We start from the raw sequence: 66571 nt of genomic DNA on the forward strand, positions 1-66571 counted from the left end.
TCTCAAAGATTGGGATTTCTTTCCTTGCCTCAATAAAGGGTTTGGAGCATCCCAAATATTAAAGTTGTATCTTTCCCTGCTTTGATAAAGAGTTTGGAGCGTCTCAAAGATTGGGATTGCATCTTTGCCTGTCTCTGTAAAAGATTTGGAGCATCCCAAATATTGCGATTTCTTTCCCTGCCTCTACAAAGGGTTTGGAGCTTCCCAAATATTGGGATTCCATCTTTCCCCGCCTTAATTTAAAGGTAGGAAAAACAACTCACAGGATTTTGGGGGACAAACACCCAGTGAAGTTTGGGGTTTTGGGAAGCAAATATCCCATGAAATTTGGGGGTTGGGGAGGCAAACATCTCGAGAAGTTTGGGGTTTTGGGAGATGAACATTCAATGAAGTTTGGGGTTTTGGGAGACAAATACCCAGTGAAGTTTGGGGTTCTGGAGATGAACATCCAGTGAAATTTGGGGTTTTGGAGATGAGTATCCTGTGAAGTTTTGGGGTTTTGGGACACAAATATCCTGTGAAGTTTGGGGTTCTGGGATATGAACCCTCTGTGAAGTTTGGGGCTCTGGAGATGAACACCCAGTGAATTTGGGGTTCTGGGAGATGAACACCCAGTGAATTTGGGGCTCTGGAGATGAACACCCAGTGAATTTGGGGTTTTGACTGGGAACACCCAGTGAATTTGGGGTTTCTCCAGGACAGGTCCCACACAGATGCTGGCAGCCCCACCCTGCCCAGTGTCACATCCTGGGCACCTCGGGGACAGCAGGGGTGGAGTCTCTGACTTTGTTCTCTTTGGAGATTATTATTTATTTATTTTTCCCCACCAGTTTGGTTTTTAGCTCACCCAATATTTAGGCAGCTCTGATCTCCTTTTTAATTAATTGCAGGAGTGTCACTTTGAGTGTTTCTTCTGCTAATGAGCATTTCCTTATTCCTGTTCTTAGTTTTAGTTTTAGTTTCATATATTTATATTTATATTTATATCTATATCTATATCTATATCTATATTTCTATCTATATGTATATGTATATGTATATGTATATTTATATTTATATTTATATTTATATTTATATTTATATCTATATCTATATCTATATCTATATCTATATCTATATATCTATATCTATATATCTATATCTATATCTATATTTATACCTATGTTTGTATTTATAAGTTATATTTATATTTATAAATATTTTAAATTTTTTTTTAAAATTTATTTTTATTTCTTTTTATTCCATGTGTGGGAACCTCAGGAATCACTGCTTGCTGAGCTGGAGGAGCTTTATTCACCCCCGAGACGTTTTCACACAAATTTAGCCTCACTTTACATCAAACCCCGTTGATTTTACATTTCTGCTGATTTAAATACAGTCACACCGAGCTGGTTCCATCACCACAACATCCTTTGCTGGCTGCTGGAAGGAGCAAAGCTCTGATCTGCCCGGATCCCACCTGATTTTGAGGCAAATTCTCCCCTAAATCCCTTTTCCCATCAGCTGTGCCACACTCCAGAGCCAGCCCGGTCCTGTCCTTGTCACCTTTGGCAGCTTCTCCCAGGAAACCAAATCCCACATTTCCCAGGCAGCTCCTTTGTCCTCCTTATCTCGAGGTTGGCACCTCCTGTGTGTGACAGAGCACAAAAAACATTCCAGATTTTGGCCTGGGAGTGCCAAAATTTTAATATTTAAAATAATAATATTCCCAAATCTTGGATTCCCACCCCTTGGAGCGGGCAGGACTTCAAAGTCCTCCTGGGTTTTGTCACTACAAAAGGCAGCTCTGAGCTCTGAGAGTGCCTAAATCCTGCGTGAAGCTGATTAATTTACACCCTGTTAATTACCAGGTGCCTTTCCAAGGGGCTGCTCCAGCCATTGCACCGCACAATGTCATTTTCAAGGGGAATTAAATCCTTTGTTTCTGTGTTTGTGGAGTTGTTTTGAAAGGCATCATCTCCCACCTGGGAATTTTCTCTCATCCCGAAGGCCTTTGTTACCTTTAATCAAAGACAACTATTAATAATGAATCCCCTAAATAAAAATGGGCTCCATGCCTTGGAAGTGCAGAATAAATATGGTGAATTTCAGAGTTCCATGAGGGTATTCCAGAGTACCTGGAGCGTCTGAATGTTGGGATCTCACCTGGCTGGAGGGAAACTGAGCCAGGAGCAGCTGAATGCTCCGAGCAGAGCAAAAACCAAAAATCAATCCCCAATCCCTGGCTCCTCCCAGTATGGATTTCACCCTGAATATTGATTTTCACAATCCCCAATCCCTGGCTCCTCCCAGTATGGATTTCCACCCTGAATATTGATTTTCACAATCCCCAATCCCTGGCTCCTCCCAGTATGGATTTCCACCCTGAATATTGACCTCATGTTTTTATTACGCACCCCATTCGTGGAAAAACTCTCATTTTTCTCTCGACAAAACTCAGTTAGGAAACGAAAATAAATAGGAAATTGCCTTGCTGCTGAAAGTGTGAGGGCTGAGCCAGGGCCCTGCCCAGGGATGATTTGCAAGAACCGTTGTGGTTTCAGCTCTGAGAGCCCCCAGGCTCAGGGACAGGGGACAGCACCGGGCTGGGTGTCCCTGTCCCTGAGAGTCCCCAGGCTCTGTGTCCCTGTCCCTGAGAGGGGACAGCAGCCAGGTTGTGTGTCCCTGTCCCCTGAGAGTCCCCAGGCTCTGTGTCCCTGTCCGTTGAGTCCCCCCGCCAGGGGACACCCCCAGGCTGAGTGTCCCTGTCCCCTCAGAGCCCCCCAGACTGAGTGTCCCTGTCCCTGAGAACCCCCCCCAGCCTCTGTGTCTGTGTCCCTGTCCCCTCAGAGCTCCCAGGCTCTGTGTCCCTGTCCCCTGAGGGCTCCCCAGACAGGGGACACCCCCAGGCCGATGTCCCTGTCCCCTCAGAGCCCCTCAGGCTGGTGTCCCTGTCCCCGACACCCTCAGGCTGGTGTCCCTGTCCCTGAGACCCCCAGGCCGATGTCCCTGTCCCCTCAGAGCCCCAGGCTGAGTGTCCCTGTCCCTCAGACCCCTCAGGCTGAGTGTCCCTGTCCCCTCAGAGCCCCCAGGCTGGTGTCCCTGTCCCCTCAGAGCCCCTCAGGCTGGTGTCCCTGTCCCCGACACCCTCAGGCTGGTGTCCCTGTCCCTCAGAGCCCCCAGGCCGATGTCCCTGTCCCTCAGAGCCTCAGGCTGAGTGTCCCTGTCCCCTCAGAGCCCCCAGGCTGAGTGTCCCTGTCCCCTCAGACCCCTCAGGCTGAGTGTCCCTGTCCCCTCAGAGCCCCCGCTGGTGTCCCTGTCCCGTCAGCAGCCTGCAGGCGGAGTGCGGGTTCGGGTCCCCGCAGAGCCCCCAGGCTGGTGTCCCTGTCCCCTCAGAGCCCTCAGGCTGAGTGTCCCTGTCCCTCAGAGCCCCTCAGGCTGAGTGTCCCTGACACCCTCAGGCTCTGTGTCCCTGTCCCCGTGCCAGCAGCTGGCAGGGCAGCCGGAGGAAGTGGCAGGGCCGGCTCTGCTGCCAGGGTTGGGGACAGTGGCAGGGCCGGGGACAGCGGCAGGGCCGGGGACAGTGGCAGGGCGGGGGACAGCGGCAGGGCCAGCTCTGCTGCCAGGGCCGGGGACAGTGGCAGGGCCGGGGACAGTGGCAGGGCTGGGGACAGCGGCAGGGCCGGGGACAGCGGCAGGGTTGGGGACAGCGGCAGGGTCGGGGACAGTGGCAGGGTTGGGGACAGTGGCAGGGCCAGCTCTGCTGCCAGCCCCGGGGCGCTGCCAGGCAGGGTCAGGCATTGCCAGGGCTGTGCTGGTGTCTCCAGGAAACCTCTCCAGGCTCCCGGCCCGGCTCAGCAAACCCAGAGCTCCTTCCTGCCAGCGCCAGGGGTTTGGGGTTTGGGGTTTGGAGGGTTTGGGGGGTTTGGGGTTTGGGGTTTGGGGTTTGGGGTTTGGGGTTGGGGGTTTGGGGGTTTGGGAGTTGGGGGTTTGGGGGTTTGGGATTTGGGGTTTTGGGGGTTTGGGGGTTTGGGGTTTGGGGGTTTGCAGCAGGGTTTGCTCCCAGCTCAGCTGGAGCTGCAGCTTTTGTTGGCCATTTCAGCCCTTCCACATCCTGCCCGGGGGCTGTGGGAGCTCCCCAGGACCCCAAACCAGAGTGGGGGACAGAAAAATGCTCCTCATCCTCCTGCCCTGGGGCTGCTCCTGCGTTTCCCGAGGATTTCCCAGCCAAAACCCCAAACTTCACAGGGTGTTCATCTTCCAAAACCCCAAAACTTCGCTGGATATTTGTCTCCCAAAACCCCAAACTTCACACAGTGTTCATCTGCAGAATCCCCAATTTCATGGGATATTTGTCTCCTAGAACCCCAAATTTCACCAAATTTTCATCTCCCAGAACCTCAAAACTTCCCAGGGTGTTCATCTCCAAAACTCTAAAACTTCACTGGATTATTCTCCCAGAATAATAATAAAAAAAATATCATTCTCCCAGAATAAAAAATTATTCTTCCAGAATAAAAAAAAAATAATTTTCCCAGGAAATCCTTCAGGATTCCCTCCATCCCTGACAGGGAATGATTCTCCTGGGAGTCCTGCCCAGGCTCCAGCTTAAACCTGGCTTAAATCCCCCCTTCCCTGCCCTGAGCTCAGTTTATAAATTATTCTCTCAGGAAATCCCAGGAAATTCCATTTGTGCTGCTCCTCTGAGGAGCCCTGAGCTCCCAACATCAAATAAAAAAAATATTTAAAATATATATATACTAAAAAAAAACAACATAAAAATAACCTGTAACCCCAAATTCTTCTTTTTATATTTTAAAAATATTTAAATGTATAAAATATTTTAAAATATTCCAAAACCCAAACCCGTGGAATCTCCCAGGGTAGGAAGGATGGACAAGGCAGGGGCGTGGAAAAAAAAGCTGAATTTTAGATGTAAAACATCAGGGCAATGTTTTGGGGTTTTTTTTCACTGTTTGCATAATTGGTGACCACAGATAATCCCCTGAAATGACCTAAATTTGTCCCATCCGGGGGCTTTCCAAACCCAGGTTGTTTTTTGAAATTCTGGTTTCAGCTTTGCTTTTTTCTTCTTTTTTAAGTTTTTAAAATTTTCTTTATTTCTTTCTTTCTCTCCTGGCGTCTTCCCCAGCAGAATTTTGGTTCTAAAACGCTGATTTTGGGAGCAAAAATGAGAGTTCACCTGGGGCTGCCTCGCCTGAGTCAAGGAAAATGAGATTTCATTGGAGATTTCCTGGGGAAAAGGGAACCGAGGCACCAAACGGCTGGGAAATGGCAAAGGGGGGCAAAAAACGCTCTGAAAAATCAGGGGAAATGACACACGGGATCAGGAGAAAATTCCCTGTGGGATCAGGAATTTCCTATGGGATCAGGAGGAATTTTCTTACAGGATCAGGAGAAATTTCCTCATGGATTTAGGAATTTCTTCATGGAATCAGGAGGCATTTCCTATGGGATCGGGAGGAATTTTCGTATGGGATCAGGAAGATTTTCCTCATGGAATCAGGAATTTCCTTATAGGATCAGCAGGAATTTCCTCATGGAATCATCAGGAATTTCCCTACTGAATCAGGAGGAATTTTCCTATGGGATCAGGAGAAATTTCCCCATGGAATTAGGAAGAATTTCCTATGGAATCAGCAGGAATTTCCTATGGGATCAGGAGGAGTTTTCTATAGGATCAGGAAGAATTTTCCCATGGAATCAGCAGGAATTTCCTATGAGATCAGGAGAAATTTTCCTACAGGATCAGGAGGAATTTCCTATGGGATCAGGAGAAATTTCCTCATGGATTTAGGAATTTCTTCATGGAATCAGGAGGCATTTCCTATGGGATCAGGAAGAATTTTCCTATGGGATCAGGAAGATTTTCCTCATGGGATCAGCAGGAATTTCCTCATGGAATCGGGAATTTGCTATGGGATCAGGAGGAATTTTCCTATGGGATCAGGAGGAGTTTCTTCATAGAATCAGGAGGAATTTTCCTATGGGATCAAAAGGACTTTCCCTGTGGAATCAGCAGGAATTTCCTTATAGGATCAGGATGAATTTCCTCATGGCATCAGGAGGAATTTTCTATGGGATCAGCAGGAATTTCCTATGGAATCAGGAGGAAATTTCCTATGGAGTCAAGAGGATTTTCCTATGGGATCAGGAAGGTTTTCATCATGGAATCAGCACGAATTTCCTCATGGAATCAGGAATTTCCTTATAGGATCAGCAGGAATTTCCTCATGGAATCAGGAATATGCTATGGGATCAGGAGGAATTTTCCTATGGGATCAGGAGGAATTTTCCTATGGGATTAGAAGGAATTTCCTCATAGGATCAGAAGGAATTTCCCTGTGGAATCAGCAGGAATTTCTTCATAGAATCAGGAGGAATTTTGTTTTACAGGATCAGGAGGATTTCCCTATGGAATCAGGAGGAATTTCCTATGGGATCAGGAAGAATTTTCCTACAGGATCAGGAGGAATTTCCAGTCCCCATTCCCTGAGGTATCCCAGGAATTCCTGGATGTGACAGAGTGCTCAGGGCTGCTGACAAGCTGGGGACCAGTCCCAGGCTGGGGCTGGGACATCCTGCAGGGATTTTCCAGCCCCAGCAATTCCAGGAACACCCCCAGCTTCCTCCAGCCCCACATCCCTTGGAAAACTCCCACTTTTCATCACCAACATCCCCCAAAAAAAAAAAAAAAAATCCCAATTTTATCACTCACCCCGCCGAGCTCCTGGAAACCTCGGAGGGTTTTTTTATCATTTTCACTCCCAAGGAATTTCCTTTTTTAACCTTGCCCGAGCCAGGACGCCGCCTATCTACGGCCAGCAGCGACCAAAATTTGGTTTTCCTGGAATTTTCCCCCCATTTCCCTGCCCACAGCCACACATTTTAGGCTTTTTAGGATCTTGCACTTTAATTTTTTTTTTTTTTTGTATTTCCAGCCTGCCCCTGTGGCTTGCAGAGGCTCCACTTGTGCCCAGTCAACAATTACAAAATTACAAATTACAAATTACACAAAATTACAATTACACCCCGAAACTTTCCATTCCCAAAGACACAGCCCCAAAAGCGAAAGGCCCAAAAGGAACCGCTGTGGTTTAAAGAAGAAAAATAAGAAAATAATAAAAATAACAAAAAAAATTAAACAATGAACTATAAAAATAAATTAAAAATAAAAATAAATTAAAAGAAACAAAATAACAAAAATGAAACCATAACAAAACCAGAAGGCCCAAAATATTTTTCTTTTCTTTTATATATTTTTATTTTATATATTTAATAATATTTTAATTATTATTTACATTTTATATATTTTAATATGTTTTTAATATCTTTATTTTATATTTTTATTTTTTATTTTTATATTTTAATTTTTATATTTTTATTTTATATGATTTTTATATTTTTATATATCAAATATTTAACTTCATACGTAAAATAGATAAACTTTATATTTTTCTCATCTATTTATTTTATCTATTTTTATATAAAAATATTTTGCTTCATATATTTTTATATAGAAAATAAATTTCTATTAAATGTTTTTATTTTATATATTTATATCTATAACACATACATTTTATAGAGGTTATAAATATATAATTTTTAATTATAAATTTTATATATACAATACAAAATTTATATATAAAATATGAATTTTAGATGCTGATTTCTGACGCTTTATCTGGGCAGCTCTCCCCGCGCTTGTTATCTCCCGCAGAGCCGCACCAGGGTGAATTTTGGAAGCCAGCAGGCTACAAACATGCGCACTTCTGATTATTTCCACAGCCTTGAAAAAAATGTGCTAAAAAAAGGGGAAAAAAACGAAAAAAAACAAGAAAAAATGGAAAAAAAAGGGGGGGAAAAAAGGGGAAAAAAGTTACAGGACAAGGAATTCAAGTGTCAGGGGTTGCCAGACGCCTCGGAGCGGGGAGATGAAGGGGATTCGGCGGGAACTGGCGAGGGTGGCGCAGTGTCCCCGTGTCTGTCCGCCTGTCTGTCCCCCTGTCTGTCCCCGTGTCCCCCCCCCAAGATGGCAGCAGCGCCCCACGTGCGCCCGTCCCGCCAGAGCCCCCCTGGCCCCGCCCCCTCCGCGGCGCTCAGCCCTCTGATTGGTGAATACCGCTTATACCCACGCCCCCAATTCGGCGGGCGCGGCGTTGCTGCTCGGTGATTGGCTGCGGCGCAGCGGTACCTCTCGGTGATTGGCTGCGGCGCAGCGGTACCGCTCGGTGATTGGCTGCGGCGCGGGCACGCCCCCCCCGGCGCGCGGCGGCGCTGGGGGCCGGGGCCGGGGCGGGAGCGGCTCCAGTTCCCGGCGTCCCGCGGCGGAGCCGGCGGTGCCCGCGGCGCCTCCTGCGCGTCCCCTGCGCGTCCCCTGCGCGTCCCCTGCGCGTCCCCGCAGCCCCTGCCCGCCCCCCCATGGAGCTGCTGTGCGTGGAATCCGCGGCCCGCGCCCCCCGCGCCGGCTGGGACCCGCATCTGCTGGGGGACCGGCGGGTGCTGCAGAACCTGCTGAGCACGGAGGAGCGCTACAGCCCCCGCGTGTCCTACTTCCAGTGCGTGCAGAGGGACATCCAGCCCTACATGCGGAAGATGTTGGCCTTCTGGATGCTGGAGGTACCGGAATGCTGCGGGGTTTGCCCCAAAAACCCGGGGGGACAAGCGGGGGACGAGCCGGCGCTGATGGGTGCCGGGCACAGCGGTGGTGCCGGTGGGGATGGAGGGTGAAACTCGCTCTCCTGTGCTAAAATTGGCATTTGTCCCCCCAAAAGCTCCGGGCAGGGCTCAGCTCAGCCCCCCGGGGGGAAATAATAACGCTGCCGAAATGAAAAATGAATCTGCGGGTGGAGTTCGGGGCTTGGGGGGATGTCCTGGTGCTGTCCCAATAAATGACAATTCCGCAGGGCTCGATCCTGCCTGTCCCAGCCGGTGCTGCGGGGAGCGCTTCCAAAAAATCCAGAATATTTCAATTTTAAAGGGGTTTCCCCCCACTCCCCCCGCTGTCATTATTCCCGCAATTGAAGAAGGCTCGGTGGGTAAACCCCGCTTTGGGGAGCGGCTCCTGTGCAGCCCTAAAAGCAGCGAGGTGCCACTGGAGGATGTCACGACCCGCGTGTCATTGTCCCCGGCGCTGCTGGCAGCGGGAGCAGGGCGGCGTTCGCTGCAGAAGGAGCAGAAACCGCGATAGATGCTATGGTGGTGTCGAAAGGAGGAAGCTCGCTGTGACAAGTGTTGCGGTGCTGGGGGCAGATAAGAGGCACGGCGCTGAAATTTGGAGCTGCTGGGCTCCGCTGGTGGCTGAGGGAGGGGAATTTGGGGGATTTGGGGGTTGGGTTGGGTGCTGCCATTCATTCTCCTCGCATCCCTGGAGAGCTCCGAGGGGAATTGCCGGCCCTGGATCCTTCTCTCCAGCCAAAAAAATGCACCAAAAAAAAGGAAATTTGGAGCACCAGAGCTGCCCAGGGCAGGGTGGCAGCTGGCAGGGGATATCCCCAGCCGGGCACAGCAGAAACGGGGCAAATTCAGATTTATCCACGTGGAATTTATTCAGATTTATTCCAGGTGGAATTGCCAGCCCTGGATCCTTCTCTCCACCCCCCCAGCAACCTGAGGGAAGGAAACTGAGGCACTGGGAGATCCCTGGGCATGGAGAGCCCTCATCCCTGGGTTTCCATGCATTTCAACCCTTTTTGGGGCACATCCTGCTCCAGTATAGAGGGAATACCCAGGGTTCTGAAGGATTTGTTCCATCCCGAGCTGCCCAGGGCAGGGGTGGCAGCTGGCAGGGGACATCCCCAGCAGGGCACAGCAGAAATGGGGCAAATTCAGATTTATCCACGTGTTCCAGGTGGAATTGCCAGCCCTGGATCCTTCTGTCCACCCTCCAGCCAAAAAAATGCACCAAAAAAAAAAGGAAAATTTGGAGCACCAGAGCTGCCCAGGGCAGGGTGGCAGCTGGCAGGGGATATCCCCAGCAGGGCACAGCAGAAATGGGGCAAATTCAGATTTATCCACGTGTTCCAGGTGGAATTGCCAGCCCTGGATCCTTCTCTCCACCCTCCAGCCAAAAAATGCACCAAAAAAAGGAAATTTGGAGCACCAGAGCTGCCCAGGGCAGGGGTGGCAGCTGGCATGGGATATCCCCAGCAGGGCACAGCAGAAACGGGGCCAAATTGGGGCAAATTCAGGTTTCTCCACGTGCTCTTTGGAGCTGCAGCTGCTCCCCACAGGAAGGTGAAGCCTCAGGGTGACGCCACCCTGCAGCTCCTCGTGACGAGTGTGAAGCAGCAGCTCTGAAGCCGTGCTCGGCTCCCTCCCCTCACCAAAACTTCCTTTTCTCCCCGCTGTCTGCGGCAGGTGTGTGAGGAGCAGAAGTGTGAGGAGGAGGTGTTCCCTCTGGCCATGAACTACGTGGATCGCTTCCTGGCCTCGGTGGCCGTGCAGAAGAACCACCTGCAGCTGCTGGGGGCTGTGTGCATGCTGCTGGCCTCCAAGCTCAGGGAAACCATGCCCCTGACCGTGGAGAAGCTCTGCATCTACACCGACAACTCCATCACCCCCGAGGAGCTGCTGGTAACCGCTGTGTTCCCTCCCAGTGCCCAGCTCCTCCTGGCATCCCCTGATCCCATCCCTCTGCTTTTCCCTCCTCCTTGGTGAAGGATTTTCCATCCTCTCCATGCAGAGCAGCAGAATTGTTCCCTCCTGGTTGTGGAGGAAGTTTCCTGTCCCAGCTCTGAGCTGTCACTCTGAGTTGTCACTCCAGTGACATCTCCAAGGCTCACAGCTCTGCTTGGCATCTCCTGATCCTGCTGTCCTGATCCCATCCCTCTGCATTCCCCTCCTCCTTGGTGAAGGATTTTCCATCCTACCCGTGCAGAGCAGCAGAATTATCCCCTCAATTGTCCCCTCCTAGTTGTGGATAGAAGTTTCCTGTGCCACTACCGAGCTGTCACTCTGAGTTTTCACTCCAGTGACATCTCCAAAACTCACAGCTCTGGGAACATCCCAGTGCCCAGCTCCTCCTGGCATCCCCTGATTCCATCCCTCTGCTTTCCCCTCCTCCTTGGTGAAGGATTTTCCATCCTACCCGTGCAGAGCAGCAGAATTGTTCCCTCCTGGTTGTGGATGGAAGTTTCCTGTCCCATCTCTGGGCTGTCACTCTGAATTGTCACTCCAGTGACATCTCCAAGGCTCACAGCTCTGCTTGGCATCTCCTGATCCTGCTGTCCTGATCCCATCCCTCTGCATTCCCCTCCTCCTTGGTGAAGGATTTTCCATCCTACCCATGATGGGCAGCAGAATTGTCACCTCAGTTGTCCCCTCCTGGCTGTGGATGAAGTTTCCTGTCCCAGCTCTGAGCTGTCACTCTGAATTGTCACTCCAGTGACATCTCCAAGGCTCACAGCTCTGCTTGGCATCTCCTGTTCCTGCTGTCCTGATCCCATCCCTCTGCTTTTCCCTCCTTGGTGAAGGATTTTCCATCCTCCCCATGCAGAGCAGCAGAATTGTCCCCTCAATTGTCCCATCCTGGTTGTGGAGGAAGTTTCCTGTCCCAGCTCTGGGCTGTCACTCTGAGTTTTCACTCCAGTGACATCTCCAAGCTCAGGGTCAGGCAGCTCTGCCTCCCCCCAGCTGCAGAAATTGGGGCAATGTGGGAGATTGGGGGAATGTGGGAGATTGGGGAATGTGGGAAACTGGGTGAATGTGGGAGATTTCACTTCCACAGCAGCTGGAAAAATCAGATTTTAGGTGCAGAGTGAAGCAGCAAAATGCCTGTGAGGGGTTTGTGAGCTCAGTGGCTGCTCCAGGCTGGTGGGGATGGGTGGAATTCCTGCTCTGCCCCTGCATTTCTCATCCTGCATCCAGAAAGTTCCATTCTGAGGCTCGGAAAGGCCAAGAGTTTCTGACGGTGTCTGATAAAAGCCCTGAGATCCAAACCTGTGAGCTCAGCCTCAGCCACCAGGGAGGAAATGGGAGAAAAACCCTTTTTTTGGGGTTACTCCTCGCCCCCTTGAGCAGCTCGGGTGGTTTTGGGGTGGGATCTGAGCCCCAGCACCCCCAGAACTCTCAGGTGTGACCTGAGGGCCCTGCTGGGAACTGCAGAGCTCTGAGCTCAACCTGCTTTTTCCCAAGGCTGGGGAAAATCCCCTCCAGAACGCTGAAGTCATTAGATTGCCTTAATTAGCCCTCATAATTAGCTGATGAGGGATGGGGATGGCCGCAGCAATGGGGTGCCCCATCCCTGAGGGACCCCACGGCCACTCCTGGTGGCCCCTGCAGGTTTAAATCTGATTTTTGGTGAGGATTTGCATCCCTGGAGCTTCCCCCTCATTCCCAGGGCTCAATCCATGGATTTCAACCCTTTTTGGGGCACATCCTGCTCCAGTAAAGAGAAAATACCCAGGGATCTGTGAAGGATTCACCCTGGCTGAGGGAGTTAAATCTGAATTGTCCATGGAGAGTCCTCTTCCCTGAATTTCCATGGATTTTAACCTTTCTTGGAGCTCATCCTCCTCCAGTAAAGAGGGAATATCCAGGGATCTGTGAAGGATTCATCCTGGTTGTGGGATTTAAACCCAGGTTATTGGATTTCCATGGGTTTTAATCCTTTTTGGGACCATCCTGCTCCAATAAAGGGAGAATATGCAGAGATCTGAAGGATTCGCCCTGGCTGAGGGACCTGAGGGAGTTAAATCAAATTTACTGGATTTCCATGGATTTTAACCCTTTTTGGAGCTCATCCTGCTCCAGTAAAGAGGGAATGGAGGGAATATCCAGGGATCTGGAAGGATTCACCCTGGCTGAGGGAGTTAAATCTGAATTGTCCATGGAGAATCCTCTTCCCTGAATTTCCATGGATTTCAACCCTTTCTGGGACCATCCTGCTCCAGGGAAGAGGAGAATGGAGGGAATATCCAGAGATCTGAAGGATTTGTCCCGGCTGAGGGACCTGAGGGAGTCAAATCTGAATTTCCACAGCCCAGAGCTGCTCCCTCCCGCTCTGTGCTCATCCCCTGCTCTTTCCCAACCCCCTGGAAGAAGAGGGAGGGGAGAGCAGGGCCAGGGGAGCTTCTTCAGCAGCCTGGGGACAATGGGACATCCTGGTGGCCCGGGGCCATCCCAGCAGGAAGCTGGCTCACATTCCCGGGGCTCGGCTTCCTCCTCCTCCTCCTCCTCCTCGGGCAGGGGCGCTTGGCAGCAGCTCAGCCCTTCAGAAAGGACACAGAACCTCTCTGGAGTTATTCTGGGGGAGAAGGAAATGATGCAAGGAGGGATTTATCCATTTGGAGGAAGTTGGGTTTCCGTCCAGGCCCTTCTCTAACCCACCTTGGGGTTGTTATTTTTTTGGTTTTTTTTAAATTTAATTCTTCATTTTTTAATTTAATTCTTTATTTTCCTTATTTTCTTTATTTTCCTTATTTTCTTTATTTTCCTTATTTTCTTTATTTTCCTTTATTTTATTTTAATTTTTTTTTATTTTATTTATTTTATTTTATTATTTTATTTTAAGTTATTTTATTATGTTTTTTTTTGGTTGTTTTTATTTTATGTAATTATTTTTATGTTATTTTATTTTTATGTTTTCATTTTATGTTACTTTATTTTGTTATTTTATTTTATCTTGTTATTTTGGTTTTTTTATTTTATTTTGTGTTATTTTATTTCACTTTATTTTATGTTTTTATTTTATTTTATGTTGTTTTATTTTATTGTGTTATTTTATGTTATTTTATTTCATTTTATTTTATGTTTTTATTTTTTTTTGTTGTTTTATTATGTTATTTTATTTTGTTATTTTCTTTTATTATTTTATCTTATTTTATGTTATATTATTTTATTTTAATTTAATTTTAATTTTAATTTAATTTAGTTTTATTTTATTTTAATTTAATTTTTATTTTATTTTATTATTTTATTTTGTTATTTTCTTTTATTATTTTATGTTATTTTATGTTATATTATTTTATTTTAATTTAATTTTAATTTTAATTTAATTTAGTTTTATTTTATTTTAATTTAATTTTGTTTTATTTTATTATTTTATTTTGTTATTTTGTTTTATTATTTTATGTTATTTTATGTTATATTATTTAATTTTAATTTAGTTTTGTTTTATTTTATTTATTTTATTTTATTTTATTTTGTTTTGTTTTGTTTTATTTTGTTTTATTTTATTATTTTATTTTATTTTATTTTGATAAAGACTTTTCTGGCCTGGCTGAGAGAGGGTTCAGCTGCTCAGAGCTTGGGGAGAGCAAATTTGGGACAGGAATGGCTCCTGAGGGGACAATGGGGTGACAAATTGTGCCCAGGGTGGGTTTTGGGGCAGGTTGAGCAATTCTGCCCCTTTGAGCAACCCAGGGCGGGGTTTGTTGTGCAAGGGGAAGGAGGGAAGGGAGGCAACAACCAGAAAAAAAAAAGGGGAAAATGAAGATCTGAGCTTGGGAAAGAATTGTCACTTCCTCCAAGCTGTCTGTGCTGGAGCTCTTGGGCAGTGCTGGTGGATCCTGGATTTTGGGGGAAAAGGGGATTTGTGCTGAAATGAATTTTTGCTCAGAAATGAACCTGAGCCTGACCTGAGCCCAGGGCGGCTCTGGAGCCCCAGCTGCAGCTCCTGGGGGGTTCCCCTGTCCCAGCAGGGACACAGCCCAGGGCTGGAATTGTGCCACGGGGACAGCGCGGGGACAACCCAAGGGACAGCCCTTCCCTGTCCTGCCCTGGCCATGGAGCCTCCTGGGCTGGAATTGTGCCATGGGGACATCATGGGGACAACTCCTCTGCCCTTCCCTGTCCTGCATTGGCCCTGGAACCTCCTGGGCTGGAATTGTGCCATGGGGACAGCGTGGGGACAACTCCTCTGCCCTTCCCTGTCCTTCTGGCCATGGAACCTCCTGGGCTGGAATTGTGCCATGGGGACATCACGGGGACAGCACGGGGACAACCCAAGGGACAGCCCTTCCCTGTCCTGCTCTGGCCATGGAGCCTCCTGGGCTGGAATTGTGCCATGGGGACATCGTGGGGACAACTCCTCTGCCCTTCCCTGTCCTTCTGGCCATGGAACCTCCTGGGCTGGAATTGTGCCACGGGGACATCATGGGGACAGCGTGGGGACAACCCAAGGGACAGCCCTTCCCCATCCTGCTCTGGCCCTGGAGCCTCCTGGGCTGGCATGGTGGCACAGGGACAGCCCCTCTGCCCTCCCCTATCCTGCCCTGGCCCTGGAGCCTCCTGAGCCCGCCAGTGACGCGCTGTCCTCGCTCTCCCCACAGCGCTGGGAGCTGCTGGTGCTGGAGAAGCTCAAGTGGGACCTGGTGTCGGTGATTGCCAACGATTTCCTGCCCCACATCCTGCACCGGCTGCCGCTGCCCGCCGACAAGGTGGAGCTGGTGAAGAAGCACGCGCAGACCTTCATCGCCCTCTGTGCCACAGGTGGGGGCTCCTGGCACACCTGGCATGGGTCCCTGCCTGTTTTGGGGGCTTCTTGGCAGTCAAGGTTCAAGGTGGGGTGGTGCTCCTGGGGGCTCTTGGATGCCAGGAGAGGCAGGGACGTGTGCCAGGCTCTGTGTGCCTGTGGGAGCGCGGGTGGGGTCACCAGGATGGAGGAGGAATTGAGAATCTGATTCCATGTTCTTAGAAGGCAAATTTATTATTTTATGATAGTGTAATGTAACATAACATAACATAATATAATTAATATAAAATAATATAGTATAATATAATGTATATTATATTTTATATTACATGCTATTATATTACATTGCATTATATTATATTAATTATAATATATAATATATGATATATTATATATTATATACTATATATTATATAGTATATATTATATATTATATGTTATATGTTATATGTTATATGTAATATATTATGATATGATGCATAATAGAATGTATAAGATAATTTTTCTATATTATATTTTATATTATGTATATTATATTATATTTATATTATGCATATATAGTATTATATATATATATTTTATTATATTATATTTTATATTATGCATATTATATTATATTATATTATATTATATTATATTATATTATATTATATTATATTATATTATATTATATTATATTATATTATATTATATTATATATATTACATTATATTTCATTATATTACATAATATCATATATATATATTATATCATATTATACTATACTATATTATATTATATCATATATTATCATACTATATTACATTATACTATATTACATTATGCTATACTAAAACTATACTAAAGAATAGAGAAAGGAAGGAATGATAATAAAATCTTGTGACTGCTCAGAGTCCCGGCACAGCTGGACCTGTGATTGGCCATTTATTAAAAACAACCACATGAGACCAATCAAAGATTCACCTGTGGCATCCCACAGCAGCAGATAACCATTGTTTACATTTCCTTTCTGAGGCCTCTCAGCAGAAAAATCCTAACAAAAAGATTTTTCATAAAATACCTCTGTGACAATTCTCCACCGCACGCTGCACAGACCCCTCTGTGGGGCCCTGCAGGGCAAACCCCAACCCCAAACCCCATCTGCCCCCTCCCTAACATCTCCTTTCCCCCCTGTGCTGGCTGCAGACTGCACCTTTGTGATGTACCCGCCGTCCATGATCGCCACGGGCAGCATCGGCGCCGCCGCGCACGGCCTGGGGCTGCCCGGCAGCGGAGAGGCTCTCACCGAGCTGCTGGCCAGGACCACGGGCACCGAGCTGGTGAGTGAAAATAAAACCTTCTGATTTTATAGATTCCCACATGCCACTGGGGCTGGCACCGAGCTGTGAGTGGCACCGGGGCTGGCACAGCTGTGGCAGCCTTCCTGCCACTCCATCGGGGTGGGACATGGGGAAGGTGTGGGCTCTGTGCCTCTGGAGATGTTCCAGATCCAGCTGGATGCGTCACCTGTGGCACCTGGTGGCACCTGGTCCAGGTGGCCGTGGTGATGGAGAGCCTGGGATGGTCAGCCCAGAATGGTCTGGTCATAGTGAGGGAGAGACTGGGACGGACTGGCCAGAGGGATGGTCAGCCTGGGATGATGGAGAGCTGGGGATGGACTGGTCATGGTGATGGACTGGCCATGGTAGTGGAGAACTTGGGATGGACTGGCCACGGTGATGGTCAGCCTGGGGTGGACTGGATGTGGTCATGGTCAGCCTGGGATGGTCTGGATGTGGTCATGGTCAGCCTGGGATGATCTGGATGTGGTCATGGTCAGCCTGGGATGGACTGGCTGTGGTGATGGTCAGCCTGGGATGGACTGGCCATGGTGATGGTCAGCCTGGGGTGGTCTGGCCGTGGTTTTGGTTAGCCTGGAATGCAGGGATGGACTCCAGAGGGCCCTTCCAGCCCCAGCTGCTCTGGGATTCTGTGGAATTTTGCTGTTCAGACGGTGCTGCCCCGGTTTGAGGAGAACCAAGGGCTGTGGGATGATGCCAAGCACAGCCTGGGCAGGGCAGGCTGGGCTCCGAGCCTTTGGAATGGCACACAAAGGGCAGGATCTGTTCCCTGCCCGGGCAGGTGTTGGCAGGATCGGGTTCTCGGGCTGGGACGGGCACAGGGACACGCCAGGCTCAGCATCTGCTCCCCTCAGTGTCTGGTTGCAGCTGGGGGGGAAAGGGGGGCTGGGACATGAAACCTTCCAGCTTTGGGGGGTTCTGCAGCCCCTCGGTGCCCTTGGAGAGGGGGCACAGGGATCCTGTGGGGCTCCAATCTGAGCTTTTCCTGTCCCCTTTGATCTCCTCCCTGCCCAGGTCAGTTACAGTTCCCTGCCAGGACCTGGGGCAGGGTGCGGTGCCTTTGTCCGGGGGGAGGCTCCCGCTCTGTTTGTGCAGATGGAATTTTTTTGTTCTCTGGGGCCTTTTAAAAGAGAGAATCAGTGCAGCCACCTGCTCCCAACCTGCTCCGGGAGGCCGGGGCTGTGCAGGGAACAGGTGGGAAGCAGGGAGGGCTCTGTGGAGGGACAGGAGCTGAAATGGAGCCCAGCACCCTCCTGTCCCCTCCTGTCCCTCCCCAGCATCTGCTGTGCCCCCTGCCCAGGTGTGGCGTGCCTCACAAACAGCTCCAGCCCAGGCAGGGCCGTGGCAGCTCCTCCTGGGATGTGAACACAGAATTTTTGGGTTCCTGGGAGAGCTCCTGGGCTCAGCTACTTCATTTGTGGTGCTGCTGCTGCTGCTTCTCCCTGAGCATGCCCAGGTGCCCATGAGGATGCCCAGCCCCTGCCCAGGCGATGCACAGGCCCTGCCCAGGTGCCCATGGAGATGCCATGGGGATCCCCAGCCCTTTCCCAGGTGTCCCAGGGGATGCCCAGCCCCTGCCCAGCTGTCTCTAGCGGTGCCCAGCCCCTGCCCAGGTATCCATGAGGATGCCCAGGTGTCTCTAGGGATGCACAGCCCCTGCCCAGGTGCCCATGAGGATGCCCAGCCCCTGCCCAGGTGTCTGTAGGGATGCACAGCCCCTGCCCAGGTGATGCCCAGCCCCTGCCCAGGTGTCTGTAGGGATGCCCAGCCCCTGCCCAGGTGATGCCCAGCCCCTGCCCAGGTGCCCCTGGCACTCAGGGCCAGGCAGGGCCGGGGCAGGAGGAGGCTGCACTGACGGGAAGCCGGGCAAGGGGAGCCGGGCAGGGGGAGCTGGGCGTTGCTATTTTCGCTCGCCACATCCTCTGTCAGTTTCTAAGAACTGCCGGGCGGATTCCTGGTAAGAGATTTCAGGGTGTGACAATGTCCCTGTGAGGTGCAAACTGTCACCGGGCTGGGCTGCGCCCCCAGGGGTGTCCGAGGGGGAGTTTCCTCCTGCTGACAGCTCGTGGGCGAAAAACCAGAGCAGGGTTTGCATTTCTGGCGAGGTTCCTGTGCGTGTCCCCCAGCTCTGGCTCCCCCGGGGGTGTCACAGAGGGGACAGGAGGGTGAAAACCTCGTGAGAAGCTCGGTGGTTCTCCCAGCGTGGGTGGGAGGTGGTGTAGGGTGGGTTTGGGGTCACGGAGGCTCCTGCTGCCCCAGCAGAATTCCTGTGCCCAGCTCTGGGGAAGCTGGGCTGGGGAGCCAGAGGGGATCCATGTCCCAAGGACAGCCACATCGGCGGGATCTGGGACGTTTGGCCTGCTCTTGTCACCCAGCTGGAGCCACACCCTGGCTCCAGGACTTTGGGAAGCTCTGCTGGACACAACATTCCTGCAGAGCAGGGGTCAGCAGGGAGAACAACCAGAGCGTGGGGCTTTTCCTGGGGAGGGACAAAAATGGAGAAAATCTCCTTTTGGTGCTGGGCAGACACTGGGGGGTCAGAGGTGTTCCTAAAGGAGGAGGAGGAGGAGCAGGATCTGATGCCCACGCTGTGTTTCCCTGTTCCAGGACTGCCTGAAGGCCTGTCAGGAGCAGATCGAGGCTGCCTTAGCCGAGAGCCTGAAGCAGGCATCCCAATCCCAGCCGGAATTCAGCTCCAAGGCGGTGCCCTACGCGGGCAGCCAGCCCACCAGCACCCCCACGGACGTCACCGACGTCAACCTGTGACCAAGCGCCCTTGGCCAGAGCTCCAGCCCCAACCTGGACACCCCCAGCTCGCTGCACCCCCCCTGCCCACCCAGCTCTCCTCCCAGGCTGGGCACCTGGAGCTGCTGCAGGTGGTGCCAGGGCACGGGGGGCAGGAGCCCGGATGAAGTTGGAATTGTTTCTGTGTTGGTGTTCCCTGGCTCTCCGGGCTGCTCACGGCCACTTCCAGCCCCGTGAGGGACAAAAATCACAGAGCCAGCCCCGCCAGGAGCCGAACCCTCGTCACCCCCAGCTCCTGTGGGGCTCGGGGAGCAGCTGCTTGGTGGCCCCTCGGTCCCGATTGCTTCGTGCCACATTCCCACAGCTCCAGGGGAAGTCGTGCAGCTGCTTCTGCTTGGAGAGGAGCCCTGGGGCTTGTTTGGTTTTGCTGTTGGATGTGGGAATTTTGGGGACGCGCTCCCCGTCCGTGCCTTGGGAGGAGTTCAGGGTCCCCCTCGGCTGCTTAATTTATTGTTCACTGCTGGGAAAGGGGAGGGAGGAGAGCTGGAATTCCTCAGGGTGGGGCCTGGGTGCTGCTCTCCTCTCCTTCCCAAACAAGTGCCTTCCCCCTTTGCCCCTTCCCTGGCTCCCTGGGCAGTGGCAGACTCTCCTCAGAGCCCTTTGGTAGCTTAGGCATCAGACTAGGATTTAAGGAAAACCTTTGAATGTGCTGCTATAGTCTGGGATGCATCTCCACTCTTCAAGGCAGGGATTTCAGATCGTGCTCAGGAGGGAGCTGTGTTCAATCCACGTGGATCCGAGCTGCCTCCTGAGAGGGTGGAAAACTTTGCTGCGCACATGAGTTGGAAAAGCAATTACTGCGTTTTTGTATTGTTGTTGTTTATCCTTGTTAGTTTTTAAAAAAAATTTTTTGTAAAACAGAAAGAAAAAAAAAAGGAAAAAAAAAATTAATGCTGCTTTTCTATAAGAAATCCAGAGTGGAATTAACCAGGAGAAGCCAGAGACTCCACAGGGATGGGAGGCAGAATCTGCTGCTGCTCCCTGGGGACCTCTGGACATGTGGCTGTTGTCCTCCCGTGGGGGATGTGGAAAAGGAGGTCGAAATCTTCCTTTTGGATGGCACCAGCCCCACCAAAATCCGGCGGAAAAAGGTGGGGCTGCTGCTCCTCCCCGAGCCTGCCTGGTCCGGAAAGCCACGGAGCCGCTGCCTCCTGCGAGCAGGAGGGCTGGGACAGAGCCTGCCTGTGCAAAAAGAAATGTTTCTTCTTTTTTTTTTTTTAATATATATATAAATATATATGTATATCTAAAAGTGTATTTTTAATTTAAGAGTAAAACTGGTTTGGTGTTCACTCGCACGAGTCTCACTGCTGGGAGAGCCAGAGAACCCTGTGATGTTGCAATAAAATATTTTAAAAAAAAAAAAAAACCACAAAAAACGGTGGCTCGAGGGTTTCCCTGTGCTGTTCTTGTATCTTTGCCTGGTTCTGGGGATCCATTGGGAGCTCCAGCCTTGCTTTTCCCAGGATGGAGTGGGGAGAGGACAGGCAGGACCCTGAGGGGACACTCAGGGGTGGTGGTGGAGCTGAAACCTTCCTGCAGGTGAGGTGTCCCTGGAGCAGAGGCAGCACCTTCTCCCCAGCAGGCTGGAGGGAGCAGCTCAGGTGGTGCCAGGACAGCGCCAGGAGCTCTGTGCCAGCCCAGGCTCCCTCCTGTGCCCATCAGCCTCTGGCTTCTTTCACATCAGATAAAATCAGCGAGTCACAGAAAAAGCTGAGGGGTGTGGGCACCTCGGAGGTGACAACAGGGGGCAGCTGCCCCGGGCACAGCTCAGGGTGCAGCAGGGGCTCCTCTCCGTGGCCCAGAGCTGCAGGGCACAGGCCTGGCAGCGACAGTGGCAGCAGGGCCCAGGGAAGTGCAGCCTGGTGGAAAAGTCGCCCCTGGGTTTGCCAGCAGAGGTGGCACTCGGGCACAGTGCCAGGAGCACGCCAGGCAGGTGGCTCATGGCCAGGTGAGGACGGTGGCCCTGTGGCTTCAGGAAGCAAACCCTGGGGGGCTTTGTTTGGGAAAATCCCCTGGGCAAGGAGCTCCAGCAGCTGCTGGGGACAGGGACAGGCTGGGAGCATGTGGGGCAGAGCCAGCCCTGATTGAGTGACACGGCTCTGGTTTTATTTCTGAGTGCAGGAACAAGCCAAAGTGTCCCCGTCCTGGGTGGCACTGACAGCAGCACAGTCCAGCTCTGTGGGCACAGCCTGTCCCAGTGACCGCTCAGAGCAGCAGGATCCAGCAGGGATGCTCCTGCTCCAGGTTCCCAGCTGCATCCCAGGCTCCAGCCCTGCCCTGCTCACTCCATGGCCGGCGGCTGCTCCCCCTCCACGTCCCTGGTCCCAGAGTTCATCAGCTCCCGGCGGATCTCGGGCGAGATCTGGGGGTGGCTGTGGAACTTGAGCAGCTCCAGCAGAGCCTCCTTCTGCTCCGAGGACAGGTCCTCCTTGTAGCGCTGGGCCAGGGCCAGCAGGCTCTGGTGCCACAGCACGGGCAGGAGCCGCTGCTCCGAGCGGAAGGCCAGGAAGTGGAACACCAGCGCGTCCAGCACGCGGAAGGGCAGCGCGTATTTCTTGTCGATGAGCAGGCGCAGGAAGATGCTGTTGGCACCGCTGTACTGCATCTCTGCCAGCTTCAGCAGGGCGGCACTGAGGGAGGGACAGGGACAGCTCAGGGGGTGGGACACAGGGACAGGGGAGAGGAGAGGGGACAGGGGATGGAGTCATGGGAGAAGTGAGGGGTCAGGGGACAAGGACATGGGGATGGGAGAGGTGAGGGGACAGCTCAGGGGATGGAGCCATGGGGTCCAGGGAAGGGCTCAGAGTCAGGACAGAGTCACAGGAACACAGGAGGGGTGAGGGGACAGGAACACGGGGACATGGGAGCGGTGAGAGGTCAGGAGATGGGGACACGGGGGACACAGGACAGTTGAGGAGTTATGGGACAGGGACATGGGGACATAGGAAAAGTGAGGGGTCAGGGGACATGGGCACAGTGAGGGGTCAGGGGATGGAGCCACAGGGACACAGGAGAGGTCAGGGGATGGAGCCACGAGGACCAGGGAGGGGCTTAGAGTCAGGACACAGAGTCACAGGGACACAGGAGGGGGTGAAGACCCAGGGCACAGATCCACAGGGACACAGGAGAAGTGAGGGGACAGGAGACAGAGCCATGGGGACAGAAGAACGGGCACAGGTCAGGGGATGCTGGGTTGAAGTCATGGGGACCAAGGAATGGACAAAAGAGGGGCTAGGGTGCAGTGACCACAGTGACCAAGGATGGAGCACAGAGTCACGGGGGCTGGAGCCATGGGGACAGAGGAAGACCACAGGGGTCAGGGGGAGCTGGACTGCACCGTGGAGCACTGAGGCACAAAGCTGAGCCTTGAACCTCAACCCCAGAGGGAGCTGAGTGACCCCTCACCACCTCCGAGGGGCTGGAGAGGCTGAGGGGGGGATCCAAGGAGTTTCCCAGGGTCCCTGGAGGAAAAGCTTTTCCCTCCCCAGCCCCTCAGGGCCTCACCTGGAGTGCAGGACGGGGATGGAGCACTTGCTGAGGATGCTGCCGATGATGATGGCCTCCCTGAGCGTGCAGGTGCCAGACTCACACAGGGGGATGAGGATCCCTGGGAATGGCAACAGTCAGGTGTCACAGACACATTTCATGAAAAATCTTTTCCTTAGGATTTTTTCTCCTGAGAAGCTGAGAAGCCTCAGAGGAAAAGAAAAACAATAATTATCTGCTGCTGTGGAGCGCAACAGGTGCATCTTTGATTGGTCTCATGTGGTTGTTCCTAATTAATGGCCAATCACAGCCCAGCTGTCTTGGACTCTCAGTCAGACACAAACTTTCGTTTCCATTCTTCTTGCTTGCAAGCCTTCTGATGAAATCCCTTCTTCCATTCTTTTAGTATAGTTTTAATACATCATTTACTTTTAATATAATATATATCATAAAATAATAAACCAGCTTTCTGAACATGGAGTAGTCAAGATTCTCATCCCTTCCCTCGTCCTGGGCCCCCTGTGAGCACCACCACAGTCAGGCACCAACCACCTCCATGCACAGGCTCAGCCCCTTCCCCCGAGAACCCCCCACTCCTGCAGCAGCACCTGGACACCCCCAGCCCCTCAGGGAGCCAGCCAAGCCCCAGAGGAGACCCTGAGGACCCCTACCCTTGAACCAGGCTGCTGGTTTGAACAGAGCCTTCTTCAGAGCCATGTACAGGTGGAAGTTGAGCCGCTTGTACTCGGCGATGTCGTCCCGGATCCGAGGCAGCAGCACCAGGTTGTAGAACCTCTGGGCCATCCTCTCCTTCAGGTTGGAGGAAAATATCCTGGGATCAGCAAAGCGTGAAGGGATGGGTGAGGAAATGAGGCCAAATGGGCAGGTTGGTGTTTTGTACATCTGGCTCTGGTTATGGGAATAAAAACCCCAAAAATGCCATGCCAGAGGGTCCCTGAGGTGACCTTACCTGGTGGCCTGGTACATGGCAGCAGCTGTCCACGTCTCTGGCTCAGTGATGTAGAGGATCTGCTCCCAGTTGGACAAGGCAGGAATGATTTTGAACGCCTTGGGGAGCTTCCCACTCCTGTACTTGGACAGCACCTTCAGAGACAGGGACAGGGGCCAGGCTGTCACTGGGGGAAGTGACAGCAGGGACAAGAGCACGTTGTCACCTCAGGGTGGTGGCTCTGGGTTTGGATGTTCCATCCTCACCTCTCTGACACCCCTGTAGACCTCCAGAACACGGGGGTCGAGCTGGGGCATGGGGCAGCCCGAGAGCTCCGACAGCGCCGTCTCCACCTCCGTCTGCTTCTCCGTGATCTTCTCCATGATGATGTCGGCCAGCGTGCGCCTGGGGCAGCAGGGACAGTGTCAGGGGGGACACGGGAGGGATGGCAGGGGACATGGGGGGCTGGCAGGGGACAGGGGGGACCAGAAAGGGCTGGCAGGGACAGGGGTGAGCCAGGGGCTGACAAGGGAGGGGGGCGAGCTGGGCTCTGTGCATGGACCAGGGGGAGAATCGGGGGTTGCAGGGAGGTGACACGATGGGATCACATCTCGTGGGATGGGGGTGACCTGGGGGCTGACACGGGACAGGGATTGAGACAGGACCAGGCGTGACTCGGGGGTCGCACGGGGCTCACACCGGACGGGGCACAGGCGGTGCAGGGAGGCGGGCCCTGCCCGGTGCGCTCACCTCAGCGGCGGGTTCTTGTTCATGAACATCTCGATGGCTTTCTCGTCCTCGGGGTCCACCTCCACCTCCCCGCCGTAGTCCCCGCTCCGTCCCGCGGCCGCCGCCGCCTTCTCCAGCGAAGGCCACTCCTCATCATCCTCCGAGTCCGAGCGGGACCTGCGGGGAGCAGAGCTGGCTCAGCCCACCCTCGGGGGGCCGTGCACCCTCGGGGGCACACCAGGGTGTGAAAAATGCAGATTTTATGATTGGCTTTTGGCAAATATTCAAATGAATATTATATGTGTTGTATTAGAAAGTGATGCTGTATTAATTCTCTTAAATAGTGTGTTAAATATAGTTTTAGGTTACAAAAAATGTTAAAACAGAGACTATGCTATATAGGATACTTTTTGTTTAAAGAAAGGACTTGCAGCGAGATAGCAGCCACAGGACACCCAAATCTTTCAGAGAAAAAGAATTTATTGCCCTCTTATCAGAAGAAACGAACTTCTTCCCATCTCGAAGGTGCTGTTAGGATTCGGAGGAAGAAGTTGACGATGACCAGACAGAATCCTGTGTTTGAATGGAATTATGCACCATGCATGAAGTGTATGAATATGCAACAGGCTGTTGTTTTTAAGGATTAATCCTCTGTTAACGGGTGTCCTTTTTCGGGCTCGTGCTTCCCAGAAAAACGTACCCGGACCCAAAAGGTACCCAAAGACTGCATAACTCTTAGTCTCTATTGTCTGATATTGTCCCAATTCAAATTATCCAAATTATTATTACTCTAATTGTATTACTATTTTTCATAACCATTTTATTACTATTAAACTTTGAAAATTTAAAAAGACAAGTGATTGGCGTTTTTCACCGGGGGCTCACCGAGAACCGCGCTGCGCTGCCGGGGGGCTGCGGGCGCTCCGGGGCCGTGCTCGGCCTCCAGCTCCTCCTGCTGCCGCCGCGCCTGCTCCAGGATGCGCCGGGACAGCCGCGCGTCCACGAACCCGTCCCCGCCGCCATCCCCGCCCGGCTCCTCCGCGCCGCGCTTCTCCCGCGCCCGGAGCCGCGGGGCCGCGTCCTGCAGGATCTGCTCGGCCAAGGGCAGCGCCGGGGCCGGGCCGGAGCCCCGCGCCCGCCGGGCCTTGGGCATCGCGGCGGAACCGGGGCACAGCGGAGCGGCACCGGGCAGCGACACGCGGGATCTGCCCCCGCCTGTTCCGGGGCGGATCCGCCTCTTCCCGGGGCCGCCGGCCCCGCCCGTTCCGGTGGCGGCAGCGGCACCATGGGGGTCACCTGGTGAGAGCGGGGGGCTCCTGGGAGGGCTCCTGGAATGGGGGGAGGCACCGGGATAGACTCCTGGAATGGGGGAGCGGAACCGGGATAGGCTCCTGGAATGGGGGGAAGGCACCGGGATAGACTCCTGGAATGGGGGGAAGGCACCGGGATAGACTCCTGGAATGGGCAAAAGGAATGGGAACCGGGAAACCGGGAATGGGGGGCGGCACTGGGAAAGATTCCTGGAATGTGGGGGCGGCACTGGGAAAGGCCCTGGAATGGGGGGACGGACCCCAGAGGGCTCCCCCGGGGCGCGGGGAGATTCTCCGGGCGGAGGCTGCGGAGCAGTCCCGGTGGGTCCCTGAGCCCCGGCCCGTGTCGCAGCGTGTCGCAGGTGCCGGTGGCCGAGGGCAAGAGCGTGCAGCAGACGGTGGAGCTGCTGGCGCGGCGGCTGGAGGCGCTGGGCGCGGACAAGCAGGGCACGTTCGGCGTGGACTGCGAGACCTATCACACCGCGGCCACCCTCGGCACACAGGGTCAGCAGAGCCCTTCTCCAAACTCCTCTTTCCCTTTTCCTTCCCGTCCTTTTCCTCCTTCTCTCCTTCTCCCTCCCCACCTTCCCCTGCGAGATAGGTCTCGCAGTCCATGCAGAATTAAAGCGAGGAGGACGAGAGGCAGGAAGGGGAGCTGCTTTAAGGCAGGAATTTGTTTTTCCAGCCCGGCTCCCTCGCTGTCGTTGCAGGGCAGACAGGGAAGCTGATGTACGTCATGCACAACTCCGAGTACCCCCTGAGCTGCTTCGCCCTCTTCGAGAACGGGCCCTGCCTGGTGGCTGATGCCAACTTTGACACCCTCATGGTGAAGCTCAAGGGCTTCTTCCAGAACGCCAAGGCCAACAAGATCGAGAGCCGCGGCACGCGCTACCAGTACTGCGACTTCCTGGTGAAGCTGGGCACGGTCACCATGGGCCCCAGCGCCAGGGGCATCTCCGTGGAGGTGAGAGCCCTTTGGGAAGGGTGGGGAATTCATGGATGGGCAGGGGGATTCCATGGGAGAGGCTGGAGAAGGTTTAGGGGTGATTGAATTGAGGGTGTCTGAAGCGAGCCAACGGGGATGACAGAGAGGGGTGATTTAGTGACAAGGGCCTGGAGTTCCAGGAAAAGCTTCACACGGCCAGAGGGCAGGGATGGATGGGATATTGGGAAGAAATTCTTCTCTGGGAGGGTGAGAACACCCTGGAAGAGATGTCCCAGAGCAGCTGTGGCTGCCCCAGATCCCTGGGAGTGTCCAAGGCCAGGGGATTTGGAGCAGCCTGGAACAGTGGGAGGTGTCCCTGCCCTGGATGAGCTTTAAGGTCCCTTCCCCAAACCATTCCACGATTCTGGAGTTCCCTGTCCTGTCTGTGTCTCAGTGGTGTTGCTGGTGCAGCAGGCAGCTTTGGATCTCCTCTCCTGAGGTTTAATCCTTGGTGCTCCGGGGCTGTCCCTGCAGTGGGGATCCCTGCAGGAATTCCATCCAGATGAAAAGCTGATTAAATTCCAGCTGCACAACACGAGCACCATCCCTCAGGTTAACCAGCGTGGCTAAGGGGATAAAACAACCTCTCCAGTGCCAGTTCCGTGCTGATTTGGGGCTTGCTGTCCTTCCCTCTGCATTTTACCTTCCCTTCCCTTTGGAAAGGGTCTCTTGCGTGTTCCCAGCATGCCCTGTCTTGTTTATATTTACCCATCCTTGTAAGATGCTGAATACTTTGAGATGTTTCCATGAAAAGCTTTCCCTGCAGGGAGGCTCCAGGGCTGTGGGGATGGAATCCCGGGTGGAATTCTGCCCTTGCTGTCACCCCCAGAGCTCTGGGCTGTGTTCCCAGGTGGAATTCTGCCCCTGCCACCAGCTCCAGAGCTGTTTCCCAGATGGAATTCTGCCCCTGCTCTCACCTCCAGGGCTCTGGGCTGTGTTCCCAGGTGGAATTCTGCCCCTGCCACCAGCTCCAGAGCTCTGGGCTGTGTTCCCAGGTGGAATTCTGCCCCTATGAGCAGTTCCAAGCCTGCAGGGCTGTGTTTCCAGATGGAATACTGCCCCTGTGAGCAGCTCCAGAGCTCTGGGATGTGTTCCCAGGTGGAATCCTGTTCTTGATTCCAGCTCCAAGCCTGTGGGGATGAGTTCCCAGGTGGAATACTGCCCCTGACACCATCTCCAAACCTGTAGGGATGAGTTTCCAGGTGGAATTCTGCCCCTGCCACCATCTCCAGAGCTCTGGGCTGTGTTCCCAGGTGGAGTTCTGCCCCCATGAGCAGCTCCAGACCTGTGTGGATGTGTTCCCAGGTGGAATACTGCCCCTGTGTGATCGCCAACGACTGCTGGAACCTGCTGATGGAGTTCATGCAGAGCTTCATGGGCAGCCACACGCCCGGCATCCCGTCGGTGTTCGGCTCCAAGCACGACAGCACCTACAGCCCCGGGGACACCATGGTGCAGTACATGGAGCTCTTCAACAAGATCCGCAAGCAGCAGCAGGTGCCCGTGGCTGGCATCAGGTGAGGAGGAGCCCCTGCAGCTCCTCACTGCATCCTCATCCTGCCTGCACCAGGAGTTCCTCCAAAATCTGCCACAGGAGCTTTTCCTTCCGGAGATTTCCCCGCTTCAGAGCTGTGCCGGGCGTAATTCTGGGTGTCCTCCACGGTTTGGGATTATTGGATCCATTGGTTCTGTGGTTTTTTTGGACAGTGAAAGGAAAGATTCCAGAAAAATACAGACATCTCTTAAATTTCTATTTTTTTTTTAATATCCACATCAGTGTTTTGTTGTATTTCATCCCAATAAAAGGATGGATTTTGGGAACAGTTGTCCGTGCAGTGAGAGTTGTGTTGTAAATTTCCAGCCTTCCCTTGGATTTGCTTCAAGAGCTCCCAAAGTAAACATTTTCCCTGTCAAAAAAATCCAGGAATTCCCTAATGTTCCTCTTCCTGGCACATTCTTACTTTGCCTTGATCCTCTGTAGCTGATGGGAATGTCAAAATCGGCACATGATGTATATTACAGACAAGACATTCTTTTACACCATGATTTGCTGAAAATGCAAAGCAAACATGCAGATTTTTTTTTTGTTGTTGTTCCTTGTTTTTTTTTTTTTTTTTTTTTTGTCTTGGGCATTTCTGTTTGCTTTTTTTACCTCAGAAATTACATTTGTCTGTGCATTTAAAGCGCTGCAGAACAGGCTGTCCACTGAAGAGGCAGTTGCAGCAATGTTCCTGCTTTACAATCCCTGATCCCGATCCTAATTTTTGATCCCGCTCCCGTTCCCAATCCCGCTCCAAATCCCAATTCCCGATCCCGATCCCGTTCCCGCCTTCGCCCTCACGCAGCGCCCCGCGCGCCGGCGGTGACGTCACGCCGCGCCGGTGACGCCGTGCGCGGGGCGCGCGGGCGGGCGGCAGCAATGGCGGCGGTGGCGGCGGCCGGAGCGGGAGCGGCGGGAGCGGCCGGCGCGGTGGCGGCCCCGCCGCGGGGCATCCGCGCCTGGCTGCGGAGCGCCTTCCGCTTCGCCACCGACCGCAACGACTTCCGCAGGTCGGCACCGGCAGCGGGACCGGGATCGAGGCCGGGCCCGGAGCAGGGGTCGGGGTTGGGATCGGGAGCCCGGTGTCTGTCCCCGGCCTGGATCAGGAGCAGGGCTGGGATTGTCTCTCGGTCCTTGCGTCCAGTTCGGGCTCCTCTCCTCAGGGAGGACATTTTGGGGCCGGAGCGTGTCCGGGGAAAGGAGCGGAGCTGGAGGGGCCTGGAGAGTCCTGAGGGAGCAGGGAAGGGTTTGGAGAAAGCTGGAAAGGGTTTTGAGAGTCCTGAGGGAGCTGGGAAGGGTTTGGAGAGTCCTGAGGGAGCAGGGAAGGGTTTGGAGAAACCTGGAAAGGGTTTGGAGAGTCCTGAGGGAGCTGGGAAGGGTTTGGAGAAACCTGGGAAGGGTTTGGAGAGTCCTGAGGGAGCTGGGCAGGGGCTCAGCCTGCAGCAAAGGAGGCTCAGGGGGAATTTCTGGCTCTGCACAAGTCCCTGCCAGGAGGGCACAGCCGGGGGGATTTGGGATCTTATCCCAGGGAACAAGGACAGGAGGAGAGGGAACGGCCTCAGGCTGGGCTGGGGAGGCTCAGGTTGGACATCAGCAGGAATTTCCTCATGGAAAGGGCTGGGAGGGGCTGCCCAGGGGGGTTTGGAGCGCCCATCCCTGGAGGTGGCACCTGGAGGTGGCACTGAGTGCTCAGGGTGGGGATCGGGCACAGCCTGGATTCGGATGAACTTTCCCAAAATCTTTTCCGAGCTCAGCGCTTCTGGGATTCTGTGATTGCAGGAACCTGCTGCTCAACCTGGGGCTGTTTGCCGCCGGCGTCTGGGTGGCCCGGAACCTGACCGACATCGACCTGATGGCCCCGCAGCCCGTACCGTAGCTCCGGTCAGCGCGGGGGAGGCACCGAGGGGCGGGATCGGGAATATCCTGAGCTGGGAGGGACCCGCAGGGATCAAATCCAACCCCTGCCCTGCTCAGACACCCCAGAATCCCACCTGGGCATCCCTGAGAGCCCAAAATCCCACTCTGGGCATCTCTGAGATCCCAAAATCCCACCTGGGCGTCCCTGAGATGTCAGAATCTCACCTGGGCATCCCTGAGAGCCCAAAATCCCACCCTGGGGAGCTCTGGCAGCCTCGGGGTTTTTCCCATTCCCTGGGAAGCCTGGGCAGAGCCCCAAACCCTCTGGGGGAGGAACCTTTCCCAAAATTCACCCTCAATCTCCCAAAATCCAGCCCTTCCCTGGCTGCTGTCCCTGCTCAGCAGAGTTTGGAGCTACAGCCCCCCCAAGGCTGAGCAAACCCCCCAAACTCACCCTGCCCCTCCAGGACAGCACTGTCACCACCTGAGGTGACACAAATCAGGGGTGAGCCCGCCCCAAAGCCCACAGAACCCCCTTTTTACCCACATTTTAGAGCAGAACCGGCTCCCCTGATGGTGCTGACTCCTGTCCCAGGAAGGAGCTGGAGCTGCTGGGAGCAGAGCTCGCCCTCCCACCAGGACTGGAGCTGTGGAGCTGCTCAGATCCCACCTGGAGCTGCTGAGATCCCACCTGGAGCTGCTCTGGTCCCACCTGGAGCTGCTCAGATCCCTTTGGAGTTGTTCTCATCCCACCTGGAGCTGCATCCCACCTGGAGCTGCTCTGGTCCCCCCTGTCCTGCCTGGAGCAGTGACAAGGACAAAAGGTTTAATGCTGAGAGGAAGATTTGGTTTCCCATTCATTCCTTTGGGAATTGTTTCCTTGAGGATGTTCATGGAATTTCCTCCTGTACCCCCCACCCCCAGAGGTTTATTAAATTTTATGGAATAACAACACAACCCACTGGAAATTCTTTCTTTTTTTCTTTTTTTTTTTTTTTTTTTTCTTAATAAGAAATTTCAGCTTACAAAAAACAAGGTGTAAAAAGAGTAAAGATTTACAAAATAACAAAAACAAAAAAATCATAAAAACATGATTTCTGTTTCACACCCGAGAGAGAGACAGGGACGAGCCCAGCCCTGGGACCCGGCAGCTGCTGCTGCCAGGGAAATCCAGCCTGGGACGGAACTGAAATCCAGTCTGGGATAAAAATCCAGCCTGGGATAAAAATCCACCCTGGGATGGAGCTGAAATCCAGCCTGGGATGGAACTCCAGGGAAATCCAGCCTGGGATAAAAATCCAGCCTGGGATGGAACTCCAGGCTGTGCTCTGATCCCATCCCTGCTCTCCCATTCCTGCTCTCATCTCTGATCCCATCCCTGCTCTGATCCCACTCCTGCCCTGATCCCATTCCAGCCATGATTCCTGATCCCATCCTTGCCCTGATCCCATTCCTGCCCTGATCCCATTCCTGCCCCATCCCACTCCTGCTCTGATCCCATCCCTGATCCCAGCCCTGCCCCCGTTCCCATTCCTGCCCCGTTGCCATCCCTGCCCTGATCCCATCCCTGATCCCTGATCCCATCCCTGCCCCGATCCCATCCCTGCCCCGTTCCCATCCCTGCCCTGATCCCATCCCTGCCCTGATCCCATCCCTGCCCCGTTCCCATCCCTTCCCTGATCCCATCCCTGCCCTAACCCCATCCCTGCCCTGGTCCCATCCCTGCCCTGATTCCCTGATCCCATCCCTGCCCTGATTCCTGATCCCATCCCTCCCTGATCCCTGATCCCATCCCTGCCCTGTTCCCATCCCTGATCCCATTTCCTGCCCTGACCCCATTTCCTGCAGTTTCCCCCCAAATCAGGGCAAGATGAACCCCAGAAGTTCCCCAAAGCAGCCGGGAGCGTTTCCTCTGGTGGGAATGTCACTTTTGTGTCCTTGTCACTGGTTTTGGGTGGCAAACACCTGAGTTTGGAGTTGTTTTTCTGGGATTCCTGCTTTGTCCTGCAGCATTCTCTGAGTGTAGAAGAGGATGTAGGCCTGGGTCTTGCACACCTCCTCCACACTACATACATTCAGTTTGGAATCATTGCAGTGCACCCAAAAACCTGGAAAAAAGGGAAAAAAAACCTTTTAGCTGAGGTAGGATCCCTTTGGATTTTGGAACTGCTCACAGGAAACATCCACAGGAGAAAAGGCACCTCTGTCTTTTCCTGTAAACTGGAAAATGGTTTTAATTTCATTTTTCATATAATTTTAATATAAATATAATTTAAATATAAATATAAATTTAATAAAATTGCTTAAATACATTATATTATTATATAGATATTATAAATATATTACATTATATTATAAATATATTATTTAAATAGAATTTTTATCTAAATTAAAATATATAGTTTTTAACAGAATTTTTAAATATAGTTTTTAATATAGTTTTTAAATATAGTTTTAAATAGAATTTTTAAAATATATTTTTAATATAATTTAAAAAGACATAATTTTAAATAGAATTTTTAAAATAGATTTTTTGGGGGTGCTTTAGAAATATCAAACCATCATTTAATCAGCCCAAAAGCTCAATTAGGCAGCCAAAAATTCCCAATTTGTGCAGCCAGGAAGGCAGAGCCTGTCCTGATCCAGCTGCTGGGATCTCCCAGCCCCCTGTGGATGTTGCTCATGAATAGTTCCTGTTTTTCCATCCTCAAAACACTTTCTGTTCATCTCCTCAATCCCCAGGATCCTGAGCAAACCCAGCTGCAGCAGCTTTGGCAGAACGAAGAATTCCCACCATTCCCAGGGAAAAAAAAAATAAAATAAAAAAGCAAAAATAAACGACAAAAAATAATAAAAAAAAAATAAGAATACACAGGGAAAACAAACTACTGAAGGGCAAGGAGTGGATCCCAAGGAACTGGAATCCTGGGGAGGGATTCCAAGGGAGGGAAAAGCCAAGGGAAGTGAGGAAGGGGAGAGGGTTGGGAGGAGATTTGCCCGGGGCCAGCTCACGCACCTCCCTCCGTGTTGTAGCAATAGGCTGTGTAGTGTCCTGAGCCAAACCCCTTCCCGTGATGCATCACCACAGCTGAGAGGTCATAGACACAGGAATCTGTGGCAAGGGAGGGCAGAGAGTCCCTGCAGCAGTAAGGTTCCATGTTTAATACCTGCTCAAAGAGGACATGGACCCCGATCTTCTCGCGGTGATTGCGCTCAGACCACCTGCGAACACAAACCCCACACTCAGGGTGCTCAGCGGAACCAAATCTGGGGGTTTTGAACCAAAATCTCCTACAGGAACCCCAAACACACAAATCCCACACTCAGGGTGCTCAGCGGAACCAAATCTGGGGGTTTTGAACCAAAATCTCCTACAGGAACCCCAAACACACAAATCCCACACCCAGGGTGCTCAGCAGAACCAAGTCTGGGGGTTTTGAACCAAAATCCCCTGCAGGAACCCCCCCAAAAACAAATTCTGCATTCAGGGAGCTCAGCATAAACAAATTTGGAGGTTTTGAACCAAAATCCCCTGAAGGAACCCCCCAAACACAAATCCCACATTCAGGGTGGTCAGCAGAACCAAATCTGGGGGTTTTGAACCAAAATCCCCTGCAAAAACCCACCAAACACAAATCCCAACACTCAAGGTGCTCAGAAGAACCAAATGCAGGGGTTTTGCTCCAAAATCCTCTGAAGGAACCCCAAACACACAAAGCCTGCACTCAGGCTGCTCAGCGCCACCAAATCCGGAGGTTTCACCCCAAAAACTGCAGGAATGCACCAAACACACAAATCCCACACTAAGGGTGCTCAGCAGAACCAAATCTGGGGGTTTCACCCCAAAATCCCCTACAGGAACCCCGCAAACACACAAATCCCACACTCAGAGTACTCAGTGTCACCAAATCCAGGGGTTTCACCCCATAATCTCCCTTTGCCCCCTGCCATTGATATTTTTTATTTTAGGTGGGGTATTTTTGAGCCAGATTTCTCCTCTGACCACCTTTAAAATCCTCAGTGCTACCCATAAACCCCCCACACCCACCCTAACCACTCCAGAGACTTTTCCTCCTATTTTGAGCTTTTTCTGCTTTCTGTTCCACAGGTAAACACCCAATATCGGCATTGGATTCTCTCCATCTCCCACCTTTCACTCAGCTTACTGACTTCTCCTTCCAAGCTGCCTGCAAACTCGATTAAGACCCAAAGAAATTAAGAATTCAATGCACAAAATATTAAATTGTGACAGAAAAAAATAAAAAAAACCCCTGCAAACGGGCAAGATGTGGGGGTTTCACAAATGTGATGGCTCCGAAGTTACACAGCTGCTTTTAGCAGCAACTGAGGGTATTTAAAGGCCCATTTTTGGTCATTTTTTTCCTCAAAAATTTCCTGAGTGCCTCACCTGAAGCGTTTAAGGTGCAGCCGGAGGACCTGAGGTAGTCTGTAGATCAGCAACTGCTTTTTAGCTTCACTCAGAACAAGAGGTTTGGGAGAAGATTTTCGCCGTTTACCTGCCAAAAAAAAACCCCAAACCCCCCCCCAAAGCAAAGATTATCAGGATCCTGTTCATTCCCCAAAGAGAAAAACCAGCACAGGGTGAAATCTTTATTTTTTTCCAGCATGGGGATGGCCACAGGAATAAACATTTCAGAATTTCTTTCCCCTCATCACACAAACATCCGTCACCTCTAAGTGACAAATCAGAGTTTTTCCCCGTTGGAATGTTGAGCCAAAGATTTCCTGGGCTGCAGAATTCCGACAGGTGAATTCCAGCTCACAAATATTCCGTATTTTATTCTCTCTGCTGCTTTGAGCTTCTCACAGAAACATTTAAAAAATGCTCCCAGCAACAGCAAAGCTGGAAAAGAGGAAGAATTCCTCCCTCCTCTTCCCAGGAAAGGCTGGAGCAGAAGGGGCCAGGTGGCTGTCAGAGATCCCAATTAGCACAGCACCTGTTAATTGGATTTGTGCAGCCCCAGCTCTGGCAGCAGTGCCCCCTCTGCTCCTGGCACCTGGGGCCTTTCCCCTGACTCTTCCAGCTGGAAAATGCTTCTTGAGCCATTCAGAATTCCTTAAAAGCCACTCAGAATTCCCTTAAAAGCCACTCAGAATTCCTTAAAAGTAGAATTCCTCAAAAGTCATTCAGAATTCCTTACAAGCCATTCAGAATTCCTTAAAAGTAGAATTCCTTAAAAGCCATTAAGAATTCCTCAAAAGCCATTCAGAATTCCTTAAAAGCCACTCAGAATTCCTTAAAAATAATTTAGAATTCCCTTAAAAGTCACTTAGAATTCCTTAAAAGCCATTCAGAATTCCTTAAAAGTAGAATTCCTCAAAAGCCATTCAGAATTCCTCAAAAGCCACTCAGAATTCCTTAAAATCCACTCAGAATTCCTTAAAAATAATTTAGAATTCCCTTAAAAGTCACTTAGAATTCCTTAAAAGCCATTCAGAATTCCTTAAAAGTAGAATTCCTCAGCCATTTAGAATTCCTTTAAAACCATTTAGAATTCCTTACAAACCATCCAGAATTCCTTACAAACCATCCAGAATTCCTCAGCTATTTAATTCCAAAGTATTCAAATGAATTTCTTTTCTTTTCCCTCCCAAAGAATCAAAGCAAACCGAGTTCAGCTGAAGCTGAACTCTCCCAGTTTGCGGGTCAGGATTTATTGCAGGCTCTGTTTCCAAGCACACGCACTCAGGAACGATTTCCCAGCCCTGCAGGAGTGTCCCTGGCAGGGGACAGTGCCAGGGGGTGGTGGCACTCACTGTTGCACTGGTCACAGGCGTAGATCCTCCCCTCCAGGGCTTCAGTCTCGGTGAATTTGGCCAACATCTCAGTGAGCAGGCACTCAGCCTGGGGCACGGGCAGGATTCCCTTCTCCAGGGCATGGTACCGCTCTGGGAACTCCAGGGACAGGTCCCAGAAGGGCTCCACAGTGTTGGATTTGTAGTTGCACGTCCTGCAGGTGACCTGGGACAGGGACACAGGGACACACAGCTGGCTTTGTGTTGGAATCTGAAACGCAGGGAATTCTCACAACTTTGGGCTTTTGGGGCCTTCCAGAATTGGAAGGTGGCCAAAAAGGGTCATCAAATCCGGCCCTGCACAGGACACCCCAAATTCCCCAGATTTGCATCTATCCGTGTCTCACAGGAGGAGTCGCTGCTCCAACCTTGGGAGGCAAAAAAACACAAGGAAAAGGGGCAAAAAAAAATGCAAAGGCACCTTAAAAACACATTCAAAGCCTAAAAGCTCAGGACTAAACACATTCAAAGTCTAAAACCAGGGGCTCAGGACTTCTGTGCTGGTGCAGGTCTCATCCAGAAGTGACACAACTGAAGTGAATTTCTGCTAAATGTGACAAGGATGGAAATGGTGGCAATTCAAGGGATTTTTAACTCAGGAATTGGGAATTCCTAAGAGACTCCTAAATGGGACCCTCAATGTGCAGAGCCTTTGCCTGAAACCTCAGGACTAAACACATTCAAAGCCTAAAATCTCAGGACTAAACACATTCAAAGCCTAAAACCAGGGGCTCAGGATTTCTGTGCTTGTGCACGTCTCATCCAGAAGCGGCACAACTGAAGTGAATTTCTGCTAAATGTGCTAAATTTGTGCATTTCCAAGGATGGAAATGGCGGCAACTGAATGGATTTTTTCCTCAGGAATTGGGAACTCCTAGAGTCCTAAGAGACTCCTAAATGGGATCCTCAGCGTGCAGAGCCTTTGCTCCTCGGTGTGAACAGCTCCAAGTGATGCCCGTGGAAAAGCAATTCCATACCTGGCTGAGCAACTGCCCATGGAAAATGGTGTTGACCACCTTGAGGACCTGCTTGGTGAGCTTCCTCTGCGAGAAGGGGATGAGGATCCTGCGCCTGCTGCCCTCAGACTCCAGCTCCTGCTGCACCTTGTCCAGGAGCTCGCACAGGAACTCCTGCGCGTCCTGCTGGTCGTAGCCGCGGAAGGCGGGGATCAGGCTCCACACGGAGTGCAGCATGGCAAAGGGAGACACCAGGGCCCACTTGCCAGACCACATCACCCTGAACAGGGTGTGCAGCTCGTGGCACAGGGAGATGTGCTTGGAGCTGGGCTCCTTGGGCTGGATCAGCTCCAAGCTGCGGCTGATGGAGGAGCCCCCGTTCAAGCCGGCCACGGAGCTCTGAACCTTGTCAGGCTTCCCCGGCTCGTTGGCAGCAGCACCATTTGCCAGCTTGCCAGGCATCCTGGCCCTCCCATTCACAGTTTTAGCTAAAAGTTCTTCTGTTTCACAGAGATCAAGAGTCAAGAAACATTCTCTGAACTTCTGGAGGTGGCTGAGCACCTGCAGGATGGAGTTCATGTAACAAGTGTTGCCCAGGTTCCTCAGCCCCGTCACCCCGGGCGTCATCAGGGGCTGCCTCCGGATGGAGTAGAACTGCTTCAATCTGCTGCTCTGCACCTGCCTTGAGGTAGGGGAAGCTGTGGCCACCTCCCTGAATTTCCTTGGGATCAAGCTCTCCCTGTGCACGTGGGACAGCAGCCTGGCGCTCTTCCTGGGGGGAGTGCTGGCCAGCTCCTCCAGGAGCTGCCTCTTCATCTCCCGCCGCCGCTGCCGAGCCGCCTCCTTCTTCTTCTCCAGCTCCTCCATTTGTTTTTTCTCCTTTAGTTTCAGCTGTCCCCGGGAGCTCTTGTGGAACCAGGTGCGCAGAGCCCTCGCCAGCAGCGCCTGGCGCCGGTGCCACAGCGCCGTGAGCATCTGGGACTGGCCCTGGGGGCTTCTCCTCCTCCAGGCATCCTCGGCCAGCGCCATGGAGCGCAGCGTCCTCCCGTTCCTCTGGCCCTTGATGGCCGACAGGGAGCTCCTCAGCAGCTTCAGGTCACCCTCGGGGTTGTCATTGAGGACATAATCCTGGCAGAGGTAACAGAAGACGTAGAGCTCGTGCACTTCCATGGCCAAGGGGTGCCGGGTCTCCTGGAAGTGCCTCAGGGCGTGCTCCTCGATGTAGCGCCCGCAGGCCACGTGGGAGCACTTGAGGCAGGCCCAGAGGGACTCGGTGGTGTGGCAGTCCACGCACTGCCACTTCTGGGGGTTCAGGATCGAGTGGTCCTGGGCGAGTCGTAGCCGCCCCACATGTTTGCATCTATCCATGTCTCACAGGAGGAGTCGCTGCTCCGACCTTGTGGGGGGATAAAATACAAGGGAAAGGGTTTGAGAGGTGTGACATGGATTTGAGGTCTTTTTATAGGGTCATCGGAAGGGTTAGGATCACATCAAATCTGATTCTTGGCTCTCACAGCACACCCTAAATTCCCCACATTTGCATCCACCCATGTCGCACAGGAGGAGTTGCTGCTCTGACCTCGGGGGGGAAAAACACAAGGGAAAGGGTTTTAGAGCTGTGACAGGCATTTGAGATCTTGTTGAAGGGTCATTGGAAGGGTTAGGGTCATCAAATCTTGGCCCTGTGCAGGACATCCCAAATTCCCCATATTTGCATTTATCCATGTCTCACAGGAGGAGTCGCTGCTCCAACCCTGGGGGGGAAAACCACAAGGAAAAGGGTTTTAGAGCTGTGTCAGGCATTTCAGATCTTGTTGAAGGGTCATTGGAAGGGTTAGGATCATCAAATCTGACTCCTAGTCCTGCACATGATATTCCAAATTCCCCACATTTGCATCCACCCATGTCTCACAGGAGGAATCACTCCTCCGACCTTGGGGGCCAAAAACCATAAGGGAAAGGGTTTTAGAGCTGCAATGTGGATTTGAAATATCCTTGTAGGGTTATGGGATATCCCAATCGGAAGGAGGCCAAAAGGATCATCAGATTTGAGTCCTGGCCTTGCACAGGATACCCCAATTTCCCCATTTTTGCATCTTAATCTTCCAATTACAGCTTCACGTGATGAAGTCACTGACCCCAAGTTTGCTTCCCCAGCTCACTTTTGTTTCCATCTCTCAGGGCCGGAGGCAGTGAGATGTTGTTGATTCCCAGGCCTGGAGAGGAATAGTTTTGGAAAAATGGGAAAGCAGCAGCTCACACTGTACATGGAGTTTAAAGTTATACACTAAAGATTTACAGGATTATAAATGTATGAAAATCTAAAATCCTAAGTCTTGATAAAAGATTGGTTTGATAGAAGATCCCCAGTGAACTGTGGATCCCTTTCCCCAGTCCCTCCAAGGCTCTGGGGCAGAAGGAGGGGTCAGAGCCAGGCTCCTCATGGGGTGCAGCTCACACACCTTCTCATCAGCCACTCAAGAATGACAGGATTATAAATGTATGAAAATCTAAAATCCTAAGGCATTGGTTTGATCAAAGCTCCCCAGTGAATTGTGGCTCTTTTTCCCATTCCCTCCAAGGCTCTGGGGGGTCGGTACTCACGGGGTGCAGCTCACACATCCTCTCCTCGGCCCCGCCGCGTCCCGGCCGTGCAGCAGACCCATCATCCTCCCACAGTCCTGGAGAATTTAATTACTGGGAAGTCCTCACCGCCAGGCAGCTTCAAAGCCCTGGAGAGAGAGGGGAAAATATCCTGGTGATGCACAGAAACCAAGCCTGGACCGCTGGCAGGAGCATCATTAACCCCTCAGTGCAGAACTCATTTATCCCAGAAATAATTTTCCCCCAGGAATTACCCCCCAGGATCCCGAATTCTCACACACAAAATTCCATTCCATTTCATTCCCTGCTTTCATTTTTTTTTTTTTTTTATTTGAGCAGGCTGTAAAAAAAAAAAATCTGCTGATCACATGGAGCCTCTTCATGGCGAGGCTTTTGTAGTGGATGACCCAACATATGGCAGAGGGAAAAAATGGGAGTCCAAAAAACCCCAAACAAACAGGAGGAAAAAATGTGGCCCTCCTGTGATCACTTGGATTTTTGGCTGCTTCGAGGGAGGAGAAGGGGGAAAGATCAAAAAAAGAAAAGCTGTGCTCAGTTAAATTTCAGTTCTAGGTGGTTTCTCAAACAATATAAAGGAAGAAATGAGGAGCTGGCAGGTGCAAAGGGCAACAAAATAACCAGAGAGGAGAGAAAAAATGGGGAAAAACACAGAGGAAGAAGAGAATGGAAAAATGGATCTCAATGAAGTTAGTTACACAGGGGCCTGGCACACAGAATATGTGCTTAAAACATCATTTTATGAAATGCAAAGCTGAACATTTGCCAAAGCTCTGAGGCAGGGATTGGGCCCTCACCTGCATGGGTGGGCAGGGAGCTGGCCAGGTGAAGGAAATGCTTTTTTCGTGGCCCCAAATGACACAAATTTGCTTTAATTGCCACCTTTATCAGTGTTATTGCTGTGGAGGATGGAATTCTCTTAGAGAAATATCAAAGCTCTTCAGCTCTTTCTCCTGGACTCCACTGAAAGCTCAAGTGGCCACTTCAGCACCCAAAGAACCCCTGAGGTTTTTATTTAAACCAGCTCAGAAATTCCCACATTTCCCTTGGCCTGGGCTCACTCCCTCCCAAATCCCAAGATGTGGAAAGGATTTTGGAAATCCTCACCTAAACAAAGGATTGATTTGGTCTCTTTTTTTCCAAGTTGGAAAAATCCCTTCCTCACCTTTTTCCCTCCCTGAGCTTTTTTTTTTCTCCTCTTTCCTCTTAATTTTCCTCCTCAGGTATGGATATAAAAATCATGGAATTTTATTTTGAATCCTTAACCTCAGTGAGAGCAAGTGGCAGAAATTCCAGCTTGCAGGAGTGCAGACACTGTGGTAACATTGACAGCCTTCATTTACATAAAAGAATACTAATTATGTTGTATCATCAACATCTGTGATTCTGCTCACTGCCATATGCGACAGTGTGGGGAATTTAACCCTTCAGCCTCCCCAGCACATCAAATTTCTACTTTGGAACAAAAAAATAGGCCTGAAATACAGAATTTTTTAGGGATTCATCAAACAGCTGGTTGCTCATGGGCTCTGTGAAGTGTAATTTTCAAAAAAACATTGAATTTCTCCTCAATTCCCAAAGGGGAAGAGCTGCTGGGTTCTCCCAGGAAATCACTCCCACAGCAGATCCAGGGAATTAAATAAAAAAATGAATAAATAAAAGCAGATGAAGGAATCCTGTGTGACAATGCAGGAGATAAATCAGCAGCCTTTTGTCAACTGCTTTGGCTTTTCCTGTGCTGGGCCAGGAGATTTCCTGCTTGGAAAAGGGAAGGGATTCCAAACACCTCAGCCAGCTGACAAAGCAGCTTTGTCGTGTTGAAATTGGGGAATTCTCAGCACAAAAGCACCTTTGATGCTGCATTTGATATTCCCCTCTTCTCTTTAGGTATCCACAGATAATTCCCTTACAAATCCAGGCCATAATTCCACATCTGAAAGTTAGGAAGGAATTGTGTTTGTTTAACCCCAAACCACTTGAATGAGAGGTTTTTCCTCGAAAGTGAAGCTTCTCCACCCACCAGAGTTCTTCACATTCAACATTTCTCCTGCTGACTCAGATTTTTCACTCTTTCCATGGGAAAAAAAAAAAAAAAGATTGGAATAAATTCTCACATGTTCCAAAGGCAGCTGGAGCAGCTGCAGGTCCAGCTCTGCACCCCCCACACATCAGAGTGAAATAAATCCCTGGAAAAGCTGGCACAGGACTAAGGAGAGAAGTTTTCCTCTCTTTCCCACGTGCACACAAACACTTTGTGACAATCTCCTCCTGGGAACAGGGAGCTGCAGCTCCCAGTGGGAATTCCAAGGCTGGGATTAAAGGGGAACAGGATTTGTGAGTCAGGAGCTGTAAACACAGGAAAAACAAACCTCAAAACAAAGCTGGCAGAGATCACAGGGCTGCAGCTGCCCCAGAAATCCCAAATTGGATGGGAAGAGCCGTGAGCAACACCAGGATTTAAGGATGGGGAATGAATACCTTGGATTGCAAAAGCTCTGGAGAGAAACACTCAGAGCTCTGCTCTTTGTAATTATCAGGTTTAACTCTTGGGTTTGCTGGGCTTTTTCCCCCCATAAAAGCTGATTTTAAGGAATCTCTAGAAAATCTTCCTTTTCTCACCTACTTCGATCTTTTCCAGAGAAGGGATGGGGAGGGGAAAAGAGAGAGAAGGGGAAAGAGGGAGAAGGAAAAAAGAGGGAGGAGGGAAAAGAAAGAGGGAGAAGGGAAAAAGAGAGAGAGAGAAGGGAAAAGAAAGAGGGAGAAGGGAAAAAGAAAGAAGGAGAAGGGAAAAAGAGGGAGAAGAGAAAAAGAGGGAGAAGAGAAAAGAAAAAGGGAGGAAAATGAGGGAGAAGGGAAAAGAAAGAGGGAGAAGGGAAAAGAAAGAGGGAGAAGGGAAAAGGGGAGAAGGGAAAAAGAGGGAGAAGGGAAAAGAAAAAGGGAGGAAAATGAGGGAGAAGGGAAAACAAAGAGGGAGAAGGGAAAGAGGGAGAAGGGAAAAGAAAGAGGGAGAAGGAACCACTTGGTTGCTCTGCATGGAGGTGGGGAAGAAAAAGAGGGAGAAGGAATCACTTGGAGCACTGCAATCCATTAAAGATGAGTAAAACTGAAAAAAAAACCACCCCAGGGAATAAAAGCAAAATAGGGGTATTAGTTCAGCTAATAACATTTTAGAGGCTATTTGGAAACTTCTCACCTTGTAAATCACTTAAACACTGGGGCAAACCCCACTCTGCTGCCTTGCACGGCTCAGAATCCTGGAAAAAAACTCACAGTGAGCTCCTCTAACAGCTCCCAGAACCAAATGCAGCAGAAACAATTTGGCTGCTGCCCCTAAAAGAGAGTTACAAGAAACCACCCGAGCTCATTCTGCTCCTTTGTGCCATTGTTGCACGTTTGGAACCTGATTAAAGCCATCTGCAGGCATCTGGTGACAGCAGCCACTTTCTTTTTCTAAATAAATCTGCAAGAAGCAAAAAAAAAACCCAAAAAAAACCTAATCCGGGGGCCAGGAGAGGTGCTGGGTGTTCAACCCTGCAATGATGCTGCTTTTATTTGTCCAAAAGGTGATTCCAGAATAAATAAGAGAGCACAAAGTGCTGGCAATCATCTGCCAGGACAGGTGGGAAGCTCAGATTTTTTCACTCATTCCTTCCTCCCCCTCCTGGGAACGGCAGAAGTGAAGCACAGAACCACTGGGAATCGGTGTCACATTCAATAAAAGCACATTTGGGGTTTTTTTAAACCATTTTTTTGCAACACTGTAGGAAAATATGGATAAAATAACCCAAATCCTGGCTTTTTTTTTGTTGTTCCTGGTGGAAAAAATCACTTCCCTCTGCTTTTCCTGGTGAATTCCAAGGAGCCAGAGAAGGCACCAAACTCCTTTTGGGTTGGTTGGGAGGGAAATTTATGACACCACCAAAAGCCTTGGCCTCTTCCAAGAGCTGGAATTCCAAACTCTGCACAAAGGGCTGCACATGTGTCTTCTATTCACATTCCTGAAGATCCCTGGGAATGGAGCAGGGTTTGGAAATAATCATGGAAAAGGCAAAGAGGAGGTGAAATCCTTCAGTCCACAAAGGGATGAGTTGTTGTGTGGTTGCACTGCCATGTGAGTTTAAAGGTTTTAAAGTATTGAGTTTAAAGATTTTAAAATTTAACGTACTGAGTTTAAAGATTTTAAAATTTAAAGTTTTGAGTTTGAAGTTTTTTAAAATTTGAAGTATTTTAAAGATGAAATTTGAGTATTCTTATTGAATATGAATATTCTGATTGAGCCAAGCTCAGTTTCTCATTGGAGAGATGAATAAAAGTGACTAAAACCTCAAGGAGCTGCATTTTTAACTTTCACCTCTTGGACCTCAGCTTCAAAACTCCATTTCCAGGTGAAATATTGTCTCTACATTCCTTAGAGTCGCTGAAAACAAACAAAATCCACATCCTACAGATGCCTGAAAAGGTGGGAATTTCTATTTAATCATCCAGGATGTTAAAAAGAATTGTTAAATTGCTATTTATGTCATAGCTCAGCTTTCTAAAAGTTAATTTCTCCATTTAGTCCAGCACATAAAACCCCTTCTCCCCTCTCTTTCCATCCACGTTTTATTTTTGGGATGGCTTTGGGAAGGGTCAATAAGCTGGGAAACAGGAGCTGAAGGATGATCTGAGCATTAAAACAATTCACAGCATTCCTGAACAACTCCAGGGCTCCTGGAGCAGCCCAAAGGGAAGGAATTCCCAGAAATTCCCTGCTGCAATTCCCAGAAATTCCCTACTGCAATTCCCAGCATTTCCCCGCCTCTTCCATCTGGAGAAGCCCGAAGCAATTACAGCAAAACCCCACATTTGGAATGATGAGCCTGGAGCAGGAATTAGAACAGGCTGGGAGCTGATTCTGACTGCTAAAAAGTTCTAATTTCACTTTAGAAAGTTCTAATTTCACTTTAGAAAGTTCTAATTTCACTTTTCAAGCAGCTTGGCACAACCCAGGAATTCCCAAAGAATTCTGTGTCCACAGAGGGGACAAGAGCAGAGGGGGTGGTGTCCCAAATCCTGAGGTTTTCCACCCAAATTTCCCTCCTGGAACAGCTCAGAGCAGGTGGGAGAGGAGCTTTAAGGGCACAAAATCAGCAGCACTGACTCCAAATCTGATGGAAATTCACTTTTTTTTGTGCCTCCCATCCCCAAACTGTTGGGATTCACCCCAAACTCAGCATCTTTTGTTTCCTTTCACTCTTCCCACTGCCCAGGGAATAATGAACCAGGGACAGGTGAAACCAAATCACCCCAAGGTGACAAAGCAGGAGCAGAGATCAGCATTCAGATTCCTTCTTTCCTTCCCTCAGATTCCTACTTTTTTTGGCATTCCTTTAAATCACAACCAGCCATGCAAATCCCAAATTTTCCAGCCTGCTGGAAGCAGTTTTGCTTTTCCCCACACTCTTGAACCATTATTATCCCACTGAGCACATCCCATTTATCAGGAAAACACAGAGTTGAGCTTCACAGCAACACTTCACAGATGATGGATTCAAATACCAAAAATCAGCATTTTCACAGGGGAAATACCACTCCAATCCCATCCAGCTTCCCAATAACAACAAAACCCAGCATCACTTTGGGCTTGATCACCTTAAAGGGCTTTTCCAGTTTCAACCATTCTATGACTGAGCGCAGAGCTGGGGATGTTGTGACCTCGAGCACCCTCAGCATTCCCAAATTTTGTCTCCAAAAGAGGAACTGCAGTGCAATGAACCCCATGGCATGGGGAGGAGGGGGAAGTTTGGCAGCTGCAGCACCTCGGGCTCCTGTGGCAGCGGTGGAATCCCTTTGTGACAGACACAAAGAGGGATTACAGCACGCAGCCAGCACTTGCTGACTTCTGGGGACTCCTCTGCTGCTCTTTTTGCAACAAAACTCAGCTCCACGCTGGTGAAATCCCTGCTGGAGTAGGAAGGAGCCCATCCTGCCAGCAGATCTGGTCACAGAGAGGTGGGAGAGGCCAGAAAACCCCAGTAGGCTGCGCCTGATGCTCTCCCCAGGAAAAAGAAAAGAGCATTAAAGAGGAGAGCACAATTCCACAGGCAGGGAAGGAGCCTCTGATTCCTTCAGGATCCCCAGACAAAAATCACACCAGGTTTTCACAGCCCTCTCCATCATTTGCTTTGCCAATCAATTATTTGGGGGTTTTAACCCTAAATGAGTGAGGCAGAACTGCAGAAAATTTTCTGTGGGTTTTGGAACAGCAGCAAATTTTCTGTGGGTTTTACAACAGCAGAAATTTTTCTCTGGTTTTTACAACAGCAGAAAATTTTCTGTGGGTTTTATAAATAGGTAAAAAGGAAGAAATCACAGCCATTTATCCAATTTATCCCAGCACAACGTGGGTTTTGGTGTTTGATTTGTCTGCCCAGCAAAGCCCAAGGTGCTCAGTGGGATTTCTGTGCAGGATCCATAAGAATTCCCACATTCCCACATGGAGAGAGCTGCTGTGCGCCCAGCTCTGGAAATAGAAAATCTCTGAGCCCTCCACTTGGACCCTGGGGCTCCACTAAGGGCTTCTGTGTTTTCTTGCCAACAAAGAATTAAGGGATTTACACATCCTCTTCCCCTGCTCAGCTGCTGGGCCTGGTTTGTGCTGGGAAATGCCAACCCATGCAGCAATCCTTGCTCTTCTTCAGCGTCCAAACAGAGATCCGAAGTAAAAACTAAAAAAAAAAACCTAAAACTAAATTTGAAACTAGATTTGTAAAAAAAAATAAAATAAAACTAAAATTTGTCTTTTCAGCCCCAGCCTCACCCGAGGTTTGTGCCTTTATTTTTTGGTAGAAAATGAAGAATTTCACTCGTACAAATCTACATTTCCCTGATGGAATGATTCCTGATTTGCATATTAGGCTGAAATATTTTTTTTTTAATTTGTGAATTGCAGGATGTGAGGGGTGCCTTTGTCCTGCCCCCAGGCCGAGGTGGAAGCAGGACCCTGATTTGTGAACTCTCAGGTTGTTAATCTTCCTTAAGAGCTGCAGATCAAGCCAGGCCCCATCCTGCAGCATCTGTTATTTTAATAAATTATCCTCCTAAGAGGTTAAAGTTCATCCCTTCAATTTGTCCTCAGATGAAACAACAACAGGACAAGGAGAGGAAAAAAAAAGGGAGAGGTGAATTTGGGTTTGATGCCACAAAAAGCTGTTCCTAAACCCTTCTAATTTTAGGATAAACAGGATATTTCCTTCCTTATTCTGATTTATTTCCACATTACCCAAACCAGCAGGTCCAACCACCATGGGAAGTGCAGGAGAAGAACAGAAAAAATTCCAAAGGAGATTTTTTTTTTTCCCCCCTCCTTGCTGTTTCCACTCTCCATCATGAATATTTTATTTCCTCCAAATAAACTCTGCTGAGCAGGATCTCCATCCCTGCTCTGCTTCAGGTGAATTAACTATTCTTAGTTAAATAGATTTGCTTCTAGTCTTAGTCTGATGACAGATTAACTCCTGACTGGTGGGATTATGGATTTACCTCTGGAACTAAATCACTTTTGAATCTGAGTTCTAGCTATTAGCTCTTTCTGGCTCAGCTGAACAGCTTTTAGTGCCTCCTTTGTGTTTTTGAAAGAATGATTAAACATCATTAAATCCAAGCTCAGGGCTCTTTCTCACAACTCCAGGGAATAAACAGCTGATTTCAGGGGTTTTTTAAAGAATAGCAGAGTTTTACATGGATTTTTTTCCCAGCATAATTAATGCCATTCTAATAACGGCATTTTTTCAGCATAATTAATGCCATTTTCTTCTAAATCTAGAATATTTTTGTGGTCTACACCACTGCTCCCCCAACAATTATTTCCTTTAAAATCCAAGTTATTTAGAGATTCCAGCCTTGTGGGGGGATTCCTGAGGATGTGTTTTGGTGTTTTTTTTTTTCCTTTGGCATTTCAGTCAGCAAACTCCTTAAAACTGCCGCAAAAAACACCTCCTCAGTCAGAATCTTTCTTTAAATAGTCCATTTGTCACGACTGCCACGTTACACAAGGCACATTTCAGAGGAACCTGGAGCTGTCACATCCCTGGATTGCAGCTCTCTGTCTCCATTTGGAAAAGCAGCTGAAATCTGAATTACTGAGCCCAGCAGAGAGATGAGAGAAGTGCGAGCACCGCGGGGAGGAACAAGAAAAGCTCCTGGTTTTCAGATGTTTTTTACTCCCTCAGCAAAGCCAGACTTCTCAGTGAATTGCAGCATAATTAGCTAATTAAAGGAACTCACCTAGCCAGTGTTCTTGCAAAAATCTCAAGGTAGGTCCCAACAATTTGCTGTTTTCTGTGGGATTTCAGCTGATTTGTCACCAGCTGGAGGTGTAACAGCTCACGTGCTCCTCATTATCATCTTGCAAGCTAAAAGCTCATTAACAACAATTAGGAAAAATATATAAACTTGGCAGCTTTGTGTTCTTTTCTGCCTACTACAGGCACTCCTTAATGCTGTTGCAAAAAGGGGATTTTTTTTTTTCCTTTCACAGCCAGCAGAACAGTGGGTTTTAATCTGAATTTCCCTCAGTGCACCAGGATATCAATTACAGCAAATAGATAAATAATCAGCTTTAGTTCACCTAAAATTCCATCTCAAAGACACTGGCAAAGGGCAGAACCTCACCTCCAGTATTATCTCCTCTCCTTTTTAATCTGTTTTGTTTTCATGGGGTGTTCTGGCTGCTCTGTGCTGGAATTCCCTGGCTCCTGAGCCACACAAACCTCACCTGATCCATTTTGGAGCTAAAACCTCCCCAAACCCCAAAGTGAAGAGCATTTGTGGGCACACAGGGAAACATCAACCAACAACCGAGATATTCTCAGCTCTGAATGGGATTTTTAAATCATTTCTGTTCCACAATTTGGATTTGCTCGGCATCCTTAGGAGCAAAGGCTCATTAAGGGTTTGACACTAATGAGGGATCTCCTTCTTTCACTGGAATTCAAGGGGGGCTTTTTTTCCAGAGAAGAGTCTGGGGTGGAAGGTTTGGGAAAGGGGTTTGGGAAGGGTGGAGGGGTTTGGGAAAGGGGGAAGATTTGGGGAAAGGTGAAGATTTGGAGAAAGGTGATGGGGTTTGGGAAAGGTGAAGGGATTTGGGAAAAGGTGAAGATTTTGGGGAAAGGGTGAAGGGAGTTTGGGAAAGGGAGAAAGGGATTTGGGAAAAGGTGAAGATTTTGGGGAAAGGGTGAAGGGAGTTTGGGAAAGGGAGAAAGGGATTTGGGAAAAGGTGAAGATTTTGGGGAAGGGTAAAGGGATTTGGGAAAAGGTGAAGGGGGTTTGGGAAAGGTGAAGATTTTGGGAAAGGTGGAGGGGTTTGGGAAAGGGAGAAAGGGATTGGGAAAGGGGAAGATTTTGGGAAAGGGGTTTGGGAAAGATGAAGATTTTGGGAAAGGGTGAAGGGATTTGGGAAGGGTTAAGAGTTTGGGAAAGGTGAAGATTTTGGGAAAGAGTGAAAGGGATTGGGAAAGGGGAAGATTTTGGGAAAAGTGTAGGGGGTTTGGGAAAGGGTAGAGGGGTTTGGGAAAGAGATTTGGGAAAGGGTGAAGGGGGTTTGGGAATGGGGAGGATTTTGGGAATGGGGAAGATTTTGGGAAAGGGTGAAAGGGCTTGGGAAGGGTAAAGGGGTTTGGGAAAGGATGAAAGGGCTTGGGAAAGGGTAAAAGGGTTTGGGAAAAGTGAAGGTGTGGTGAAAGGTGAAGGATTTATGAATATCAAGCTGCTGAGATAAAAACATCTCCCAACGTTTCATTCCCCAAGGGGAAAAAAAAAAACCCAAAACAAAACAAAAACAAACCCAGCAACAAACCCAAGCCTTGATGAAATATTCAAGCTGAAAACCACAAATGTTGTTCAACAAAGTGAGAAAAGTTCTCATTCTCACCAATGAGGATTCCTGCACAAAGTAAAGGGTTGGAGGGGAGACCTTTGAAACAATCTTCCACTCCTCCCGACCTCAACCACTGCTCCCAGTTACAGGCAAAGTTGTCATACAACTTATTTATTATTTCTCTGTTTATTTTTTAACAATTTTAAACCAAACCCCTCGGTTTTGTTTTGCCTCAGAGCTAGGGTCAATTTCAGAAAACCTTCCACGCTTCCCCAAAGTTAAAAACACCCAGGAAGGAATCCACACTTACACACCAGCAGCTGAATTTGGTAGGATTTTTTAGAATTTTGTATTATTTGGAATTATTTTCATTTGTTAACTGTTCTAAATCGATCCATTAACATCTTCTGAGGGCTGAGAAAACACTAAATTTCATTTTATGAGTCCCAGCAGCAGCCCTGTGACATTTCAGTAAAAAAACAGTTAAGAAAGGGAAAAAAAAAAAAAGGCCAAGAAAAACAGGATCTAAAAGGCATTTTCAGTCTTTCATACTGAATAAACGACTTTTGGTGCTGAGCAAGTGCTTCTTGTCACGTGTTCAGAGATGCTGAGACAACACAGAGCTGCTTAAAAATAATAATTAACGAGAGAGTGTGTTTAGCACTGAGGAAAATGACCTGTGATGTGGGCAGAGCTGCAGCAGCCACAAGAAATCCTCTGCAAAAAAAGACCAGACACCCAGAACCTGAATGTGCTTTTTTCTGTCCCCACTGAGCAATTGCCAGCAGTCCCTTCCCAACCCAGCCCCAGCAACACGAGGCTGCTCCCAAATTTCTGCATCCTCACAAGCCTTGGACCACATGGAGCCGGAATCTCGGCAGGAATTGCAGCAAGGGATTCCTCCCTAACAATCCTTGGCCACACAACAGCCAAAAAAAAAAAATCCCCAGTTTGGGTTTTTTTGGCTCTTTTCTAGCCCCTAACCCGTTGCATGTGTGACTATTGTCCAAGCCTTGCTCCTGAACAAGCAAAATTCTCTTGTAACCAACCCAGCCTGCACAAAACCAGGAATTATTCCACGCTGGAAAAAAAAAAAAAATCTGCCAACTTCAAAACGCCCTTTTCCACTTGGAGTCAGCTCGTATTCACTGGGAGAATGATCAGGGGAGGAATAAACGCACATTTATGGTTTGCTGAAAGCACAGAGACATCAAATGCTGCTCACACTTGGCACATCACCCCCAAATATCTGCACCCAGCCCGTTCTCAAGGCAATTAAAAACACCAAATAAAACCGTGAACGCTTTTGTTGCCTTCTCCTTTTTGGGTTTTTAAACATCACCCAACCTCTCTGACCCTGCATAAACCACAGGAGCCCCCCCAAGGCAGAGCAGCCAAATTTTGGTGAAAATTCCACACGGGGCAGCTCCCAACACTTTACAGCAACACTCATTTAATCCAAATTTAATCCACACTGCTTGCATCCACGGGCAGTTTTTAATTCACAATTCCACCAGTTTATCCCCTCCCATCCTCCAGCTCTTTCTCCCATCCTCATTCCCACATCCCAGCCACATTTCCTCAGCTCTCAGCCCCCTCCACAACACTTTTTTTTTTTTTTGCTTCCAGCCCTACAAATCATCCCCTTTAATCCGCTGCTTTCTGCCTTTTTTTCCCCTCACAAAAACGCCTGAAAATCCCAGGAAAAACCCCCGCTGAAATCCATCCGTTTTCCCTGGAATCTCCACCTCCATCCCTGGGCTCCAGGAGCATCTTCCCCGAGGCAGCAGAGCGTGAAAGGACCAAATTTCGCCTCGTTTCACGCCAGACGAGCCTAGCCACTCCAGGCATCTCTGCCCGACTAAAAACTACAGCAAAAAAAAACCCCAAAAAACTCCACAAAGTAAAGAACAACTTCCCACTTTCCCAGCTCCAACATTTCGGGATAACGGGATGCTTTCCCCACGCCGTTCCACCCGCAGCTGTTCTGACACAAGGGATCAGGCTCGTTCCCTACGTGTAAAGCGATTAACGGGCGATTTTTTTCCTAAAATTCCCGCTGGATTCCCGTTTTTAAGGGCTCGGTTATCCCTGATCCGTGATCGTGGCAAAGGGGGATCCCCTTGGAGGTTTAAAAAGGGGGATTTCGGAGCAGTTTTGCTGCCAAACCCTCCCCCGGATTAAGTTCAGCTCTTCCCCCCTCTTGGGGACACAAACGCACGGCTTTTTAAGCTTGTTTTTTTTCCTAAATAAACACAAACCCGCACCGAATTCCCTCGTTTTCGTGCCCTTTTCCCGTTCCAGCTCAGCACGGAGGTTTAAAGGGAGTTTTTTAAGGTTTCCCCCCCCCTCCTCCCAGAAAAGCCACGACCCCCAGCACCCCCTCACGGTCCCGGCGAAGGGAAGGGGAGAGGGTCCCGGCAAGGAAGGGGTGGAAGGGGGGTTTGGGGGGATTTTAGGAAGAGGAGAATAAAAGGGGAATCGGGAGGTGGGAGTGGATCCCGAGGATGAGGGGGGGAACGTGGAGAGCGGAGGATGTTCCCTCAACAAAGGCAAAGTTGCGGAGCCGCCGAGCCCGGCGCGGGGGTCCCGCCCGCACACAAAGGCGGCGACCCCCGTGAGGGATGAGGGGGGAGCGGAACGGGGTCCGCCTCAGCCCCACCACGGAGGACGGCGGGGGGGGGGTCCCTTTGAGGGGGGCAGCACCGAAGACCCCTCCTCTCCTCCTCCTCCTCCTCCTCAGCCCCCATATCCCCCCAGCTCTCCGTCCCTCTCTGCCCTCAGGAGGGGTCGCGTCCCGTATGTCCCGTTCCCCCCCCCACCTCCCCTCTCCGCCCCCCCCCCGTCCCCTTTATTTACCGCCATCACCAGCACGCGCGAGCTGTCACCCAGCGCGAGACGCCCCGGCCGGCCACGCCCCCTCCCCGCCCATTGGCCGCCGCGCCCCGCCCCGCCCTTCCATTGGCTGGAGCGCACGTCGCTCAACGCCAACACCCGCCTCCCTCTCCGCCGCTTACGCCGATTGCGTAACGCGGCACACTGGCGAAGACCGCGGGTGTTTACGCTGTTTGCGTAGCGTACGCACCCCGCCGGCGTAGCGTACGCCGCGGCGGGCAGAGCGGTGTCGGGGCGTACGCAGTCTGCGCAGACCACAGGGGGCGCTGTTCAATGGGCGCCGGGGAGGGCGGGCCGGCGCGGGTTCGAGTCCCGCCCCCGCCCGTGACGTACCGGGCTTTGTGAATCGCGGGGCCGAAGTTCGGTTGAGGCTCGGGAGGGTAAATAAAGGTGTCTCGGAGACAAAGAGGCTCATAAAGGGGCGGCGCGGGGGCCCCCGAGGGGGTGGCGTGGGGTGGGAGGTACCCCACGGCGGCCCTGAGGTGATGGGGGTGCTCAGAGGATGGCGGGGGCGCGCCCCACGGGGCTCCCTGAGGTGAGGGGGGGCACAAGAGGGAATCTGTGGGGCTCTGAAGTGGTGGATGCCTTGAGATGGAGATCCTGAGGCGATGAGGGGGCACCCCGGCGGGAGCAAGGGAGTTCTGAGGTGATGAAGACCCTGAGGGGATTGGGGGGACAACTTAATGGGTCCCTGAGGTGATGGGGGGGGGCAACGGGGGGCTATGGGAGATCTTGAGGTGGTGAGGTGGTGAGGGGGCACCCCAAAGTGTCCATGAGGTGATGGAAGGGTCACCCCAAAGGGTCTTGGAAATGATAAGGGGACCTCAAAGGGTATCTGAGGTGGTGAGGAGAAACCCCAAAGGATCTCTGAGGTGATAAGGGCACACGCCAAAGGATCTCCACAGCCCCCCTCGGACCCTTACCATAACCTCAAGGACCCTGAGGTGATGGAGAACCTGGGGTGGGGGCTCTGAGATAATGGGGTCACACCCCACACGGCCCCTGAGGTGACAGGGACCCCTAGGTGATGGTAGGACCACTACCTGGCCCATTTTTACCCCATATCTTGTGACTTTTGTTTCCAGGGAAAAGGGCCGAGATTGCTGTTCAGGGTCCTGTGGCCGGCTGGCTCCCGAAAATCCGCGATACGTGGGATGCCCCCCAGACCCAAGCTGGCACCAGTGCCAACTCGGGCTGGTTTGATAGTGCCAACGGAGTCCCACAATCTGCCATCAAGTAACCGGGGCTGGTGAGTTTTGTTTCCAGGGGAAAAGCCCGTTGTTTATGTTTGACACCTTTGCCCCAGAGTGGCTGGCTTACGTGAAAATCCGCGTTACACGGATGGGGGAATTTTTTAGGGATTGTTTTGTATTTTAGGGAAAATTTCCAGTGACAACTCGGGCTTGGTTTGATGGGGCACTTTTGAGGAAATTTTCGCATCGCCTTTTTTTCAATTTTGGAATTTTTTAGGGCTGGTGAGTTTTGGTTTTTTGAGGATTTTGGGGAAATTTTTGGGGATTGTTTTTTATTTTGGGAGAAATTTTTTAGGGAAATTTTGGGATTTTGGGGGACTTTTTAATTTTTGGGAAATATTTTAGGGAAATTTTGGGATTTTTTGGGGGTTTTTGCAGAAATTTTTTGGAGGTGGGGGAAATTTTTTTGGAATTTTTGTGGTTTTTTGAGGATTTTGGGGGAACTTTTTGGGATTCTTTTTTATTTTGGGAATTTTTTTAGGGAAATTTTGGGATTTTGGGGGATTTTTTTGTATTTTTTTATTTTTGGGAGGATTTTTTAGGTAAATTTTGAGTTGAGATTTGGGGGTTTTTGAGGAAATTTTTGGGATTGTTTTTATTTTTGGGTAAATTTTGTATGGAAATTTTGGGATTTTTTTGAGGATTTTGGGGGAACTTTTTGGTATTGTTTTTTTTTTTGGGGGAAAATTTTTAGGGAAATTTTTTAGGGAAATTTTGGGAATTTTTTTGAGGATTTTGGGGGAATTTTTGGGATTGTTTTTTGGGAAATTTTTCATGAACACTGCCTTACAGCCCTTAGAAATTTTATGGCACTTTACAGCACTTCATTTTACGGCACTTTACGGTTTTTACTTTATCTTGTTTTTTATTTATTTTTAATTAATTTTATTTTTTAATTTTTAAGCTATTTTTATTTAATTATTTAATTTTTATTTTTATTTTTTTTTATTTTTAAAGCTTTTATTTTACTTTATTTGGTGCTGCCCAGACCAGCTCAAGCCGCTGATTGTGGTGCTGTTTGAGGGTCCCCTGGACGAGGGAAGAGATGTGAATCTTGGCTCCACCTTTCAGAAGGCTGATTTATTATTTTATGGTCTCTATTATATTAAAAGAAGCCCTAAGAGTGTCACCTAATGCTTCACAGTTTCCTTCCTCTGGCTGGGATCTGAACATTACTGAGCACACCTGGAGCAGTCACACCTGCATGTTCTAATTCTCCTTCTCCCTTTGTAGATGTTTATGGATTTTTAAATAGCTCCTGGAGTATCCAAAGCTTCAAAACCTCCACTGAAACCCCAGCTCTACCTGCCTGAGTCTCTGTCCCAACCTTCTCTTCCCCGTTCTCAGACCAGGAGGTGCCTGGGTGAGGTTTCCAGTGGGTACTTTCAAGAATACAGGACAGAACTTTGAGCAGAGTCGTGCCACACGAGCACTGTTAGGGCCATGAGCAGTGTCATCATCACCAGAAATGTGTCACACACAGCAGGTCCCTCATGGGCCAGGCAAACAGGAAAGAAAGGTGGATTTAAAGCAAAACACTCAAATTTCCCAGCTAAACTCAGCTGGAATTCAGTTAAATCCTGCTCTCCTGCACCCAGAGATCTGTAAATCCCAGCAGATCAGAGACACAAAGCAGCAGCCCAGCCTGCACCACTGCCTGGCTATGGGGAGGAACAGAGCTCGTGCCTTGGAATGAGCTGAGGTAAAATCAGGATACTGAACTAAATCCAGAATGATCAACTCCATACAGCCTCAAATCAATGTCTGTCCTGGCTCAGGGATGGGTTTGGGGCAGTAAAAACTCAGGAACTGCAAGTTCTCCATGGGCTGTGTCCTGCCTGGCCCCCACAGCCCGGCCACAGCCTTGGGGGGCCAGGTCACCTTGTAGAGTGTGGCAGGAGAACACACAGAAGCACCTGGAAACACATGGATTGTTCATGGGAACACGTGGATTGTTCATGGAACACGTGGATTGTTCATGGGAACACGTGGATTGTTCATGGGAACACGTGAACTGTTCATGGGAACATGTAGATTGTTCATGGGAACACGTGGATTGTTCATGGGAACACATGAACTGTTCATGGAAACACGTGGATTGTTCATGGGAACACGTGAACTGTTCATGGGAACACGTGGATTGTTCATGGGAACACGTGAACTGTTCATGGAAACACAAGGATTGTTCATGGGAACACATGGATTGTTCATGGGAACACGTGAACTGTTCATGGAACACATGGATTGTTCATGGGAACACGTGGATTGTTCAACCAAGACCCCTGTGAGCCCCAGGAGCGAGGGGGGCTGCGATGGCACTGCCCAGCAGGAGCCCCCTCAGCCCAGGTGCTGCCCTGGGCACTCTGTGGGGAGCAGACCCCACTCTCGGGGTCCCACCTGAGCAGGGAGGACGCAGTGAGGGCGGCTGTGGCTGCTGCTGTGCCCTCCACACAAGGAAGCTGCCCCCTCACGATTCCTCTGGGTGATCACCTGAGGAAAGACAAAAATCAGCAAGAGGAAAGTCACTGCCATAGCCAGCTCTGCACAGCTCCGGCACGGCAGGGGTGGCACCTTCTGCTTCCCCGCCCTGGGGCAGCCCGGGGTGCAGGGGCTGCCATGACAGGGACCTGTCCCCAGCTCACCTGGCCCCTTCCAGCACAGCCTGCAGGGATTTCTTCAGCGCCGCAGTGCTCCGGTCCAGGACAGCAGCCAGGCTGCTCCTGTGAGCTGGGCTGACCTGCGGTGGAGGCAGCACCAGCTCAGGGCCCTGCCCTGCCAGGAGCCCAGCTGGGAGCTCTGGGCTGGGCCCCAGGAGCTGCAGGAGCAGCCCTGGCTGGGCTCACCTGGCTCTGGTACGCCGTGAGCACGGCCGTCACCAGCCTGGCGAAGTTCAGCGACGTGGCAAAGGCTGGAGCCTGCTGGCACAGAGTGAGCACCAGCAGATCCAGGAGCTCAGGGGGCAGCACCTCCTGGAAAAGGCCCAGGGGCAGCCAAGGAGGGTGGGTCCTTGCTCCAGCACTGCTGGAGTCACCAAGGACACCCGTGGGACAAGGTGGGCTCCTCACCTGCCGCCCCAGCACGGCCTGCAGCACTGGCAGGAGCTTCTCTGACAAAGGCACCTCCAGGACTTGGCTGCAAGGACAGTGAAGAGGGAAGGGGCTGCTCTGAGGCCTGGCTGGTGCCCCCAGATGGCTGGAGCCAGCTGGAGCCATCCGGGCAGGCTGGACAGTGAGGCCAAAGCAGAGCTGCCAGCCCTGTGAGCCCTCACCAGCCCTGTGAGCCCTCACCTCAGCACCAGCTGCACAGAGTGGGGCTCCAGGCACTCCTCCACCAGCTCACACAGCAGCTTGGTCTGCTCAGCACCTGCAAAGCAGCAGAAAAGAGCCTCCAGGGGCTGCCAAATCCATGGGGATGTGCCTGGCCCTTCCTGGCACCTCTTCACAGGAGTATGTCCCAGTCAGGACAGACAGAAACCATCCAGTGCCTCCTCCTACTGCTGAGGATAATCCTGCTTCCCTTGCCCAGCTGCAGGAAGGGTTTAAACAGCTCCAGTCTCTGGGAAAAGGGGACACTGTGGCAGGGGTTCACTCCTCACAGCAGCACAGCCACCCTGGGGCAGCTCTGAGCATTAGGAGCCCTCCAATCATAGGAACTGTCCTTTGGGAAAAAATAAGCCAGAAGCCAGCCTAGCCAGCCCTCCCCTCCATCTGTAAACCCATCTCCCATCCCAACCCCAAGTGTTCACCTGGCCAGGAAAAAACCAAGCCCAGGCCTCCATGGTTCCTAACAAGTGACAAATGCCACCCAGAAACAGCCACGGCTCCCAGCAGCCCTGCACACCTTCCCCTGGCCCCTGCAGCACTGCAGCCACCAGCACACGGCACAGGGGATGGGAATACTTGGAGCAAAACGAAGTCAGGGCAGCCATGAGGTGTCGGGAAGGCGGCTGGGTCAGGGCCAGCACCTGGGGACACAAAGGCAGGAGCTGGGGACAGCGGAGAGGGGAACGGGGAGCAGGAATCTCCACTGCCATGGCACGTACCCGCCTGAGGAAGAGCTGCTGTGCCAGGATGGCTGCGCTGGTGTGGCTGAGGGCCGGGCTCAGAGGCAGCAGCCAGCTGCAGAAACGCCCCAGGGAGGGCTCGGGGCACGTGGAGAGCTGCAGGAAGGAGCACAGCCCCTCGAGCTGGGGTGGCACAGGGCACGGGGCATTAGGGACAGCAGCAGGGCCCTGCAGCAGCTGCAGCAGGGCTGCTGGGGCTCACCTGGCTGGGCGTGCAGGAGTTCAGGATGCTCAGCTTGGAGGGGGGGTGCAGCTCCGGGTGCTGGAGAGAAACACTGTCCTGAGTAAAGCACCAAATAAACCAAAACACAAAATACAGCTCCAGGGCTTCTCCCTTCCCCTGTGTCTGTCAGCACTGAGCCCACAGGCAGCCCCTCACACCGGCAAGGTGCAGGCAGGCGTTGGTATCCCGAGCCCAGAGCAGGTGCCAACAGGGCTTTTCATCCCCATCTGTGAAATCCAGCTCCTTTTGCACCCCTCCTGAGGCCCTGGCACCAGCCTGTTTAGAGCATCAGCTCCAGGAGAGGGACAGAAGCAACCACTTACACTGGACTCCTGCAGCAGCAGCATCTTCAGCCCCTGCCCATGCACCTGAGGGAAATGAGATGAAGGAATGGGAATCAGGCTGTAAAGGCTCCCTGGGGCTGCAAGGGGACAGCAAACCCTACCCAGTACCTGGACAAAGGATTGGACCTCTGCTGCCAGCTCTGTCTGGGAAATCCTCCTGGGCTCCCCAGCTGCATCCTGCTGGGAGCTGTCCTGAGCAGCCTTCTCTGTGCTCTGAGCACGTGTGTCCCCTGGAGGCTCCTCAGGCACCTCCTCTTCCACCTCTGCCACATCTCCACATTCCTGGGGCTCACATGCCACCTCCTCCTTCCCCTCTCTGTCACTGCCCAACTCCAGGCTCTCCCCTGACACTTCCTTACGCTTCCCACCTCGAGGCACAGACTCAGGGGCACCAGCCTGCTTGCTGAAGCACCAGCTCAGTTTTCTTTGTCCCTCTGGTTTCTTCTGGGCAATTTTCTGGCACAGGCCCCTAAGCTGCTGCTGGCACGCAGCAGACAGGGCAGTGGGACGTGGGGAGCTCTCCTCTGCCCGTGGTCCCTGCTGGAGCAGATCCCCCAGTGCCTGCACCCAGGGATCCACGCGGGAATCCTGCTGCAAGGCCTGGAGCAGCTGGCGAAGGCAGTCCCGTGGCACTGCATCCTGCACCACCAGGAGCAGGGAGAAGAGGTTCCTCTGGCACAGAACGGGCAGCAGCAGCAGCCGCGGCTTGCTGGAAAAGGAGAGGTGAGTGGTCAGAGCAAATGCCCTGTCCTGAACCCAACCCACCCCGTGGAGCAGAGTCCCACAGCAGCAGAGTGCCACAGCACCTGATGCCTTCACCAGCTTCTGCAGACACGAGCTGGGACACCAGTGGGTCACTGCTATGATCCCAGCTTCATGTATGGGCCAGTGCACCGGGGGAAGTGGATTTTTACAAAGATTGAGGGCCATTGATTGTTTCTGTGGATTTTTAGGAAGACTGAGGGCCATTGCTTGTTTCTGTGGATTTTTACGAACATTGAGGGCCACTGGTTGTTTCTGTATGCAGATATGAGGATGATGAGAATGCATAGGGTGAATGATCCTAAGCAGGCTTTGATTAGGCTGGAATGGAGGGTAGTGGCAGTTTGGGTTGCTATTAGTTGTAGGTTGTGCACCTGACACCCAAAATTGTGCACTGACACCCAAAACTCCTGCAAAACACCGAGTTTTAGAAACGTATCCAACTCACACGGCCAGGGCGTCCTGTGGGCCCTCCAGCGAGGGCTCCTCGGCGCACAGGGCTGCGCTGAGAGCCGGCCAGGGGAACGGCAGCCCCGGTCCCTGCTGGGGCCGGCCCCGCTGCAGCGCCCGCAGCGCGGCCGTGGCCCCCGCGGGGCCGGAGCTCAGGGCGTGCAGCAGGAGGCGGCACGGCCGGGGACAGCGCTGCAGCCAGGGCCGGCACCGCGGCTCCATCGCTGCGGCCGGGGCTGCACAGCCGCCTGCGGGACACGGGGACACACATGGGGACAGCCGGACGCGGTCACACCGGCGAGAAGCGGACACGGGGCCCACTCGGGAGGCACGGAACGATCAGAACCCGCCAGTCTATGCTCGGCGCCCACCCCGGCATCAACCTGGGCGGCTGCCTTTACCCGCCCCGCCCAGCCGAGGATGCGGGAGAGCACCGGGAGTCCCTCCGTGCCCTCCATCGCCCCTTGGCTGGCAGCCCCGCGCCCCCAGCCCAACGCCGGGGCGCTGCCGGTGCGGCTCCCCCGGCCCCGAGCACCGCCCCGGTCAGCGCCGTGCCCCGGGGGCAGTCCCGGGCGGGCACACTCGGGGCTGTCCCCGCACACTCCGGGCTGTCCCCGCACACAGGGCTGTCCCCACACACACCCCGGCGTCCCGCACACTCGGCTGCCACACTCGCACACCCCGGGCCGTTCCCGCACACTCACCCCGGGCTGTCCCCGCACACCGGTTCACCCCCTCCCCGCACACTTTACACCCGGCTCCCCACACATACACCCCGGGCCTCCCGCACACTCACCCGGGGCTGTCCCCGCACACTCGGGGCTGTCCCCGCACACCCGGGCTGTCCCCGCACACTCCGGGGCTGTCCCCGCACACCACACTCGGGGCTGTCCCCGCACACTCGGGGCTGTCCCCGCACACACCCGGGGCTGTCCCCGCACACTCACCCCGGGCTGTCCCCGCACACTCACCCGCCGCTGCTCTCCCCCCCCACGCCGCGCTCCTCCCGCGGCACGCGGGCCCCAAGGCGCCGCTTCCGGCCCCGCCCCGGGAAACGGAAACGGAGCGCGCGCAAACGAGCTCATGATGCAAATACCTCTGAAATTCCAACCCAAACACCGCCTTCCTTCCCCCCCGAGGGTGGGTCCCGCAGCCCACGGGTCACAGGCGCCCGAAGCGTAGCGTTACGCAACCCGTTTTATTTGGTTATTCCCGGATTTGGCTAAAAGAGTTTAAAACAGTGCCCCCCTGCTGCCCGGTCCCCCCCGTGGATGTCAGACCCCCCTGCTGCCTGCCAGCCCCCAGCCCACCCCACCCGTGGGTCTGCCACGGGTGCAGAGCGGGCACCAGGGCAAGGGCAGGGGAGCTGTGCCCTGAGTCTCCCCCGGTGCACCCATTGTTATAAACGAGAGACTCGTTTAATCAAAATTAATCACAATTTATTGATTAACAAGCATGGGTTGGAAGCAAGCAGCGCTGGGCGGGGGAGTCTGCGCTCTGCCAACTGCCGCGCCCAGTCCCTAGATTCGTCCCCTTTTATCTTGTAGTACTTCCGCGTTGCGTTAGTCTATCTGCGCAGTCACGTCCTGTTGCTAGGTGGTCGTACTCTGCCTCCCGGTGGTCGATTGATGAAGGCCGAACATCTTCCTCACTGTCAACTTTTGACCTGGGGATTGCTTAAGCATAAGCTAGTTATACAACCAATCAGGTTATGTTCCATTGCGGTTAATGTGTTTATCTTTTGCGGTTACATGCAACTGTATGATTAGCCAAGCGGGTGGAACTAAGCAAGCATATCTGCCTTACTCATACATATACCTCCTGGAACACTTTATTCGAACAAAAAGGTCACCCCTCCCTTACACCCATCAAGGCCAGACACACTGCTTCCCCATCCCACCCCATCCCTGCAGCACCCCCGCGGCTGCAGACACCCCAAAACAATGGCAGGAGTCAAAGCAGCACCCAGGCCCAGCGTGGTCCCCACGGCTCAGTCGGAATCGCTGAAGTCGATGAGAAGCATCTCGTGGCCATAAATCGAGTGGGGAAATTCTGTCTCCAGCATGGCCAGGGTGAGGGCCCACTCGAGCACGCAGAGCTCCTCATCCTCCTCGTCAGAGCTCTCGTCAGAGGAAGAAGGGATGAACACCTGCAGCAGAGGAGGGAGGATGAGGCACACTCCCAGTGCCCAGCCCAGCCTCGGGATGTGCCACCCCCCTTACCGCGGGCATCCTCAGCTGGCGCTGTCTGTGCCGCCGCAGCCAGCTGGCAGGCAGCTCGTGCAGGTAGATGCACTCTGATCTGAACGGGCAGTGGCCACGCAGGAAGAATTTGCACCTGATTTTCCTGTGGGATGCCAAGCATAGCATCCATCCATCCATCCATCCATCCATCCATCCATCCATCCATCCATCCATCCATCCATCCATCCGTCCGTCCGTCCATCCATCTGTCCATCCATCCATCCATCCATCCATCCATCCATCCTGCAGCCTCGTCTGTCCCTGCTGCTGGATCCTCTCCCCAAATCCCACTAATTGATCCACCCAAATTGATTTATGGCAATTAGTGACCCTCATTAAGGGACCAGCTGGAGATCCAGGCGTTATCCCCCCCCCCCACCCCAGCAGGAGCAGCCAGATCCCCTGGGCTGCCCTGGCCCCACACCCTGTTTGGGGTTTTGGAAGGGTTTAACCCCATCCTAATAAATAACTGAGGAAGTAAAGCATGGAAGAAGGCCTTTGAACCTAACCTTTATAAGTCTTAAGTTGATTTAGGATAATTTGAATTAAAGCTTTAAAGATGTTGCTTTTTGACAGGAACTTTCTGCTTGTAGCTAAGCCTTAAAGAGTTTCACAATATGAACCTTTTGAAGTATAATTTTAGAATTTTGCTTGTAGTAAGGATCTCTGAAACTATAGCTTTGGAATATATAAAAAGGAAACGTGCTTATCTCACGCCTTAACAAAACAGCAAAAAGCAGCTTGAGAAAGGAAGATGAACATCGACTCAAGGGTTAATAGTTTCGACCAAGGGAAGCTGGACATCACTGTTATGAGATTTATAGTCCTTGCAATCAAAAGGTGGATCCACATCTGGAATGTGGACCTCACCAGCTGGGATACTCCTTCCTTCTTTAGGAAACCGTACCTCAACATATGGGATACTCCTTTTTGGGATACATCCTGAGAAAAACTAAATCACAATAGTGCATAGAATTGTGACGTTAAAATTGAGAATAGAAACTGCTGATGAGTAAAAATTAAGAATAGAAACTGCTGATGAGTAAAACATGGGAATAGAAACTTTGAAACTGTAGCATTAGAATATATATATTATATTACATATTCTATATAACATATATAGAATATATATAGAATATCTATTTTATATTCTAGATAATATATAATCTATATATTGTATATGTTATATATATACTATATATTATATATACTATATATAATATATGCTCTATATATTATATGTTCTATATAATATATATTCTACATATTATATATAATATGTATATATTATATATTATATATTATATATTATATAGAATATATGTATTCTATATAATATATATTCTATATGTATTATATAGATTATATTATATATATTCTTTATATTATGTATAATATATACAATATATAATATATAATATATATGATATAATATATAATATATATGATATATAATATATATGATATATAATATATATAATATATATAATATATATTATATATATAATATATTATATAGAAACTGCTGAGAAAGCTGATGAGTACCCCTATAAATACCTGTAAGCCTCAACTATCGGTGTGGAGGGAAAACTTCCCCCACTGCACCCAGCGCTGTATTGCTCATACTTTATTAATCAATAAATGGATTGCTGATTTATGAATTAATAAACTGATTGCTGCTTGAATATTCGCCTAGCCAAGCTTCTAATTCATAACGCCTCCCACGTTCCTGGAAGGCCAGGCCGTGTGCGCGCAGCAATCCGCATGGCCGGCCCGACCAGTTCAGGCCAGTTCAGACCAGTTCCTTATCAGCGGCTGCCGGGGATGTTCCGGGGCACGGGAAGGTGATAAATAAACAAATCCTCCGGGGGCAGGGCGGGATGGCCGCGCCTGGAACCAGCCCCGCGGGCCCTGGAGCGCCGTTCCCAGCGGGAATGCCGGGGGATAGGGGGGAGGAGAGCCTGGAGGCGCCGGGCGGGCTCGGGAGGGGATGATTTGGGTGGGCAGCTGCTTTGGGAGACCCCCCTGCAGTGCCAGGAGGTGACGGACGGACAAACGGACACGCCGGGAGGTGACAGCAGCTCCCCCGGCATGGCAGCAAAGGTGGGTGCCATGGTGCCCCGTCCTGCCAGGGCTCTCCCAACCCTCCCACCCTTCCCTGTTCCCTCCTCGGTTCTGCTCCAGCCCCCGGAATGGGGGGGTCCCGCTCCCCGAAATGTCCCGGGACAAGTTTGGGAGCAGCGCGGGCACCGAGCGGTTGGTGCTGGAGCTGGGGGGTGGCGGGAGCTGGGGGGGTTCCTGCCCTGAAGGGACCCCGGGATCCCCTTTTCCATGGATATTTCATACCCCGGGATCCCCTCTCCATGGATATTCCACACTCTGGGGGTGCAGGGACTCCAGGATCGATCCCCTCCTCCATGGATATTCCATGCCCCAGGATCCCCTCTTCCATGGATATTCCAAAATCTGGGCGTGCAGGGACTCCAGGATCCCCTTGTCCATGGATATTCCACACTCTGGGGGTGCAGGGACCCCTCTTCCATGGATACTCCCTGCCCTGGGGCTGCAGTTTGCGGGTCTTTGCTCCCACCCCGCCGGCAGATCCGAGATTCCCGGAGGAATTCGGATCCCCGGGGGGATATGGGGAAAGCGGCGCTGCCCGGGCTCTGCTCGGGGGCGGAATCGGCGCCGGGAGCGGGATGGGAAGAGGAAGGGAAACTCTCGGGGGTGGGACGGGAGGGACGGAGAGCTCGGGGAGAGTTCCAGGAGGGCTCCGGGAGGGCTCCTCAGGAGGGATCGGCTCCCGTCAGGTATTGGTGGGGAACGAGACCGGGGTGCGGGGCGGGAGGGTTGGGGTGGGGGGTGCAGGGGGGTGCAGGGGTTCAGGATTGGGGTGCGGGGTGCAGGATTGAGGTGCAGGGTTGGGGTGTAATTGCAAAATCAGAGGTTTGGGGTGCCGGGTGCAGGTAGAGGGGCGCAGGATTGGGATGCAGGGAAGGATTTGGATTCAGGATTGAGATGCAGGATTGGGATTCAGGATTGGGGTGCAGAGGTGCAAGACTGGGATTCAGGGATTCAGGATTGGGGTGCAGGGATTCAGGATTGGGATTCAGAGATTCGGGATTGGGGTGCAGGGATTCAGGATTGGGATTCAAGGATTCGGGATTGGGGTGCAGGGAAGGATTGGGATTTAGGGATTCAGGATTGGGATGCAGGGCTCTCCAACCCCTCCATGCTCCAGTGCTGACACCCCTCAATTTAAGGACCAAAATGGGGTTTCAGGCTGGCGGGGGGCTCACCCAAGCCCCCGTGTCCCAACCCGGATCCCTTGGGGACATCACGGGCTGACCCGCGGGGTTGGCAGGGACACGTGGCGGGGACAAACACAGCCTCGGGCAGGCAGAGGGGGTGCCAAGGCACTGCCAGCCCCGTGTCACCCCCAGGGGACAGCGAGCGGGTCTGGGTGTCCCCAGCTCCGCCGTGTCCATGCCGGTGGCACTGGAGCTGTCGCAGCGCTCCGGGCTGGCAGCAGCACGGGTGGCACCCGTCCCCAAGGCGGCAGTGACGTCCCTGGGGGACGTGCTGAGCCGGCCTCTCCCTCCCAGCGGATCCCGCAGCTCGTGGGGCCCTCGGGAAGGATGTTCCACCCGCCGGGCTGCAGGAGGAACTTCCCCAGGGAGGTACGTGCGGCTGGGATGGATCTCCTGGGGCTTTCCTGGAGCTTTCCTGGGAAAGCTCTCTTGGGGCTCTCTTGGGGCTCTTCTGGGGCTTTCCTGGGTTGGGGCTCTCCCGGAGCTCTCCTGGAGCTCTCCAGGGTTGGGGCTCTCCTGGGGCTCCTCTGGAGCTCTCCTGGGACTCTCCTGGAGCTCTCCTGGGACTCTCCTGGAGCTCTCCTGGGACTCCCCTGGAGCTCTCCTGGGACTCTCCTGGAGCTCTCTTGGGACTCTCCTGGAGCTCTCCTGGGACTCTCCTGGAACTCTCTTGGGACTCTCCTGGAGCTCTCCTGGGACTCCCCTGGAGCTCTCCTGGGACTCTCCTGGAGCTCTCCTGGGGCTGTCCTGGGTCGGGGCTCCCCTGGGTTGGGGTGGGAGCCCAGCATTGCCCCGGGGCCACCCTGGGTACCCGCTACCCCATCTCCACCCCTGGAGATGCTGAGGAGCAGGATGGGGAGGAACCCTGGATCATCTGGGCTCTCCCAGGGCAGCCGGGCAGGCTCCTGGCTCCCCATCCCTGCCTGCTCCTGGGGCTCTCACAGCTCTGATCTCTCCACAGCCCGCCCCGTGGTGGGATGGACCATGGCCATGTCCCCCTGATGGCCCTGAGGACACCTGGGATGAACCACCCTGGGATGAACCACCCTGGGATGAACCACCCTGGGATGAACCACCCTGGGACAGGCCAGCCTGGGATGGGCCAGCCTGGGAGCAGCAGCCCAGGAGATGCCAGCGCAGGAGGCGCCCGGTAAGGGACAGGGCTGGGGGGAGATGTCGCAGGGATGGTCAGAGTTTGTCAGGGAGACCCTCCCAAGCCACAGCAAGCAGCCCCTGGCTCACCAAACCCCATCCCCAAAACCAATCTGGACATGTCTGCATCCACTCGTGGTCCCCCAGGCACAGACCGGAGTCTGAGGCTTTCTAAATTCCCAAAAAGGAGTCTGGGAATGTCAGG

The 66571-nt window shown here is 51.5% G+C and overlaps 7 protein-coding genes across 21 annotated transcripts in view; 4 read left to right on the forward strand and 3 right to left on the reverse strand.

The window, feature by feature from the left end:
- Positions 1-8421: 8421 nt before the first annotated feature.
- Positions 8422-20742, forward strand: CCND3 (cyclin D3). Its single transcript, XM_030965954.1, has 5 exons — positions 8422-8619; positions 10360-10575; positions 15273-15432; positions 16601-16734; positions 19363-20742. The coding sequence occupies exons 1-5, from the start codon at positions 8422-8424 to the stop codon at positions 19519-19521; spliced, it is 867 nt and encodes a 288-aa protein (XP_030821814.1). The 3' UTR covers positions 19522-20742.
- Positions 20743-20928: 186 nt separating this feature from the next.
- Positions 20929-25927, reverse strand: BYSL (bystin like). Of its 2 annotated transcripts, none has more exons than XM_030965955.1 (7): positions 25613-25927; positions 24749-24904; positions 24265-24403; positions 24020-24153; positions 23721-23881; positions 23068-23170; positions 20929-22193 (listed from the first exon to the last, which is right to left on the reverse strand). In XM_030965955.1, the coding sequence occupies exons 2-7, from the start codon at positions 24775-24777 to the stop codon at positions 21845-21847; spliced, it is 915 nt and encodes a 304-aa protein (XP_030821815.1). In that variant the 5' UTR covers positions 24778-24904; positions 25613-25927; the 3' UTR covers positions 20929-21844. The 2 variants fall into 2 exon arrangements, with proteins under 2 accessions (XP_030821815.1, XP_030821816.1); XM_030965956.1 differs by having other exon boundaries at positions 24749-24919; positions 25609-25880.
- Positions 25928-25976: 49 nt separating this feature from the next.
- On the forward strand, positions 25977-28847 carry MED20 (mediator complex subunit 20). The gene is made up of 4 exons (XM_030965842.1): positions 25977-26026; positions 26390-26541; positions 26748-27001; positions 28328-28847. Exons 1-4 carry the CDS (start codon positions 26013-26015, stop codon positions 28541-28543), a joined length of 636 nt encoding a protein of 211 aa, XP_030821702.1. The 5' UTR covers positions 25977-26012; the 3' UTR covers positions 28544-28847.
- Positions 28848-29440: 593 nt separating this feature from the next.
- Positions 29441-31368, forward strand: TOMM6 (translocase of outer mitochondrial membrane 6). Of its 3 annotated transcripts, none has more exons than XM_030965843.1 (3): positions 29441-29572; positions 30342-30443; positions 30974-31368. In XM_030965843.1, exons 1-2 carry the CDS (start codon positions 29442-29444, stop codon positions 30436-30438), a joined length of 228 nt encoding a protein of 75 aa, XP_030821703.1. In that variant the 5' UTR covers position 29441; the 3' UTR covers positions 30439-30443; positions 30974-31368. The 3 variants fall into 3 exon arrangements, with proteins under 3 accessions (XP_030821703.1, XP_030821705.1, XP_030821704.1); XM_030965845.1 differs by having other exon boundaries at positions 30979-31368; XM_030965844.1 differs by having other exon boundaries at positions 31015-31368.
- Positions 31369-32241: 873 nt separating this feature from the next.
- USP49 (ubiquitin specific peptidase 49) lies at positions 32242-52596 on the reverse strand. 4 transcript variants are annotated; one of them, XM_030965837.1, is made up of 7 exons: positions 52530-52596; positions 39797-39924; positions 37214-38588; positions 36198-36402; positions 34828-34936; positions 33436-33641; positions 32242-32527 (listed from the first exon to the last, which is right to left on the reverse strand). In XM_030965837.1, exons 3-7 carry the CDS (start codon positions 38558-38560, stop codon positions 32361-32363), a joined length of 2034 nt encoding a protein of 677 aa, XP_030821697.1. In that variant the 5' UTR covers positions 38561-38588; positions 39797-39924; positions 52530-52596; the 3' UTR covers positions 32242-32360. The 4 variants fall into 4 exon arrangements, with proteins under 4 accessions (XP_030821697.1, XP_030821698.1, XP_030821699.1 ...); XM_030965838.1 differs by lacking the exon at positions 52530-52596 and adding an exon at positions 41835-41858; XM_030965839.1 differs by lacking the exon at positions 52530-52596 and adding an exon at positions 41664-41763.
- A 2210-nt stretch (positions 52597-54806) lies between these two features.
- Positions 54807-60276, reverse strand: FANCE (FA complementation group E). 8 transcript variants are annotated; one of them, XM_030965946.1, is made up of 11 exons: positions 59659-60276; positions 58557-59157; positions 58428-58472; positions 58084-58143; positions 57861-58004; positions 57659-57782; positions 57106-57181; positions 56884-56950; positions 56662-56787; positions 56461-56555; positions 54807-56308 (listed from the first exon to the last, which is right to left on the reverse strand). In XM_030965946.1, exons 1-11 carry the CDS (start codon positions 59880-59882, stop codon positions 56305-56307), a joined length of 1566 nt encoding a protein of 521 aa, XP_030821806.1. In that variant the 5' UTR covers positions 59883-60276; the 3' UTR covers positions 54807-56304. The 8 variants fall into 8 exon arrangements, 6 of the variants coding, with proteins under 6 accessions (XP_030821806.1, XP_030821802.1, XP_030821801.1 ...); XM_030965942.1 differs by having other exon boundaries at positions 56662-56950; positions 57659-58004; XM_030965941.1 differs by having other exon boundaries at positions 56662-56950; positions 58428-59157.
- Positions 60277-63787: 3511 nt separating this feature from the next.
- LOC115913673 (basic salivary proline-rich protein 1-like) overlaps positions 63788-66571 on the forward strand; it is a 10500-nt gene continuing 7716 nt past the window's right edge. For both annotated transcript variants that reach the window (XM_030965832.1, XM_030965833.1), the window contains exons 1-3: positions 63788-64006; positions 65509-65583; positions 66176-66364. In XM_030965832.1, the coding sequence (XP_030821692.1) occupies positions 63995-64006; positions 65509-65583; positions 66176-66364 (276 nt within the window). In that variant the 5' untranslated portion in view covers positions 63788-63994. The remainder of the gene's footprint in view (positions 64007-65508; positions 65584-66175; positions 66365-66571) is intronic.

Source organism: Camarhynchus parvulus, chromosome 26 (genome assembly GCF_901933205.1).
Source record: "Camarhynchus parvulus chromosome 26, STF_HiC, whole genome shotgun sequence".
Lineage (NCBI taxonomy): Eukaryota > Metazoa > Chordata > Aves > Passeriformes > Thraupidae > Camarhynchus > Camarhynchus parvulus.

Coding starts and splice junctions, on each gene's coding strand:
- CCND3 (XM_030965954.1), top strand. CDS start 8,422: ATGGAGCTGCTGTGCGTGGAATCCGCGGCCCGCGCCCCCCGCGCCGGC. Junction 8,620..10,359: donor TGGCCTTCTGGATGCTGGAG/GTACCGGAATGC, acceptor TGTCTGCGGCAG/GTGTGTGAGGAGCAGAAGTG. Junction 10,576..15,272: donor TCACCCCCGAGGAGCTGCTG/GTAACCGCTGTG, acceptor CTCTCCCCACAG/CGCTGGGAGCTGCTGGTGCT.
- BYSL (XM_030965956.1), bottom strand. CDS start 25,880: ATGCCCAAGGCCCGGCGGGCGCGGGGCTCCGGCCCGGCCCCGGCGCTG. Junction 24,404..24,748: donor AACAAGAACCCGCCGCTGAG/GTGAGCGCACCG, acceptor CTGCTGCCCCAG/GCGCACGCTGGCCGACATCA. Junction 23,171..23,720: donor ACCAGCAGCCTGGTTCAAGG/GTAGGGGTCCTC, acceptor TGCCATTCCCAG/GGATCCTCATCCCCCTGTGT.
- MED20 (XM_030965842.1), top strand. Junction 26,542..26,747: donor GGCCACCCTCGGCACACAGG/GTCAGCAGAGCC, acceptor CTGTCGTTGCAG/GGCAGACAGGGAAGCTGATG. Junction 27,002..28,327: donor CCAGGGGCATCTCCGTGGAG/GTGAGAGCCCTT, acceptor ATGTGTTCCCAG/GTGGAATACTGCCCCTGTGT.
- TOMM6 (XM_030965843.1), top strand. CDS start 29,442: ATGGCGGCGGTGGCGGCGGCCGGAGCGGGAGCGGCGGGAGCGGCCGGC. Junction 29,573..30,341: donor GACCGCAACGACTTCCGCAG/GTCGGCACCGGC, acceptor CTGTGATTGCAG/GAACCTGCTGCTCAACCTGG.
- USP49 (XM_030965837.1), bottom strand. CDS start 38,560: ATGGATAGATGCAAACATGTGGGGCGGCTACGACTCGCCCAGGACCAC. Junction 34,937..36,197: donor CGCCTGTGACCAGTGCAACA/GTGAGTGCCACC, acceptor TTTTTTTGGCAG/GTAAACGGCGAAAATCTTCT. Junction 33,642..34,827: donor CTGCACCTTAAACGCTTCAG/GTGAGGCACTCA, acceptor TTGTGTTCGCAG/GTGGTCTGAGCGCAATCACC.
- FANCE (XM_030965940.1), bottom strand. CDS start 59,882: ATGGAGCCGCGGTGCCGGCCCTGGCTGCAGCGCTGTCCCCGGCCGTGC. Junction 56,951..57,105: donor TCTGTGCAGCTGGTGCTGAG/GTGAGGGCTCAC, acceptor CTGTCCTTGCAG/CCAAGTCCTGGAGGTGCCTT. Junction 56,556..56,661: donor TCACGGCGTACCAGAGCCAG/GTGAGCCCAGCC, acceptor CCTCCACCGCAG/GTCAGCCCAGCTCACAGGAG.